Source organism: Coregonus clupeaformis, unplaced genomic scaffold, assembly GCF_020615455.1.
Source record: "Coregonus clupeaformis isolate EN_2021a unplaced genomic scaffold, ASM2061545v1 scaf0193, whole genome shotgun sequence".
Lineage (NCBI taxonomy): Eukaryota > Metazoa > Chordata > Actinopteri > Salmoniformes > Salmonidae > Coregonus > Coregonus clupeaformis.
Genome location: NW_025533648.1, coordinates 375788 through 447876, shown reverse-complemented (window position 1 = coordinate 447876; position 72089 = coordinate 375788). Strand labels below are relative to the sequence as shown.

General features: G+C 42.7%; 1 protein-coding gene across 1 annotated transcript; it reads left to right on the top strand.

The window, feature by feature from the left end:
* The first annotated feature begins 18567 nt into the window (after window positions 1-18567).
* On the top strand, window positions 18568-64335 carry LOC121534968 (ephrin type-B receptor 3-like). Its single transcript, XM_041841614.2, has 15 exons — window positions 18568-19085; window positions 35941-36005; window positions 39534-40206; window positions 43616-43771; window positions 45387-45722; window positions 46235-46359; window positions 46974-47130; window positions 47899-48007; window positions 48289-48341; window positions 48961-49083; window positions 53737-53984; window positions 56751-56966; window positions 57236-57385; window positions 59824-60017; window positions 62335-64335. Exons 1-15 carry the CDS (start codon window positions 19022-19024, stop codon window positions 62447-62449), a joined length of 2784 nt encoding a protein of 927 aa, XP_041697548.1. The 5' UTR covers window positions 18568-19021; the 3' UTR covers window positions 62450-64335.
* The last annotated feature ends 7754 nt before the right edge of the window (window positions 64336-72089 follow it).

The following is a 72089-nucleotide window of genomic DNA, read 5'->3' as shown; positions in this document are numbered from 1 at the left end:
TGTGATAGGCCTACAGTAATATCTTACCTCAATGGGATGTTATGATACTAAAAATGACAAGAAAAACATTGGAGAAAATAAACTATGGAATAGTTTATTTTCTACAGTATTGATGATACAGTTTACAGTAGTATTCCAGTCACTGTGCAGTGATGCATTAGAATTGTGGTAAAGTTACTGTAAGTAAAACAACAATACAATTACATAGGTAACTCATTCTGTAAGGAATACATAAGGTATACATTACGAATGGAGTGTTGTCCTTTGACTTCTATATCTAGGATTGGACGACAACCTTGCACAGGTGGCTGTTAGGCCTACTACTGCTAGGTAGCTCTCTCCCTCCCCTCTGTCTGTCCTTGATTGCAGGAGTGAAGTCTGGTGTGCGGGAGTCAGGGTTCCAGCTGCAGCTCATTCACCATAATCACCTCAGCCTTTAAGACCCGGTCAAACTTACCACTCATCGTCAGATCATAGTCAAGACGACCATATATTTGGAACCTGACTCCTGCCTCCGCTTCACTCCTGCCACCACCATCCTGCTCTCCATTACCGGACCTCTCTTTGGACTCACCACGGACACTAGGACATTACGGTACCACACCTGCCCTGATCTGGATCTGTTACCCTCCCTGTACCTGGACTTGCTCTTCCCCTATATTTGGAAACCTGGACTTTGAACATTGTAAATAAACCTGTTAAAACTTCTCTGGCTTGGTGTACTTGTCTGCATTTGGGTTCTATCCAGTTAAATCATAACAGTGGCAGAGGAAAACTTCTCAATGAACAACAAGAACAAGAGATCTGTAACATGGTGATGGCAAATAATGCCATCACATTGAGACAGATCCACGCTGCAATCCTACAAGACAATGCCATATTCCAAAATGTCAACTCTATAAGCATCTCCACAATAGACCGGATATTGAAGAAGCATCAGATGACAATGAAGCAAATTTACAGGGTACCATTTGAGAGGAACTCTGATAGAGTGAAAGAGCTGCGTACCAGTATGTACATGTAAGTCAGTTACTGGTTGTCCATCATTATAACATTTTTACAATTAAGCAGTGGTTCCCAAACTTTTTGGCTTCAGTACCCACTTTACCTGATTTGTGTATCCAGGTAATCCAGGTATGGAAGTATTTGATTTATCTGACTTCAACATTTCGCCTAAAAACTGCAGCTTACTGTATGATGCAATTATCATTATAATCCTTATTTTGAAGAATATAACATACAATAAGAAAAGGGGTCAAAGAGCTGCAATTAGTGCCTCCCATGTAAATCTATCTAATACTGTGGGTTTTACTGTAACATTTCAGTAAGTCTAGTCATTGATGATTTCCCCCTCCCCTTTCTGTCAAATACCCCTGTAGTACCTCTGCATAGGGGTACATATGCCCTTAGGTTTGGAACCACTGGAGTAGTGGCCAGTAGTATATTGAACTTGTGGAGAACATAGAACATTCCTATGTAATTGTCTGTAACTGTAGTGTATGACTCTTCTGTATGACTGATTTGATGTTTTCTTTTTTACGCTATTGTAGAGAATAATGGCATTGGAAGGAAACGAGACCCATCACATCCTCGTGTTTGTGGATGAAGCTGGCTTCCAACCTGGCCAAGGGCCGAAGACGTGGCCGTAATATTGTGGCCACCGGGCCATGGTGGATGTCCCAGGCCAGCGAGGGGCAATATAACTATGTGTGCTGCCATATCGGAGAATGGTGTGGCCACTCCCACATCCCCAGTCTTGGCCCATACAATACACAGAAGCTCCTCATCTTCTTGGACCGCCTTCATGTTGATTTGATCCCTGAAAATGAGAGCGGTCTCGTAGGGGCCTCACCTACCACAATATGTCATTGTATGGGACAATGTGAATTTCCACCGTGGCCCGCTCTTCAGGGCCTGGTTCACTACTCATCCAAGGATGGTCATGGTGTTCCTACCACCTTACTCTCCTTCCTCAATCCTATTGAGGAGTATTTCTCCGCTTGGAGGTGGAGAGTGTATGAGCATCGGGCTCAAGATCAGAGGTCCCTGCTCCATGCAATGGACGCTGCGTGTGAGGATATTACAGGAGATCAGTGTAGGGGATGGTTGCGACATGCACGCCCGTTTCTTCCTCGTTGCATCGCAAGGGAGAATATACGCTGTGATGTGGACGAGAATCTGTGGCCAGACAGACAGCAGCGTGTGGATGGCCAGGAGGGTGAGGACAGCGACCAGTGAAGAACTGTTAGTTGTGAAACTCCAGCTTTATTTACAGCACTGTAGGCTGCATATAATTTTCATTGTTTTTTGTTTGTGTGTTTATATTACAGTATATTATGCTGTATACATTTTCTTTTACTCTGATGTATGGAAGTTACTTTATGTGTGTGAATGATAATGGTTACAATTTCCTTGGCAGTATGAGTGCAATGTGTGATGTCAAACCTTGGAGGCTACTCTTACCCTAAAATCCTATTTATTTTTTTTCAGTTTTATACACAATTGTATTCTGTTAGCTAGACAAAAAACAGTACAGTAACCATTGTCAATGAAGGACTGGGCTAAGACTGAAAGGTGGACAGGAGGGGATATTTCAATGGTCCTCTGCCATAGTGACAAAACATCTAAACATTTTGACTTGCAGTGCTTACACAATGCCAAAGGGACGAAGCATTTTGGGGGCACTGACTGTTTAAATGAGAAGGAAATTTAGTTTTGACACATACGTGAACTGTTTTGGGAGAGGTATGAGCTTTTGCAGGTGAACCATGGTGTTGTGCCGAACCATCCACGTTATTTTGGCTAAAGCACCAAGAGTGTTGAGAACGTCCGGTCTGTTTCAAGAAATGAGCCAAAAGCAATTGAGAAGGATCTTTGCCATTTTCGTGGCACTGACTCCTTATATGGGAAAGGAATTTAGTTTTGAAGCATGAGTGAACAGTTTTAGGAGAGATATGAGCTTTTGCAAGTGAGCTATAGTGTTGTGCTGAACTGTAAGACTGTTTTGCCAAATGATCTTAGAGTTTTGAGAATGTAATTTCTGTTTCAAGAAATGAGCCAAACCAATGGAGAAAAACTGTAATGTACATTTTCACATCTGATTGACTTCATCTAATCTCCAGCAGTTAAACAGTGGGCAGACCTCCAGCTTCAGTCAAATCAATTCTTGTTATGAACACAGTTTGATAAAAGCATAATCAGGAGACTAATGGACAGTCTGAGGAAATAATTGATCAACTCTTAGTGAGAGGATTTGAGTGATTACCTTCCAACAGTGAAGATAATTGAAAAACGGTTTTATGTTTAGGATGTTTATTACCATACATTAACAAATCTTCCATTTCAAAAGGGTTCAAGGGCTCACTTGAAAAATAGATGTAACTCTGGTAAATAAAGAATACATAAAACAAAATAAAAAAGTTAAATGTTGTTGTAAGTTTGTTGAACATCTACTGGACATCTCCACACCATCTATTTGGGGCAGGTGTTACCAAGAAAATACCAAAAGCTACAATGAAAAACTAGCTGTAAGATAATTGCATTCACCCGCTAGTCATCTACAACCAAATGGATGGTATAGGTAGGATTAGCTTACAAAATGTATTTGGGGATCATAAAACATTGTATATTTAGTTTTTTCCTATCTATATTGCTCCCACTCTTTGTAGTGTTTATTATTTTGTGGTTTACATGGTCCAGTGAACCTCCGAGTTATTTTTCATGTGTGTTATGACTTCCAAGTGTTCCCATGGAGATGTTTTATTAACCATATTTTCCTTTATTATTTTCCCCTAACCCTACCTTCCCATGGAGAGTTAGTGGGAAAGCAAAAACAAAAAATAGTTAATGGGAAAGGTAGCAGACTTGGGATAAACATTGGATAGATGGCTCTCATGCCACAAAGCCTATTTTAGCATGGGCAATGCCATTGAGGACTTCCACCATTTTGAAGTAGTCAATTGGGTGGGACTTTTTATGAGTCAAGGAAGAATCACAGAATTCCATCCAGGTCATCAGGAGGAATCAGCCAATTAATCATACTCCGCACGCATATGCAGGTGGCAGTAAATCACCAACCTGGGTTTTATAGACAACGCACTCTGGCTGCCAGTAGGCACCCTGATGTAGGCCTACTACTACTTTGGACTTTTAATATGCACTTCCAATGATTGTTAGCTAGTGGTGGCTAAAGTTAGCTGAATTGTGTAGTGGCTATTTATTACAATTTCATGGACTATTTTCAGGGTGATTAACTATTTGACATCCATCTAACATCAAGTTGTAAAATCCTGAACTTACCTTTTAATACTGTATTGATAACCTCCTAATGTATTGGTATCATCATTGAAAGACCTAGGCACCCTTACCACCCTGCATCCCTCTGCTGACTTGCCTCTGAAGCTAAGCAGGGCTGAGTCTTGTCAAAACATGGATGGGAGTTGTTGTTGGAATGCCAGTAGGGGTCACTCTTTTCTCTGGTCTAAGGAGTTTGGAAAGTTTTCCGGCAAAGGGTGCTATCCTTCATATGACATGAACAGTTGAGCATTCCACTATTGACAAATCAACCCCAGCCTCACAGACAACAAATCATTTATAACCTAAGTCATACCACATGGTTGTGTTTCATTGAAAATTGAAGAAAAAAATAATCCCTCTGAAACTCTTTCTCAGATTTATGCTGTAATTATGGAACATTATTTTATACAGTCTATTGACACAACAACATAGTACAATAGTTTGATTTGTAATGAGTGTATTAAGCACTAGATGGCGCCTCCACTCCATTATTCAGCGAACATCTGGCATTCAGACAATAATGTGATTAAGCAAATAGCCAGCAGGTTTCAGTGCAAGAGAATATAACCAATGTCCTCATGCCAGTTTGAGTAACTCATCAACCCTTTCAAATGTCTGTTTTCTTCACTGATGACCTAATCCCACCCCTGTCCCCTGTATGGGAACGAGAAGGGAAGGTTTTGGGAAGTAAACAATCAGAGATACTCAGCATCAACATCCCTTAAAGGGCAGTAGGTGATATTTACAGATGTTTTTGATCATTTAAATGAATGACCATTATATTCAAACCTATTAATCCGCCAAGGGCATCTATGAAGGACAGTTAGCATTTTCCCAGGTTTCAATTTCAGATGCTGCAAAGATGCTTAAAGATCATGACAAACAGAAAGCCACAGTACTGGATAACATCCCAGCTAGATTCCTGAGTGATGCTGCTGATTGTATTGGACCTTATGTAACACACATCATCAACCTTTCCATTCAACATGGAAAGGTACCACAAGAGTTGAAACATGCAAGAGTTGTTCCTTTATACAAGAAAGGAAGCAAAGTTGAACAAGGGAACTACAAACCAGTGTCAATATTGAGTATGTTGTCAAAGGTTTTAGAAAGAGCACTACATGAACAAATCCTAAAGTACAGTACATTGATGACCATAACACTTTTTATGACCTTCAGTCCTGTTTTAGGCAATCCTATTCTACCGACACTTGTTTACTATACTTGACTGAGGGCAACTTCTGTGGTATGGTGATGCTTGACCTAAAAAAGCATTTGATACTGTGAACCATGATATTTTGTTTTACAAACTCCAACTCCTTATTATGGGTAAAGTCTTACCTAATGATAGGGTACAAAGGGTGGATGTGGGCAGGACACTGTTTGATGCTAAGGAGTTAAACTGTGGTGTCCCCCAGGGGAGCACTTTGGGACCTTTGCTTTTTTTACTCTATATAAATTACATGATTCTGCTCTCTTGGTTTCACATAAGAATAAGGAGACTGTTGAAAAGACCCTAAGCAGTGGTTATCCGACAACAAACTGTCTCTGCATTTGGGCAAGAGAAACTCTTCCAACTTCTCGGTCAAGTGTAATTGTGTAGCGGTGAAGGAAAAATGCTCTGTTATATAATTGGGATGTGAACTGGACCAACACATGACAAGTGAACTCATGGCTCTGAAGGTCATTGGGAAGGTTCACTTCGTGACAAAGTTCCTGGCAAGGGTAGCTGAGTTCCTGCATACAGAGAGGACCCTGGCAACATCTCAGATACAGTGCCTCTATGACTATGCTTGTATCTCATGGTTTAGTGGCATAACAAAAAATCTGAAGGACAAACAGCCCAAAACAAACTAATGAATAAGAATTATACTCAAGCTCAGCCCTAGGACACACATTGGTTCTAATAATTTCAGGGAACTGAACTGGCTTCCAGTTGATCTCCGGGTGGTGCAGATCAAACTGTTGATGATTTTTAAAGTTATACATGACATTGCCCCCAGTTACCTGTCTGGTTATTTTAATTTAATTAGAGACTCTCATAGCCATCACACCAGAGCCAGTTCTGCCAATATCAGACTGGAATTTTTCTCAGTCAAGTGTAATTGTGTAGCGGTGAAGGTAAAATGCTCTGTTATATAATTGGGATGTGAACTGGACCAACACATGACAAGTGAACTCATGGCTCTGAAGGTAATTGGGAAGGTTCACTCCGTGACAAAGTTCCTGGCAAGGGTAGCTGAGTTCCTGCATACAGAGAGGACCCTGGCAACATCTCAGATACAGTGCCTCTATGACTATGCTTGTATCTCATGGTTTAGTGGCATAACAAAAAATCTGAAGGACAAACAGCCCAAAACAAACTAATGAATAAGAATTATACTCAAGCTCAGCCCTAGGACACACATTGGTTCTAATCATTTCAGAGAACTGAACTGGCTTCCAGTTGATCTCCGGGTGGTGCAGATCAAACTGTTGATGGTTTTTAAAGTTATACATGACATTGCCCCCAGTTACCTGTCTGGTTATTTTAATTTCATTAGAGACTCTCATAACCATCACACCAGAGCCAGTTCTGCCAATATCAGAATGGATTTTTTTTAAATCTCTTTCCTTAACACTGGTGCAGAGGAATTGAATGGTGTAAAATCCATCCCTAAGCTAGGGAGTTTTAAGATAAATCTTACGAAATGGTTTATGGGCAAAATGCTTTAAAACTGCACAGGCTTAAATAAAGTATAGTTGTTTCAATGAATGCTACTTGGTAATCTATGTTATTCCTTTGTCTGTTTCCTCCCTATTGATGAGATGTATTTGAGATGTATTTTGTTTTCATGTTATAATCTTGTGTATATTTGTTTTTATATCTTTTCATGAGGACTACAATGGAAATAGGTTTTAAAACTTTTTTGTGTCACCCTCGATGATTTTAATGGCATTGTACTGCATCCACATCTGTGGTTGTAATGTGTTTAAAATGGTCAAATAAATCAAATCAACCCCCCAAAAAATGCAATATTTCAAAATCACTTAGAAAAACCCCATGAGCTTAGTTAAACTGTCAACCTATCATAGCCCAAAATATAAGGTTGGTTTACTCCATTGTTGGTAAACAATGCCTTTGTCCAATTATGGAGTGTGCCTTTAAAAAAGCTATGGTTCAGGTCTGAGACATGTAATTCATTAACGCGCTGACTTACTCATCAGGACATGTCCCAGTAATGCACTCATACATAAGTGAGCCTTTCTTAAGGCACTTGACTCATACATACAGATACAGGAGAAGAAAAACCTGCTCACTCTGACCCCATTATGAAACATATAGAGAGCATTTGACCTGCAGAAATTGATCCCTGTTTTTCTGCCTCAAACTGTATTGATAAGGAGACAGAATCCCACTTCTGTGATGTGGGATGTGTCAACAACAGACAATCAGAAGCCAGAGACAACACTGGTGATTAAATAAGGCATGAGAAGTTGATGTTCAGAGTGATGTTATCTATTCAGGCCATCTGTCATTTCTTCATTTTCTGCTTGCGTCTTGCCCAGCGGGCATAATATGACATGGGATGTCATAAAGACACAATTTTCTGGTTGAACTGTACCTCCCTTGTCAGATAACCAAATTACAACCAGGTAAAGACATTTTTTTCCAGGACTACAAAAAGTCGTATAAACAATGTTTTCAATCACTTCAGTCTGATATCTTTTCAACCAATATTACCAATGTGACATGACCAAGAAAAACTCTAGTCGGAGCCGGAGCCACAAGTGAACGAGGCAAACGAGGCGAAACTCAGCAGAAAGTGCAAGGCTAAGTTTATCTAAATTCCCCTTCCTCCTGCTCCATAATGGAAAAACACTCTGAGATGTCATTTCAAATAGACCCCAATGTAATCCGCAGCCCTACAAGGCCCACTTAATCAATGCTATGGACATGTGCATAGAAGAGGAACAGTCTCCAAATGGAAAAGGAGTTCTGAGTCAGCTCACAGGAGATTAAAAAGAGGGGGATGAATAATGGAGGAGGGGAATGGTGGGAAAATTGCCCGAATGTGGTGAATCATCAATAACAGACAGAGGGTGTGAATACTTTGGAGTAAAAAAGACTACTGCTGAAAATGAAATATCACTACCCCGAGTTGTTTTTAATTAGTTTCACTGTAATTGTTTTCATCGTGTAGACTCATTATGCAAGTAGGCTGAGAGAGAGTTTGGCATACTCAGAAACACTGGGCACAATGGTCGTGGTAAACCCACAAACAAGAGCTGTCTCCCATGGCAACCAGTTGAATAGTAGTAGTCAGGTGTCATTGGATGGTTTGACATATTTGAGTAGCCTACTCATACAATCTTACCAGGTTGACACTGACAGGTTCATAAATAATCCCGGTTCAGGATCTATTTTCAAAGAGCCCAACACATTGAAGGTGCGTGAGCATTGATTCATATTTCATCAGGTTGTTGTGCACCACTCACATGGTGAAAAAGGTAACCCTCCACCTCCACAGTCTTGGAGCCCTTAGGCACCAACTAGTTCTTTCTCCACACAAATCCTTAGTGTCTTGCAGTGAATGAAGCTCCACTCCAAAATCCCACTGACTTCTCATTTCATTGGCACGAAAGTGGAGCGAATGACAGTCTTGTTGGGCCTTGTTAGCTGAGAAATTAATAGAAAAGTTTCATACAGTTTCACACTATTATACGCCAATAATGAAATACAGGACAAATGTCTTTTTTAGTAGTGTATGACAGCGTGTTTGACTTTTGGTATTACTTTTTCAAGTTTATTATTCATCAGTGTGTCTCCGGTTCCTATTCTATGGCCTTCATAGCTGTAAGTCTTACCTCAGTCTTGAAATATAGATATCATTTAGAACCAAGACACACAGACTTCCTATATTGTCCAGAGAGCTTTACTCACCTTTGTTTTATGCCCTGGCCTTCAATAATAAACTATAGCTGTCCTGGTAGCCCTATACCTCTACTCTAGTGTCCACACATACACGCACAGACGCATACACACACACACACACTAACAACCCCCCACCCCCACCCCCACCCACACACACACACACCCCGTCCACACATACGGTAGCAGAGTCAGACTGACTCCATAATTCGCAGGAGAGCTCAGGCTCTGAGATGATCTGTCATCCTCCCCTGTCAGCTTAGCGCCACTGTGCCTCCCCTTTCAGACGCTGTTTCGCAGCTGATACCTCTAGTGCAATTCTCTATTCCCAGGCTTATCCTTGCTTGCGTCCCAAATGGTACTCTATTCCCTACATAGTGCACTACTTTTGACCAGAGCCCTATGGGGCCTGGTCAAAAGTAGTGCACTACATAGGGAATAGGGTGCCATTTGGAAAGTAGCCCTTGACTTGTGTCGCCTCGCTTCAACGTCTCTTCGGCATCCTTTGTGAAATATCTTTTTCCCGCACCTCATCCCAAGGACTCATTTGTGGACTGCGGCGGGATCACAAAAGGTTCTCTCCACAATGATTCTTCATAACACACATGTCACCACCACAGTAAAACCCAGACGTTTGTATTCTCAGTCCATGGTCAAAAGCTAAGGTATACAGTATGTGGTGGACTTGACTACCTGTGTTAGGATCTGAATGAATAGATAGATAGATAGATAGATAGATAGATAGATAGATAGATAGATAGATAGATAGATAGATAGATAGATAGATAGATAGATAGATAGATAGATAGATAGATAGATAGATAGATAGATAGATAGATAGATAGATAGATAGATAGATAGATAGATAGATAGTCACGATCGTCGGTGAGAGAGGACCAAGGCGCAGCGTTGAAGGTGAACATATCCTTTTATTTTACTGATCACACGATCAAAACAATAAACGATAACGTGACGTCTACGGTTTAACACAAACCGAAATGAACAAGAAACCACAACACAAAGTGAAAAGACCGATAGTTAAATATGGCTCCCAATCAGAGACAACCAGCTGACACTCGTTGCCTCTGATTGGGAGTCACTCAGGCCAACATAGATATACAAAACATAGACTTACACACCCTGGCTCAACATAACATAGTCCCCAGAGCCAGGGCGTGACAGTACCCCCCCCCAAAGGCGCGGACTCCGGCCGCGCCAAACAACCACAACAGGGAGGGACCGGGTGGGCACTCCGCCTCGGCGGCGGATCCGGCTCCGGACATGATCCAGGCACGGGTTGTGCTGGACTGACGACGCACACCCCTGGCTTGATGCGTGGAGGAGGAACGGGCCGGACCGGGCTGACGGGCGCACTCCCTGACTTGGTGCGGGGAGCAGGAATGAGCCGGACCGGGCTGACGACGCGCACCACTGACCTGGTGCGGGGAGCTTGGATGGGCCGGACTGGGCTGGCGACGCGCACCACAGACTTGGTGCGGAGAGCAGGAACGGGCCGGACAGGGCTGACGAAACGCACCATAGACTTGGTGCGGAGAGCAGGCACGGGCCGTGCCGGACTGACGACGCACACCACTGGCTTGGTGCGGGAAGCTTGGATGGGCCGGACTGGGCTGGCGACGCGCACCACAGACTTGGTGCGGAGAGCAGGAACGGGCCGTGCCGGACTGACGACGCACACCACTGGCTTGGTGCGGGAAGCTTGGATGGGCCGGACTGGGCTGGCGACGCGCACCACAGGCTCGGTGCGAGAGGCAGGAAAAGGCCGAACCGTACTGGGGACACACGCCACTGGCCCTATGCAGGGATCAGGAACGGGCCGGACCGGACTGGTAATACACCCCAGTACCTCTCGCCGTGCCTCCACACTTTCCCTCTCCTCTGTGACCAGTGGCCCCCTTAACCTGGCGGCCTCCTCTGCACACCCGCTGGACCGCTCCATCGCGGCCTCCGGCTGCCCCGTCGTCCACGTCGTGAGCCCCCCCCTAAAAAATTTCTGGGGTTCTCTCCTCCCCGTGGACCAGGCCTCCCTAGCTCTCGCCAGACTCTCGATCCATTGCTTCATAGACCAGCCTCTCTCCTCTTCACTTAGCGTGGCCCAGCCGAAACTCCTACTCCCCTGATCCCAGGTCCTTCCTCTCTCCTCTTCACGCTGCTTGGTCCATTTTTGGTGGTTTCTTCTGTCACGATCGTCGGTGAGAGAGGACCAAGGCGCAGCGTTGAAGGTGAACATATCCTTTTATTTTACTGATCACACGATCAAAACAATAAACGATAACGTGACGTCTACGGTTTAACACAAACCGAAATGAACAAGAAACCACAACACAAAGTGAAAAGACCGATAGTTAAATATGGCTCCCAATCAGAGACAACCAGCTGACACTCGTTGCCTCTGATTGGGAGTCACTCAGGCCAACATAGATATACAAAACATAGACTTACACACCCTGGCTCAACATAACATAGTCCCCAGAGCCAGGGCGTGACATAGATAGATAGATAGATAGATAGATAGATAGATAGATAGATAGATAGATAGATAGATAGATAGATAGATAGATAGATAGATAGATAGATAGATAGATAGATAGATAGATAGATAGATAGATAGATAGATAGATAGATAGATAGATAGATAGATAGATAGATAGATAGATAGATAGATAGATAGATAGATAGATAGATAGATAGATAGATAGATAGATAGATAGATAGATAGATATTTTTACAAAGTAATTTAAAAAATTGAAAGTTTAAATGTCTTCAGTCAATAATTATTCAACCACTTTTGTTATGGTCAGATAATAAGTTGCATTGACTTACTCTGTTTGCAATAATGGTGTTTAACATGATTTTTGAATGACTACCCCATCTCTGTATCCCACGCATACAATTATCTGTAAGATCCCTCAGTCGAGCAGTGAATTTCAAGAACAGATTGAACGACAAAGACCAGGGAGGTTTTCCAATGCCTTGCAAAGAAGGGAACCTATTGGTAGATGGGTAAAAATAAAAAAAAAGCAGACATTGAATATCCCTTTGAGCATGGTGAAGTTATTAATTACACTTTGGATGGTGTATCAATACACCCAGTCACTACAAAGATACAGGCGTCCTTCCTAACTCAGTTGCCGGAGAGGAAGAAAACCACTCATAGATTTCACCATGAAGCCAATGGGTATCTTAAAATAGTTACAGATTTAAATGGCTGAGGATGGATCGACAACATTGTAGTTACTCCACAATACTAACCTAAATGACAGAGTGAAAAGAAGGAAGCTTGTAGAGAATAAAAATATTCCAAAACACGCATCTGTTTGCAATAAGGCACTAAAGTTTGCAATAAGGCACCTTATTGGTGTCCTGTGTAGCTCAGTTGGTAGAGCATGGCACTTGTAATGTCAGGGTTGTGGGTTTCATTTCCACGGGGGACCAGTATGAACATTTATGCACTCAAAAATGTAAGTTGCTCTGGATAAGAGTGTCTGCTCACTGACTAAAATGTCAAGTAGTACTGTAAAAAATGTGGCTAAGAAATGAATTTTTTGGCAAAATGTGTAGAAATGCAGGTAATTAGCTTTCTATCTGCTGTCAGGAGGGGGGCGACTAAAGTGTTTTTTCCGTGAGGTAGGGGGCACCCATCCAAATCTCACTTAGGGCCTGTCATGCCAAATAGTGTCCCCCTGCCAGCTAGCTAGCCAAATAGTTTTATTTAGCTAAAGTTGGGTAGCTAGCTGGCTAGCTACTGTAACTGTTATTGTAGCGTTTGTCCTGAATACCAACATCACTGAGTACCACTCTTCATATTTTCAAGCATGGTGGTGGCTGCAACATGTTCTGGGTATGCTTGTCATCGGCAAGGACTAGGGAGTTTTTTGGATAAAAATAAACGGAAAAGAGCTAAGCACAGGCAAAGTCATAGAGGAAAACCTGGTTCAGTCTGCTTTCCAACAGACACTGGGAGACAAATCCACTTTTCAGCAGGACAATAACCTAAAGGCCAATTATACAGTTCCTTACCAAGTTTTGACTGAAATCGTCTTGAAAATCTGTGGCAAGACTTGAAAATGGCTGTTTAGGAATGATCAACAGCCAACTTGACGGAGCTTGAAGAATGTTAAAAAGAATAATGGGCAAATGTTGTACAATCCAGGCTTGCAAAGCTCTCAGAGACTTACCCAGAAATACCCACAGCTGTAATCACTGCCAAATGTGATTCTAACATGTATTGACTCAGAGGGTTGAATACTTATCTAATGAAAATGTATTTGTGAGTCCACTTTGACATTACAGAGAATTTTGTGTAGATCGTTGACAAAAAAAGACAAATGCATTTTTAATCCCGCTTTGTAACACAGCAAAATTTGGAAAAAGTCAAGGGGTGTGAATACTTTCTGACGGCACTGTAGATAGATAGATAGATGGATGTGCCCTTGAGCAAGGCACTTAACCCTAATAGCTCCTGTATGTCACTATGGATAAGAGCGTCTGCTAAATGACTAAAATGTAGATAGATAGATACAGTAGATAGTTGGGAGGATAAATGAATGAAGAGCGCTATAGATAGGTTTCTCTAAAAAGGCATCATTCTACACAAACTTGCGCAACAGTAAGAGACAAAACTCATCTTTATTGATGGGTGACTCAATATCAGTATTGAAACTTTACGAAGGCCTTCAAAACATATGTACTTATGGATCATCCAGTATACGTACAAGTTACAGCTGTAACTTACCTGACCTCTAATTAATATACAGAAGACTATAGAGCATTCTCTCAGGCCTCAACCTTCTGGAAACAACAGACAGAAACATGGTGGTGTTGATGATAATGTGTTGATGGCAACGTGTTAATGATTGTGTGTAGATGATACTGTTGACTAACACGTTCCTAGGAAGAGGAAGTCACAGAATGAGTGAGAGGTTTAGATTTCACACCCGCATAGATGCTGGCAACACTCTTCAGATGACAGTCCTTCCTCTCTTCAGAAGCCCCTCTGTTGTTGACTTCCTGCTATAAGTGGTGGTCTAAAATGCAGTGTTTGCCCTATAACCCACCTAACGCCTTTCATATTTCCCCCCTTCCATTTGGGAAACACTGGTCCTTTGTTAAATGACAGAAATCGATCCTCTGTCTCTCTCGCTCTTTTTTCTCTCTCTCTCTTTCTCTCTCTCTCCAACACATAGGAATCCAATACACATAGGAAGGAGAGTGATAATGTTACCACCCCTACACACAAATTAAAGTATTTGACCCCCCCCCACTTTACTATGATGTCATTGATTCAATGAAGAAGCCAGGCAGCAGCGTCATATTTTTGGTTCAGTGTCAATGTAGTGAGATGTGGTTTAAACAGCCCTCCTGTCCATCACTGTTTCAATGGAGGGGCAGACCCAAGCCTGCTGGGAACTGAACTGTAGATAATAAAACCACAAAGACGGGGTACAAAACAAAAAGAGTCGGGAGCTAGGGAGCTAGTTTGTGTGAGTGGGTGGGTTCGGGGGGGGGGTTGATGGGGTGGGAGGTGTCACATGAGGGCTTGGGGGAGCTGGTCATGGGGGGATCAAGCTGGTGAGGGGGCAAGGGGGGGGCGTCTTGAGCAGGGGAGAGAGGAGAGAGACAGATTAATTAGCAGTGTTAAAGGGGAGCCTTGTTTGAACACAACATGGGATTAATGAGTGCCATGCCCAGCTGCCTACACACACCACTGGGGGGAGAGACAAAGGAGAAGAGGTCTAGTGTAGTGGAGTTTTAATCCTTAAGAGTATAAGGTAAATAACAACAAAAATCCCATCAAAATCTGTCAATTTAAGCTAGAGATATCACGTATTTTGCATGGGCAGCACTCCAATCGACTGCATCCGCTACAGCAGTATTTGTCAGACCATGAGACATCCTGAAAATCGGACTTTTCACAAAAACGTCTGTAGCGTCCACTCTGTGGAAAGGAGACACTCTCACGAACATGATGGTGTTCTCTGTTTTGCTCTATGACCCCCACAAGGTAACCCATACAAACTAATTGAAGTATGGAAGTACAGTAGCTTGCGAAAGTATTCACCCCCCTTGGCATTTTTCCTATTTTGTTGCCTTACAACCTGGAATTAAAATGGATTTTTTGAGGGTTTGTATCATTTGATTTACACAACATGCCTACCAATTTGAAGATGCAAAATATTGCTTTGGTGAAACAAACAAGAAATAAGACAGAAAAACAGAAAACTTGAGCGTGCATAACTATTTACCCCCCCAAAGTCAATACTTTGTAGAGCCACCTTTTGCAGCAATTACAGCTGCAAGTCTCTTGGGGTATGTCTCTATAAGCTTGGCACATCTAGCCACTGGGATTTTTGCCCATTTTTCAAGGCAAAACTGCTCCAGCTCCTTCAAGTTGGATGGGTTCCGCTGGTGTACAGCAATCTTTAAGTCATACCACAGATTCTCAATTGGATTGAGGTCTGGGCTTTGACTAGGCCATTCCAAGCCATTTCAATGTTTCCCCTTAAACCACTCGAGTGTTGATTTAGCAGTATGCTTAGGGTCATTGTGCTGCTGGAAGGTGAACCTCCGTCCCAGTCTCAAATCTCTGGAAGACTGAAACAGGTTTCCCTGAAGAATTTTCCTGTATTTAGCGCCATCCATCATTCCTTCAATTCTGACCAGTTTCCCAGTCCCTGCCGATGAAAAACATCCCCACAGCATGGTGTTCTCGGGGTGATGAGAGGTGTTGGGTTTGTGCCAGACATTTTCCTTGATGGCCAAAAAGCTCAATTTTAGTCTCATCTGACCAGAGCACCTTCTTCCATATATTTGGGGAGTCTCCCACATGCCTTTTGGCGAACACCAAACGTGTTTGCTTATTTTTTTCTTTAAGCAATGGCTTTTTTCTGGCCACTCTTCCGTAAAGCCCAGCTCTGTGGAGTGTACGGCTTAAAGTGGTCCTATGGACAGATACTCCAATCTCCGCTGTGGAGCTTTGCAGCTCCTTCAGGGTTATCTTTGGTCTCTTTGTTGCCTCTCTGATTAATGCCCTCCTTGCCTGGTCCGTGTGTTTTGGTGGGCGGCCCTCTCTTGGCAGGTTTGTTGTGGTGCCATATTCTTTCCATTTTTTAATAATGGATTTAATGGTGCTCTGTGGGATGTTCAAAGTCTCTGATATTTTTTTATAACCCAACCCTGATCTGTACTTCTCCACAACTTTGTCCCTGACCTGTTTGGAGAGCTCCTTGGTCTTCATGGTGCCGCTTGCTTGGTGGTGCCCCTTGCTTAATGGTGTTGCAGACTCTGGGGCCTTTCAGAACAGGTGTATATATACTGAGATCATGTGACACTTAGATTGCACACAGGTGGACTTTATTTAACTAATTATGTGACTTCTGAAGGTAATTGGTTGCACCATATCTTATTTAGGGGCTTCATAGCAAAGGGGGTGAATGCATATGCATGCACCACCTTTCCGTTATTTATTCTTTAGAATTTTTTTTAACAAGTTATTTTTTTCATTTCACTTCACCAATCCAAATAAAAATCAATTTAAATTACAGGTTGTAATGCAACAAAATAGGAAAAACGCCAAGTTTTGTGCCAACATAAATAAGGGGTTAAATGTGTCCAAAAAAACAAAAATATTTCCTGAGCTTTCTTACATCTCCTAGATATAGGACAGACATTTCAAAACCTTATTCCTTATGATTTTGACTGTCTTTTTTGCCGTTCAAGAATGTGTTATTCAATGTGTTTCTATGGGCTATGGTATTAAAGGCTATAGTAGCCATCAAGTTTGCTGACGGAACGACGGTGGTAGAACTGATCACCGATGACGATGAGGCGGCCTATAGGCAGTGTTGTGCCAGGACAACAACCTCTCCCTCAATGTCTGTAAGACAAAGGAGCTGATTGTGGACTACAGGAAATGGAGGGGTGAGCACGCTCCCATCCACATCGATGGGGTTGTAGTGGAGCGGGTCGAGAGCTTCAAGATCCTCAGTGTCCACATCACTAAGGAATTAACATGGTCCACACACACTCACACAGTCGTGAAGGGGGTACGACAGCGCCATTTCCCCTTAGGAGTCTGAAAAGATTTGGCATGGCCCCTCAGATCCTCAAAAAGTTATACAGCTGCACCACTGAGAGCATCTTGACTGACTGCATCACCACTTGGTACGGCAACTGCAAGGCACCCGACCACAAGATGGTACAGAGGGTGGTGAGTACGGGCCTTCCATCCAGGACCTCTATACCAGGCGGTGTCAGAGGAAGGCCCTAAAAATTGTCAAACACTCCAGCCACCCAAGCCATAGACTGTTCTCTCTGCTACTGCACGGCAAGCAGTACCACTGCACCAAGTCTGGAACCAACAGGACCCTGAACAGCTTCTACCCCCAAGCCATAAGACTGCTAAACAAGACCGCTAAATAGCTAATCAAATGGCTACCCGGACTACCTGCATTGACCCATTTTTACCCCCAAGCCATAAGACTGCTAAACAAGACCGCTAAATAGCTAATCAAATGGCTACCCGGACCTGCATTGACCCATTTTTGCACTAACTCTCTTGCCCTGACTCTATGTCCTCACACTGGACTCTACCCGCACACTCAAACATACTTACACTGACACCCCAACACACAAATACACACACTACATATGCCCACACATAATATGCCCACACATGCATACTGACGCCACACACACACTTTCACACTCACCATATACACGTCTGCTACTGTCTACTATGTTGTTGCCTAGTCACTTTACTCCTACCTTTATGTGCATATCTACCTCAATTACCTTGTACCCCTGCACATGGACTCTGTACTGGTAGTCCCTGTATATAGCCATGTTATTTTACTCATTATTATTATTCGTTATTCACTGTGTATTATTCATGTTGTCACTATTTCTATTTATTTTTCATTTTGATCTTTAACTCTGCATTGTTGGAAAAGGACCTGTAAGTAAGCATTTCACTGTTAGTCTACACCTGTTGTTTGCAAAGAATGTGACAAATAAAATGTGATTTGACACTCAATAACCCTCGGGAGGAGCTATCTATCCATTTCAAAACAAGGCGTAGATATTGACATTCGTCACCTATCCACAGTTCGTTTTGTATCGAAAATTGATTGATTCAGACAGGTTAGGATTTGAATTAACACAACCTCCACATAACCAAGGCTTTTCTCTTATCTCGGATGCTGGTCCCCAAAGTTCACGACATTCTCTCTGCGTCTCGGGAGGGGTGTGACTCGCAGAGCAAGGCAGCTGCTCCACAGCAGACAATTCCCCGCCTTCCACCCCTTCACCCATACGCCCCAGCCCCCCTCTGTCTCGGCAGTCCCAATTGCCATTCCAACGAACACTCCCTGAGGAGCAACAGCTACAACTGAGTCAGCGAAGTGGATTACTGAGTTTATCGAAATAAAAGATTTGCTGTATTTTTGGAGCAATGTGCAAGTGCATAGATGCGCTTTTGGACTACAATTTGGCATCGATAAATCGCGATAAAGGCAGAGAGAAAGCGCATTGTAATGCCCCATAGCTTTGCTCTTTCTCTCCGTGGATTTGCCCGATGATTTGAATGAATAACAAAAATTGCTTGATTACTACTTTCGGCGAATGGATGTAGGCTAGTGGAATAGGATGGTTTTATTTCTTGCATTAATTCAAGACATGAGAATAAAGAGACTTGTAAAACGTTATACGACGGTGGTTTAGGTGCTGTGTATTGTGTGGCACCATATGAAGGGTCCAAGCAAAACCTTTATTAATGTTGCAAGATCCTAGTTTATGACAATGGATTACTTGCTGTGGATATGCAGCTTTGTGCTTCCCGTGGTATTAGCTGTTGAAGGTATGTATGTAAAATCATTTTAATATATAACATATAGCCTCATATTCTGATTAATCAGGTTGTAATACACAATTAATTGGTATATACAGACTGAAACTAATGCCTGCAAAATCGTGTAAATGTACCTTACAAGACAGAATGTTGAATATAATTACATTTGTACTCGGAATTTGAGACAAAATAGCCACAGGAAATATTGTTTACCCGACTTTTTAGAGAGCCGGTAGGTACAGTGCCTTGCAAAAGTATTCAGACCCCCTGGATTTCTTCACATTTTATTGTGTTACAAAGTGGGATTAAAATTAATGTAATTGACATTTTTTGTGAACAATCTACATAAAATACTTTCATGTCAAATTTGACCTTTTTAAAAATATATATAGGCTATAAATAAAAATGATCATATAAAAAATATAGTCGTTGCATAATTATTCAGCCACTTTCTTTAGGCAAGCCTAAATTAGTTCAAAAGTAACATTTGGCTTAACAAATCACATAATAAAGTTACATGGACTCATTCTGTGAAATAATAGGGGTTGAAATGATTTTTGAATGACTAACCCGTCCTCTGTCCCCCATACATATCTCTGTAAATTCCCTCTGTCAAGTATTGAATGTCAAGCACAGATTCAACTACAAAGACCAGGGAGATTTTCGAAAGCCTCATAAAGCAGGGCAGTGATTAGTAGATGGGTAACAATAACAAATCAGACATTGAATATATCTTTAGGCATGGTCAAGTTAATAATTATGCTGTGGATGATGTATTAAACCACCCAGACACATCAAAGATACAGTCATCCTGCTGAACTGGGCTGCAGGACAGGAAGGAAACTGCTTAGGGATGTCACCATGAGACCATTGGTGATTTTTAAAACAGCTACAAACTTTAAAAACTGTGATCAGAGAAAACTGAGGATCGATCAACAACATTGTACTGACTACACAATAATGACCTAAATGACAGAGTGAAAAGAAGAATACAAGTAAACTGAATCAAAAATATTCCAAAACATGCATCTTTAGGCACTAAAGTATTACTGCAAAAAAAAAAAACAGAGCAAAGGAATACACTTTTTGGCCTGAATGCAAAGTCTTATATTTGGGGTAAATCCAACACAACACATCACTGAGTAACTGCCTCTTTATTTTCAAGCATCGGCAAATACTGGGGATTTTTTCAGGATAAAAAGAAATGGGATGGAGCTAAGCACAGGCAAAATCCTAGAGGAAACCCTGCTTCAGTCTGCTTTACACCAGAGACTAGGAGAGGAATTCACCTTTCAGCAGGACAATAACCTAAAACAAAAGGCCAAATCTACACTGGAATTGCTTACCAAGAAGACAGTCAATGTTTCTGAGTGGCCAAGTTATAGTTTTGACTTCAATCTGCTTGACAATTTATGGCATGACTTGAAAATAGCATTTTGTGTAGATTGCTGACAAAAAAATGTCAATTAAATAAATGTTTATCCCACTTTGTAACACAATAAAATGTGAAGAAATCTGAATACTGTTGTAAGGCACCTAGGTAAAATTAATGTTATATTGGATATTCGGTTTTCTCTCGTCAATGGCTATTGAACCAAGCCTGCCATGACAATGAAAATGGTATATTCTGGATCAGGGGAGGATGGCGAACAATCAACAAATTTTTTGTTTGGGGATTTAAAAAAATATTTTTTATGTAAATCAGAATAAAATAATAATAACGAAAAATTCACACAAAAAAGCTGTCAGAATGTTCAGTGTCATGGCATGCTTGGTTCAATAGCTATTGACAAGAGAAAACCGAATATCCAATATAAAACTATTTTACCTTGATGCTTAGCTGAACCATATACCCACAGGCTCTATAAAAAGTCAGGTAAACAATACTTTCCTGTGGATATTTTGTCTCAAATTTTGAACAGCTGAAGGATAAACTGCCCAGACAACCGGTAAAGTAAGTTTAAATGTAATTGTATTCAACATTCTGGCTTGTAAGGATCATTTACACGATTTTGCAGGCATTAGTTTCAGGCTGTATTCACCAATTACAGTGGCTGGCGAAAGTATTTACCCTCCTTGACATTTTTCCTATTTTGTTGCCTTACAACCTAGAATTAAAATGGATTTGTTGGGGGTTTGTATCATTTGATTTACACAACATGCCTACCACTTTGAAGATGCAAATTTTTTTTTGGGGATTTACACAACATGCTGCCACCACCATGCTTCACTGTGGGGATGGTGTTCTCGGGGTGATGAGAGGTGTTGGGTTTGCGCCAGACATAGCGTTTTCCTTGATGGCCAAAAAGCTCAATTTTAGTCTCATCTGACCGGAGTACCTTCTTCCATATTTTTGGGGAGTCTCCCACATGCCTTTTGGCGAACACCAAACGTGTTTGCTTGTTTTTTTCTTTAAGCAATGGCTTTTTTCTGGCCACTCTTCCATGAAGCCCAGCTCTGTGGAGTGTACGGCTTAAAGTGGTCCTATGGACAGATACTCCAATCTCCGCTGTGGAGCTTTGCAGCTCCTCCAGGGTTATCTTTGGTCTCTTTGTTGCCTCTCTGATTAATGCCCTCCTTGCCTGTTCTGTGAGTTTTGGTGGGCGGCCCTCTCTTGGCAGGTTTGTTGTGGTGCCATATTCTTTCCGTTTTTTAATAATGGATTTAATGGTGCTCCGTGGGATGTTAAAAGTTTCTGATATTTTTTTATAACCCAACCCTGATCTTTACTTCTCCACAACTTTGTCCCTGACCTGTTTGGAGAGCTCCTTGGTCTTCATGGTGCCGCTTGCTTGGTGGTGCCCCTTGCTTAGTGGTGTTGCAGACTCTGGGGCCTTTCAGGACAGCTGTATATATACTGAGATCATGTGACACTTAGATTGCACACAGGTGGACTTTATTTAACTAATTGAAACAAGTTATTTATTTCATTTCACTTCACAAATTTTGACTATTTTGTGTATGTCCATTACATGAAATCCAAATAAAAATCCATTTAAATTACAGGTTGTAATGCAACAAAATAGGGGAAAAGCCAAGGGGGATGAATACTTTTGCGAGGCACTGTAATTGTGTATTACAGCCTGATTAATGAATGTGGGTGTTTGCAAGCCTTGATGAACTGCCAAAAAGTTGATTATGTTTGAATAATATGAATATTACATTTTATAATAAGATGAGCGCAGCTTTATTTCGCCAATTGCATGGCACATACAAAAATTGGTTATTTTGATTGCAGGTTGTAACTGGAATAGGCTTTTTTTTTATGTTGCTAAAACGCCTCTTATGTTGCCATAATTGAAAATGGATAGCGTAGATCGAGTTACCATTTATGTTCATACTATTCAATACTGCCTGTTTTCTATCACGCCACTGTATTGTGTTGTCGTTGAGTCACACATTGGATTTATTCTATGAAAACTGACCAATGAGAACACACACACACACACACCAGTTCCTTGGTGTAGCTTTCCCCACAAAGGAAAGCAGGGATGTCACATGCATTTTCGGTCCTCCATGTGTCACATGTCATTGCATCTGCATCCCTGTCGCTATAGTCAAGTACCTTCTGCTGTGTTATTACACCCACTAGTTGAGGATTTCCTTATGTACCTATGTTGGGTTACTTGAGCAAGCCCATGATACAGCTCAATTTGACGTAAAGGATTAATCCTACATAAAACACCCATATACTGTATGTTGGTTCTCACAAAGTACACAAGGTATTACCACAGATAGAAGGAGCTAGTTACCAGTGTCTTTGATATTACACTGATGGGGAGGTTATATACTGACTGTTCATATATGTTCAATTGACACAACTCCAAAATAGGTGCCACACATTACAACATGCTTAGTGTAAAAAGCTTTAGCGACTGTCTATACATTTCCTTTCTGTAGGGAAAAGCCAATATCTCTAGCAATTTAAAGAGGAAGGAAGAAACAAATCCTCTAATATCCTGAAGCTTTCTCTCATTTCAAAATACTTCACTGATATGTAGTCGTTTCAGAAACACAAACAAATCTAAGACTATTGTTATTACCAGAGGATTATACTCTCCCAGTTGCTAGCCAATCAATACCAATTAATGGTGTGTCATTGGACACATACAAAATGACAGGCCAAAGATACATGTGGGCAAGTTGCCTTTAGCTTTGATTAATCAAACTGGAATACACAATGTAATTGGTATATACAGCCTGAAACATTTGAGTGCATAATCATGTAAATGTTCCTTACAAGCCAGAATGTTGAATAAAATTACATTTTAACTACCTCTACCTGTTGTCTGGGCAGTTTGTCCTTCAGCTGCTTGAAATTTGAGACAAAATATCAACAGGAAAGTATTGTTTACCCTACTTTTTAGAGCCGGTAGGTATATGGTTCTGTCGGCTTGTATTTCCGTTGTGTATTTTCGAACTACTGACGCACGCAACATAAACACTTGCACAATATGTAAACAATAGCTGAGCTTAACCGAACCACAGACCGATTGTTGTCGACCGAATTACGTTCCCTTGTATTCAGCTGGCAGTGGCAAATTTCACAATAAAAGTCCATTCCCTCACCTTCTTCTTCTTCGAAGAGGTTTAATGGCGGTTGGCGTCCAATATGTTGCATAACCGCCACCTACTAGACTGGAGTACAACTCCCTTATATTTTGCTTGAAAAATACAATAAAAATAAAATAAAGAAATACCCTACCATCTAACACTACACTCACAAATTCAAAAAATTAATAAATAAAATTAATACCACCCTACTCCACTATTTAAATCTATTTATTCCTACCTCATGCCCTCAACCTGAAAGGACGGGCAATCACCACTTAACATACCCTGTAACTCTTCTGATGTCAAGTCTCGGACACCCAAATACCTCTCTGCAGCTGCCACCACAACCCAAAAAAAAATTTCGACTTACGTTCCATCCCTGCAGTACAATTAATAACCATTGCTATAAATGCTAAAAATCCAATCTTACTGAAACATATATCACTTGTTGGCCTATCCCTCTGTACTGGGACAGATCTACTACTCTCACCACTCCTTGGTTCTCACACCTTGGAACCTCCCTCCTACACACTGCTGCCACATGCCCATAAGTTTGACACCTGTAACACCGTAAGGTATTCGGCACATAAGCTCGTACAGGATAACTTATATATCCTAACTTCACTTTGTCGGGCAAAGACTCAACTTCAAAACTCAAAAGAACAGACAATGACTCTTCTGTTTCCCCACTCTCGCCACCCTGTTTGCGTCTCACCAAACGACTAGCATCACAAACACCGGGAATCTTCCTCTTCAGTTGGTCAACTTTTACATTTACTGCTACCCAAGTAATCACTCCTTTCAATGGCGCCCTTTTCTTGAGTGCGAAACAATTCACATTTCTTGGCCCCATTTGTTTAACTCCGAGTGCCTTCTCCCCATTCCCTCACAACACCCCATAGAGCTATTAAATAAGCTGTCACAGCTCACAGAACAGGTGATGTGCAGGACGTTTAATTTGCACTTCCAGCTGATTGCGAGGGAACGCGCTTCGGTCGGCAACTTTCGGTTACGTTCGGCTATTGTTTACGTAGTGTGCATCACGTGCGGAATGCGTCAAGAGATTCAAAATACAAGCTGACAGAACCATATACCTACTGGCTCTCTAAAAAGTTTCCTGTGGATATTTTGTCTAAACTTTTGAGCACCTGAAGGACAAACCGTCCAGACAACTGGTAGATTAAGTTAAAATGTATTCAACATATTGGCTTTTAAGGAACATTTACACAATTTTGCACTCCAATGTTTCAGGCTGAATATACCAATTAAATTGTGTATTACAGTCTGATTAATCAGAAAACGTTTTGCTATGTTTCCCAGTGGAGCTAGTTCTACAGTAGCCTGATCCTAGATCTGTTTGTGCTGTCTTGACAGACAACTCCTATGGTCATTGTCACAGAGTTTGTGTCAATCTGTGCCTGTATTTTGACTTTACATATTAATTAACCAGACATTGAAACAGTTAATGAGAATGCACATTCATTTATTGAATAGTATGTGTGTGATGCCATTTCCTTCGGTGCTGCTGATGTAGCCTGTAAAGAGAGAAAGACATGTTAAAAGTTTGGTCAGATGTCGGCAATTCAATTGGGTTTGGCGCGCGCAAATCCTTTGTTTATCATGCTGGCAATTTTACTCTTTGAATCATATCTTTTTGTGTATTAAATTTGCCTTCCAAAGTGCACATTGGAATGGTATTGAGATCACTATTTCTACAGAAATATATGTTACAAACTTAATCCTCGTTGATTGAAGAAGTGAGCTGTTTATTCCTGCTACATCAGGAGGGTTGGCAAACCAGTTCCGCAGTTTGTGCTGTGTTCACGTGCTAGTCGGAACTAGGAAACTCCGAAATGTCCGACTTGCTAACTGGTTGTATTTATACACGTGCCTTGTCCAACTACTGTGGAAATTTCAGAGTTTCCTGGTTCCGACTAGCACATGAACACGGCATTATCCTGTGTGTTGGGTTATGCCAAGCTGGCCAAATCCCATGGAGAGATACATGTCCCTGGGTTTATTTCTGCTTCATGCAGGGTCCTACACTTTTAATTGAAGTAAGTGTATTTATGAATTATCAATCCGATTTCCTGAATATGGTTTTTATGCCAATACTTTGTGATAGGTTGTAATGGTATGGTCCATGTGGAAGTATCCCATGTACCATACTTAAAGGAAAAATCCACTCAAGATATTGGACTTTCAAGAAGCAAAGTGCCCAGCTAACCTAAACCAAGGCAACTTCATTTAGGCTATACCAGCTCCTTTATATATTTATCTCCAAATTCAGCCTCCTTCCCTGCCTGCCTTTCCTTCTCTGAGTAAAATGTGCTTCTCTTGGACCCCAGCCAGTGTTTTCCCTCATCAATTATGGTGTCAGCATCTAAATCAATGCAGCGGCAGCCTCCCTAGCTGGTCTCACAGAGCTTGATGATCAGCCAGTTTTCCCCCGACCAACAACTTCAGTTACTCAACACTGGGTTGTTAACTAATGTCTGTCCTCTGAGGATGGGTGGAGGTTAGAGTAGTTAAAGTGTATTATGGGTTTTAGGGTTGTTGGGGTCGATGCCTTGTTGTCAGTATGGTGGATTCCAAGAGATGAATTGGAATTTGGTTCTTGAATTGGCAGTTGCCTATTGGTTTCCATTACTTTTCTTTTGTCTAGTTTTTTTGTCCGTAGAATTAATCCAATTAAATTTGAGTGAAGTTTAGTGCTGTTTAGTTAATTCCAATAGTCTTGAATTAGCAGTTTCGCATTGGTTTCCATTAGGATATTTATTTTGTAATACCAGTATGTCAGTTGAATTTTGATTTGTTTTGTGGATTTGACTGCAATGTCCAACTGTATCCATGGGTCTGTCCATGAGTATAGCTGGTGACATAAGCTCTGGCCTCCTAGTCACCCATACAATGGAAATGTGACTCACTGACCCTGTCATCTTCTTTATAACTAACCCCTTTAACAGTAATGTTGTGTACTTGTGCTATTTTCAGAGTCACATTTACATTTGAGTCATTTAGCAGACGCTCTTATCCAGAGCGACTTATAGTTAGTGAATGCATACATTATTGTACTGGTATTGGAACGTAATTGCAATTACAATTACATAATTGCGCAGAAAACCTTAACATCCTATAGAAATAGCTCACTAGGTATGCATGGCTGCAGAAGAACACTAATATCCAATAATCTCCGCACCTATGACTACGGAAGAACATCTCCATATTCGCGCACGCTTTATTTATCACTAGAGCATACAGTAAATACACATAATTCTGAATTGAACCATATGCGCAGATGCAAATAGCCTGAAGGAGAAAATTGAATTAGGTCAGCTTGAGTTGATTAAAGAGGTTCATCAAGCGTCAAACATAACATCGCAGAATCTTGTAATTGTGTATGGAGACTCACACGCAAACTAGTTAACGAAATAGTCATACAGCAGGCCTAAGCACTCTGAATTTGCCACTACGAATTCGCTGTTTACAGTCAAAATACCCATTTGTTGTATGTATCTGATCATGCACAAAATCAGTGGAGAGATGTTACGCCTTTAAATATTTCATCTGCTTGTGGATGTGAGTGTGAAATTAAACATTAGCATGTGTGCTCCCATAGCAGCATTGAGCATGTTTGCTCCAGTGATCAAAAACAGAATACACCATGGGCGGTGAATGAGATGCTGTAAGGACAACAAGTTCCCGTTTGAGCACAGTTTTTTTGCTCTGGGGGAGGCATCACCACTGCTAGTTTTATGGGGGGGACTTTTAAATGGTACATGTACATGTACATGAAGGGCAAACGAGTAGGTAGAGAGCTGTACATTTGGGACGCTATTCAATCAAAAGCTGTGTCCGGCTTTCAGGTTTCTGTCAAAAACAACATACTTAAATTGCTTCTAAATCATGTTTGAATTAGTATTGGACCTACAGTAAATTCTTCTCAATCTGAATTGAACTCATGTGTTAAACCTGTGGATACAGGACCTCTAATCTACACTAATGTTATGTGTGTTAGTGCGTGGAACTGTTAAGTAATAGTGAGCCTTACTAAGGTCTATGGAGAGTTCAGTTGGAGTAGAGTTTACGTTGCCTCAAGGCACACAGAGCATTGGATCTAACATCCAAGAAACAACCTGGATCCTTAGATGTTGAATGTGAAGACAGCTTGTCAGTGTTCTCACTGTCTCATGAATGATGAATTGTTAATGGCATTTATTTCAATTCTTCTTTTATTCAAGCTCTTGCAGCTGGCATCTCTGGTTATTTAATAACGTGTAGTGCAGTATCCATAGCTTTACGACTGTAGCATTACTACATTATCCTCGTTGTCAACCAGGAGAAATCAAACACACATACAGTGCATTCGGAAAGTATTCAGACCCCTTGACTTTTTCCACATTTTGTTACATTAGAACCGTAGTCTAAAATGAATTTAAATATTTTTTCCCCTCATCAATCTTAACACAATACCCCATAATGACAAAGCGAAAACAGGTTTTTAGACATTTTGGCAAATTTAGACAAAATAAAAACCAGAAATAACTTACTTACATACAGTTGAAGTCGGAAGTTTACATACACTTAGGTTGGAGTCATTAAAACTTGTTTTTCAACCACTCCACACATTTCTTGTTAACAAACTATAGTTTTGGCAAGTCGGTTAAGACATCTACTTTGTGCATGACACAAGTAATTTTTCCAACACTTGTTAACAGACAGATTATTTCACTTATAATTCACTGTATCACAATTCCAGTGGGTCAGAAGTTTACATACACCAAGTTGACTGTGCCTTTAAACAGCTTGGAAAATTCCAGAGTCAATTGGAGGTGTACCTGTGGATGTATTTCAAGGCTTACCTTCAAACTCAATACCTCTTTGCTTGACATCATGGGAAAATCAAAAGAAATCAGCCAAGACCTCAGAAACATTTTTGTAGACCTCCACAAGTCTGGTTCATCCTTGGGAGCAATTTCCAAACACCTGAAGGTACCACGTTCATCTGTACAAACAATAGTACACAAGTATAAACACCATGGGACCACGCAGCCGTCATACCGCTCAGGAAGGAGATGCGTTCTGTCTCCTAGAGATTAATGTACTTTGGTGCGAAATGTGCAAATCAATCCCAGAACAACAGCAAAGGACCTTGTGAAGATACTGGAGGAAACAGGTACAAAAGTATCTATATCCACAGTAAAACGAGTCCCATATCGACATAACTTGAAAGGCCGCTCAGCAAGGAAGAAGCCACTGCTCCAAAACTGCCACTACGGTTTGCAACTGCACATGGGGAGAAAGATCGTACTTTTTGGAGAAATGTCCTCTGGTCTGATGAAACAAAAACAGAACTGTTTGGCCATAATGACCATCGTTATGTTTGGAAGAAAAAGGGGGTGGCTTGCAAGCCGAAGAACACCATCCCAACCGTGAAGCACGGGGGTGGCAGCATCATGCTGTGGGGGTGCTTTGCTGCAGGAGGGACTGGTGCACTTCACAAAATAGATCGCATCATGAGGAAGGAAAATTATGTGCATATATTGAAGCAACATCTCTAGACATCAGTCAGGAAGTTAAAGCTTGGTCGCAAATGGGTCTTCCAAATGGACAATGACCCCAAGCATACTTCCAAAGTTGTGGCAAAATGGCTTAAGGACAACAAAGTCAAGGTATTGGAGTGGCCATCACAAAGCCCTGACATCAATCCTATAGAAAATTTGTCGGCAGAACTGAAAAAGTGTGTGCGAGCAAGGAGGCCTACAAACCTGACTCAGTTACACCAGCTCTGTCAGGAGGAATGGGCCAGAATTCACCCAACTTATTGTGGGAAGCTTGTGGAAGGCTACCCGAAACGTTTGACCCAAGTTAAACAATTTAAAGGCAATGCTACCAAATACTAATTGAGTGTATGTAAACTTCTGACCCACTGGGAATATGATGAAAGAAATAAAAGCTGAAATAAATCATTCTCTCTACTATTATTCTGACATTTCACATTCTTAAAACAAAGTGGTGATCCTAACTGACCTAAGACAGGGAATTTTTACCAGGATTAAATGTCAGGAATTGTGAAAAACTGAGTTTAAATGTATTTGGCTAAGGTGTATGTAAACTTCCGACTTCAACTGTAAGTTTTCAGACCCTTTGCTATGAGACTCGAAATTGAGCTCAGGTGCATCCTGTTTCCATTGAACATCCTTGAGATGTTTCTACAACTTGATTGGAGTCCACCTGTGGTAAATTCAATCGATTGGACATGATTTGGAAAGGCACACACCTGTCTATTTAAGGTCCCACAGTTGACAGTGCATGTCAGAGCAAAAACCAAGCCATGAGGTCGAATGAATTGTCCGTAGAGCTCCGAGACAGGATTGTGTCGATGCACAGATCTGGGGAAGGGTACCAAAACATTTCTGCAGCATTGAAGGTACCCACGAACACAGTGGCCTCCATCATTCTTAAATGGAAGAAGTTTTGAACCACCAAGACTAGAGCTGGCCGCCCGTCCAAACTGAGCAATCGGGGGAGAAGCGCCTTGGTCAGGGAGGTGACCAAGAACCCGATGGTCACTCTGTAGCTTAGCAAGTGGATTATTTTGCTCTTTAGTCGCCTGTGACTTGTCTTAATCAATCAATATGATTTTGTTTCACTGAATCACCATCTGTATACAGTGAGGGAAAAAAGTATTTGATCCCCTGCTGATTTTGTACGTTTGCCCACTGACAAAGAAATGATCAGTCTATAATTTTAATAGTAGGTTTATTTGAACAGTGAGAGACAGAATAACAACAACAAAATCCAGAAAAACGCATGTCAAAAATGTTATAAATTGATTTGCATTTTAATGAGGGAAATAAGTATTTGACCCCCTCTCAATCAGAAAGATTTCTGGCTCCCAGGTGTCTTTTATACAGGTAACGAGCTGAGATTAGGAGCACACTCTTAAAGGGAGTGCTCCTAATCTCAGCTTGTTACCTGTATAAAAGACACCTGTCCACAGAAGCAATCAATCAGATTCCAAACTCTCCACCATGGCCAAGACCAAAGAGCTCTCCAAGGATGTCAGGGACAAGATTGTATACCTACACAAGGCTGGAATGGGCTACAAGACCATCACCAAGCAGCTTGGCGAGAAGGTGACAACAGTTGGTGCGATTATTTGCAAATGGAAGAAACACAAAATAACTGTCAATCTCCCTCGGCCTGTGGCTCCATGCAAGATCTCACCTCGTGGAGTTGCAATGATCATGAGAACGGTGAGGAATCAGCCCAGAACTACACGGGAGGATCTTGTCAATGATCTCAAGGCAGCTGGGACCATAGTCACCAAGAAAACAAAACAATTGGTAACACACTACGCCGCGAAGGACTGAAATCCTGCAGCGCCCGCAAGGTCCCCCTGCTCAAGAAAGCACATATACATGCCCGTCTGAAGTTTGCCAATGAACATCTGAATGATTCAGAGGAGAACTGGGTGAAAGTGTTGTGGTCAGATGAGACCAAAATCGAGCTGTTTGGCATCAACTCAACTCGCCGTGTTTGGAGGAGGAGGAATGCTGCCTATGACCCCAAGACCACCATCCCCACCGTCAAACATGGAGGTGGATACATTATGCTTTGGGGGTGTTTTTCTGCTAAGGGGACAGGACAACTTCACCGCATCAAAGGGACGATGGACGGGGCCATGTACCGTCAAATCTTGGGTGAGAACCTCCTTCCCTCAGCCAGGGCATTGAAAATGGGTCGTGGATGGGTAATCCAGCATGACAATGACCCAAAACACACGGCCAAGGAAACAAAGGAGTGGCTCAAGAAGAAGCACATTAAGGTCCTGGAGTGGCCTAGCCAGTTTCCAGACCTTAATCCCATAGAAAATCTGTGGAAGGAGCTGAAGGTTCGAGTTGCCAAACGTCAGCCTCGAAACCTTAATGACTTGGAGAAGATCTGCAAAGACGAGTGGGACAAAATCCCTCCTGAGATGTGTGCAAACCTGGTGGCCAACTACAAGAAACGTCTGACCTCTGTGATTGCCAACAAGGGTTTTGCCACCAAGTACTAAGTCATGTTTTGCAGAGGGGTCAAATACTTATTTCCCTCATTAAAATGCAAATCAATTTCTAACATTTCTGACATGTGTTTTTCTGGATTCTTTTGTTGTTATTCTGTCTCTCACTGTTCAAATAAACCTACCATTAAAATTATAGACTGATTATTTCTTTGTCAGTGGGCAAACGTACAAAATCAGCAGGGGATCAAATAGTTTTTTCCCTCACTGTATTTGGTTAATTCTCTGTCTGGGTAGAGGTGGTAGCTCATCTGTCACTGATTAGAAACATTTAGCATGCAATAATTTAGCCTAAATCAAGTGTAGGCCTATTATTTTTGCTCGATCGCGTATAGGCAACTCCTAAAGCCCACGGAGGTTGTGAAATATGCTTTTGAAAATATAGATTTGCTATTATTTTCTCTCAGTATCATGATGAAGATACTCTCAATGTAAGACCCTACGCCTGCTCCCTAACAAAGCGGAGTGAGGGTAGGAAAGAGATGAAACGTGGATCAAAAAAGCATGGGCTTGCCTTGTATTTTATTCTGTTATATTTAATTATATTCTTACTTAGCCTACTATACAATATGTGTGTTGACTGAGATCAGCCTAAATGTGTTGTTTAATGAACAAAATAACTATTGATTTCATGTGCATGGCACAGCCATGTACCATATAGGCTGCACAGACCAGTAACATAATTAATCTCAATATGCCATTCTATTCTTTTGAAATTACATTATATTAGTCTTATACTGTTTCTTAGGACCTGCCTAAAACTAATTAATCATGTTTTTCTTTGTGATGGTGTATATTCAATGGATTTATCGGCTCACGTCTACTCCCACTCCTAAACTTGCCGGCATGTGCACTGGAGATATAAAAGGCTTATCCCGGCAAGAATGTGGTAAAAACGTGACTGTATGAATTGGGTTCCAAAAAACATTGGCAGATTTTATTAGCAGGCAACATACCGTAAAGTCTGTCTGTAAAGGGTATGAGAAACAAGATAACCTTTAGCTAGTCTACAGTGAGGGAAAAAAGTATTTGATCCCCTGCTGATTTTGTACGTTTGCCCACTGACAAATAAATGATCAGCCTATAACTGTCACGCCCTGACTCAGGGGACGTTTATTTGTTGAGTCAGGGTGTGGTTTTCCTTGTTGTGTATATTCATTGTGGTTATGTTCTATGTTGGATTTTCTATGTTTTAGATTTAGAATGTGTAGATCTATGTTGGCCGGGGTGGTTCCCAATCAGAGGCAGCTGTAGCTCGTTGTCTCTGATTGGGGACCATACTTAGGCAGCCTTTTGGCATTAGTTAGTTGTGGGATCTTGTTCCGTGTAAGGTATGTTTGTGTGTTACCTTGGACTTCACGTTTCGTTTGTTGTTTTGTCGCGTGTTCATTCGTTTAAATAAACATGTATGCTTATCACACTGCGCCTTGGTCCGTCCCGTTCATAAACGATCGTGACAATAACTTTAATGGTAGGTTTATTTGAACAGTGAGAGACAGAATAACAACAACAAAAATCCAGAAAAACGCATGTCAGAAATGTTATAAATTGATTTGCATTTTAATGAGGGAAATAAGTATTTGACCCCCTCTCAATCAGAAAGATTTCTGGCTCCCAGGTGTCTTTAATACAGGTAACGAGCTGAGATTAGGAGCACACTCTTAAAGGGAGTGCTCCTAATCTCAGCTTGTTACCTGTATAAAAGACACCTGTCCACAGAAGCAATCAATCAATCAGATTCCAAACTCTCCACCATGGCCAAGACCAAAGAGCTCTCCAAGGATGTCAGGGACAAGATTGTAGACCTACACAAGGCTGGAATGGGCTATAAGACCATCGCCAAGCAGTTTGGTGAGAAGGTGACAACAGTAGGTGCGATTGTTCGCAAATGGAAGAAACACAAAAGAACTGTCAATCTCCCTCGGCCTGGGGCTCCATGCAAGATCTCACCTCGTGGAGTTGCAATGATCATGAGAACGGTGAGGAATCAGCCCAGAACTACACGGGAGGATCTTGTCAATGATCTCAAGGCAGCTGGGACCATAGTCACCAAGAAAACAATTGTTAACACAGTACATGTTATCCTGCAGCACCCGCAATGTCCCCCTGCTCAAGAAAGCACATATACAGGGCCGTCTGAAGTTTACCAATGAACATCTGAATGATTCAGAGGAGAACTGGGTGAAAGTGTTGTGGTCAGATGAGATCAAAATCGAGCTCTTTGGCATCAACTCAACTCGCCGTGTTTGGAGAAGGAGGAATGCTGCCTATGACCCGAAGAACACCATCCCCACCGTCAAACATGGAGGTGGAAACATTATGCTTTGGGGGTGTTTTTCTTCTAAGGGGACAGGACAACTTCACCGCATCAAAGGGATGATGGACGGGGCCATGTACCGTCAAATCTTGGGTGAGAACCTCCTTCCCTCAGCCAGGGCATTGAAAATGGGTCGTGGATGGGTATTCCAGCATGACAATGACCCAAAACACACAGCCAAGGCAACAAAGGAGTGACTCAAGAAGAAGCACATTAAGGTCCTGGAGTGGCCTAGCCAGTCTCCAGACCTTAATCCCATAGAAAATCTGTGGAGGGAGCTGAAGGTTTGAGTTGCCAAACGTCAGCCTCGAAACCTTAATGACTTGGAGAAGATCTGCAAAGAGGAGTGGAACAAAATCACTCCTGAGATGTGTGCAAACCTGGTGGCCAACTACAAGAAACGTCTGACCTCTGTGATTGCCAACAAGGGTTTTGCCACCAAGTACTAAGTCATGTTTTGCAGAGGGGTCAAATACTTATTTCCCTCATTAAAATGCAAATCAATTTATAAATATTTTGACATGCGTTTTTCTGGATTTTGTTGTTGTTATTCTGTCTCCCACTGTTGAAATAAACCTACCATTAAAATTATAGACTGATCATGTCTTTGTCAGTGGGCAAATGTACAAAATCAGCAGGGGATCAAATACTTTTTTCCCTCACTGTAGATCCAAACTATGATAATAAGGAAGCTAGTCCTCAGGGTTGGGGAGTAACTCATTACAAAAAAAACTAACTGTAATCAATTATGTTACCAGCAAAAATATTCTAATCAGATTACAGATACTTTTGAAAACTAGATGATGGATTACTTTTAAATTCAAAAAATAAATTGACACCTTTCTGTTTTCTCAATGACATTCAATTCAGCATTGAAAAAAGGTGCAAGTTTAAATTTGTCAGAGACCACTATGATACAGATTACGTTACTGAGTTTGGGTAATCCAAAAGTTACATTACTGATTACAATTTTGGACAGGTAACCAGTAACTGTAATGGATTGCATTTAGAAAGTAACCTACCCAACCCTGATAGTCCTTATGCTTGAGCTTCTATTTAAAGTAATCGACACAACTGTAAATTGGAGGTGCATTTGAGTAAACAACAAGAAGATAACCTTGTACAAGCCTTTAGTGTGTTTTGATGACCTCAGTCAACCATCATACAAACTGACAGGTGACAACGATGTCTATTGATCCTCTTCTTTACTCTCTTTCGTTCCTTTATTTGTTTAACCTCCTCATCCTTCGATTTGTTTTCTCCTGACTCTCTCACTATTAGCTCCATAATACGAGGTCAGTACTCTGGGGAATCCACTATGGCTGGGCCCAGTAGTGCTTTGTGATTGATTGTGATATCACTTAGTAATAAAGCTTTGAAATTCGATCGAGATGATTTCTCCTTCCTAGAGGATAGGACATTTTCTCAAATTTCAAAATGTTCAGTGATATCAAAGGCATATTTTTATTTAATAGAGCTTTATGAGGATTTAACGGTTTTCTCATGACAGACTTTCTGTCTACCCAGTTTTGTATGTATCTGTGTGGAATTGATGCCGATAGACTTACTGTCATCTTATGAGAAGAATAGACAAACAATTATAAATTAGGTAAATAATAGACTTCTGCTTTTTGGACTATAATTTTATTTCCAACCACCACTTAATAGTTATTGCAGCGTTTCCAAAACTCAGTCCTCGGGACCCCAAGGGGTGCACGTTTTGGTTTTTGCCCTAACAGTACACAGCTGATTCAAATTATAAAAACTTGATGATTAGTTGATTATTTGAATCAGCTGTGTAGTGCTAGGGCTAAAACCAAAACGTCACCCCTTGGGGCCCCGAGGACCGAGTTTGGGAAACCCTGAGTTATTGTTTGTTACAATAGCTTCTTGGTTTAACTAACTCTTCTATTCTTGATTTACAGAAACACTAATGGACAGCAAGTGGGCGACCACAGAACTGGCCTGGACCACATTTCCAGAGAGTGGAGTGAGTGTGTGTTGTGTTGTTCCACAGCATATGTTCCATTTGCTACTTAATAGAGCTCCCCCTGACTTAAACGACACACCTCCCACTGTTTTATACCTCGCTTTGTGAAGTTTCTTCTATTTTCTTTATTGCTAAAGACAAATGAGAAACATACACCTTTAAGTTTGACATTTAAGCAAAGTTTCTCTTAAATGAGGATCCCCAAACCTCCATAATAGTCCAAAACACAAATCTCCCAAAAAGCCCCAAAACATACACTACCGTTCAAAAGTTTGGGGTCACATAGACATTTTTTGTCCATTAAAATAACATCAAATTGATCAGAAATACAGTGTAGACATTGTTAATGTTGTAAATGGCTATTGTAGCTGGAAACTGCTGTTTTTTTTATGGATCTCGTACAACGCTGTGTACTACTCCCTTCACAGAACAGCACAAACTGGCTCTAACCAGAATAGAAAGAGGAGTGGGAGCCATATCTCAGACAATAAGAAAGAAAATATTAAGATGGGCAGTCTGAGATATGGCTTTTTCTTTGCAACTCTGCCTAGAAGGTCAGCATCCCGGAGTCGCCTCTTCACTGTTGATGTTGAGACTGGTGTTTTGCGGGTACTATTTAATGAAGCTGCCAGTCGAGGACCTGTGCAGCGCCTGTTTCTCAAATTAGACACTTTAATGTATTTGTCCTCTTGCTCAGTTGTGCACCGGGGCCTCCCACTCCTCTTTCTATTTTGGTTAGATCCAGTTTGCGCTGTTCTGTGAAGGGAGTAGTACACAGCGTTGTACAAGATCTTCAGTTTCTTGGCAATTTCTCGCATGGAATAGCCTTCATTTCTCAGAACAAGAATAGACTGACGAGTTTCAGAAAAAAGTTATTTGTTTCTGGACATTTTGAGCCTGTAATCGAACCCACAATTGCTGATGCTCCAGATACTCAACTAGTCTCAAGAAGGCCAGTTTTATTGCTTCTTTAATCAGCAAAACAGTTTTCAGCTGTGCTAACATAATTGTAAAAGGGTTTTCTAATGATCAATTAGCCTTTTAAAATTATAAACTTGGATTAGTAAACACAACGTGCCATTGGAACACAGGACTGATGGTTGCTGATAATGGGCCTCTGTACGCCTACGTAGATATTCCATAAAAATCAGACGTTTCCAGCTACAATGGCCATTTACAACATTAACAATGTCTACACTGTATTTCTGATCAATTTGATGTTTTTTAATGGACAAAAAAATTGCTTTTCTTTCGAAAACAAGGACATTTCTAAGTGACCCCTAACATTTGAACGGTAGTGTACATCTCCAAAATAGTCAAAAAATACTCAACTCTGCCGCATACTCATATTGGGTACACAGACCCAAAACGGCAACAAACACGGCTGCAAGAAACACTAGCTGAAGAATTCGGAAATATGTCTCTTAAAGTGGAAGAAGCCAATAGGCAAATTACAGCTGGGAATACATGTTTCAGCTGATCATATCCCCCATAGGAATAGTGAGAAAGTAAAACAACATGAATTTGACCCCCAGGCTAACAGCTTGACAGACCTTCCCAACTCCCGGGCAGTGTAATTTGTCTTTGGGACGTGAGCGCAATGTCAGTCAATGAAAACGACGGGTTACCATGGCAACACTCTTCGGCAGTCCAGCCTTTTCAAGCCTTTCTGCAGCCTCACACCGAATGTCTTTGCATCCCAAGAAAGTCATATGTCATTAGGGCAAGGCGTCCCTCTCAAAATGTGTGACAAGCCCATACGTTCTGTCCGGGTGCAATTATCATATTTGTGAGGTATTGCAGCAATGTGTTGCACTTGATTTATGGTGTAGGATGTTGACTCCTGGACTCATCGTTTTGGAATAAATTGCATGTGTGCGTGCTCTGCCATATTGAATTATGCATTTTGTTCCTCTTGTTGAGTTGATCAGTGTTTGGAGCCCTCATTAAGAATGGAAATTAATTATTCAGGTTGAGTTGTTAGAATCAAAAGATTCACTTCTTGGAAAATATGATTTATTCCTTAGGCAAAAATATGTTAATAACCCAGTTAATAATGGATCATGGTTAATCATGGATTTAATCCTGTAATAAATAGCTCTTTGAATATTTCCTAAAGGTAGTCATGCCTATATTGTAATAATGTAGAATATATTTGGTGTAGAATATCTGGTGATATGAACTGCTGTAAATGGTTTATTTGCTGACTGTAGAGAACCATATCATCGTTAGACCGTTGTTGAAGCTAAGTGCTGTGAAATGATTCATTCACTGCTCAACTCAATGAGGTATACTGACCAGTTTTCATTGCATGCAAAAATACTCCTTGCGGCTTGAAGAGTAGGCTTGGAAATATTCCACTTGAAATATACCACTTGAATCTTAAAGTACCGTAAACTTCAATTAAACGCTGTCTCAAATAGCCGCCTGTCTCTTTTAATAGCCGAACAACGGCACACATTTCAGCAAATAAACGGCTGTTTGAATTACCATGAATTGTTTATGAGGTTTAATGTTTGATTTGTTACATTAAATAATTCAGTAACGATTCAGTATGGCAATCATCAGTTTTTATCGGCAGAAAGAAACTGCTAGCCGTTGGTTGCTAACAGCTGAGAACTGCTAGCTAACTGGCAAGCACAAAAACAGTCAACAACTTCGGGGAGTACACCCCCTCAGAAATCGTATGATCGCCCTCTAGTGGCATAAGTAAGAACTGACGTAAATGCATAGTCAAAGACGAGAACAATTATTCTGTGAAGGAAAAACATTTTGTGGGTTGAAAATAGAGGCATACTAAGACAAAATAAATGTGACACAGTGTTTAAATGATAACACATTAGTGAAGGAAATGAAGAAATTGATTAAAATGCTGGAAGTGAATGCTAGAATTAAATAATTAACTATTCAAATTAGCAAAAGCTGTGTGCATTAAGGAAATAGACGCTTGGCTCAAATAGAAGCCTGTCTCTAATAAGCGCCTGTTGTGTTCAGTGATTTAAGCAAATAAACGCCCAGGCTATTAATTGAGGTTTTACAGTATACACCATAACACCTCCGTGATGCAACCAGCAAGATGACATTGCTTTTGAATTGCCACTTTAATAAATAATGCACTGTTTGCATTATACACGATTTGAGATCAGATATGGCAGAACTCATTAAAAATAGGCCCCATAATCTCTTTCAATATCAGCACTTACTAAATTACTGTTGCATTTGGAGAACCAACATTTCCTAGGAATGACATTCTGATTGCTACCTTTTCTGTGCAATGATAATATGATTTTATGAAGACCTAGGTTCAAATAGTATTTGTTTTCTTTCAAAGACGTTGCGTGTTAGATAGAGCCTGCCTGGAGTGCCAGATGGGTGGGGTTTGCACTATTGCATGGGTTCCATTGCCCCAAGCAAGCTCAACCAAGCGCAGCTAAACTATTTGAAATAAAATAAATACTATTTGAACCCAGGTCTGATGATATCTACAGTTCTCTTCACTAGTAACATTGTTTGTCTGTTTTCCTGCAGTGGGAGGAGGTGAGTGGCTACGACGACTCCATGAGTCCCATCAGGACGTACCAGGTGTGCAACGTGCGTGAGCCCAACCAGAACAACTGGCTGAGGACGGACTTCATCCCCCGTAAGGGCGTGCTGCGCGTCTACGTGGAACTCAAGTTCTCCGTCCGTGACTGTGCCAGTATTCCCAACATCCCCGGCTCCTGCAAGGAGACCTTTAACCTCTTCTACTACGAGTCCGATGGCGATACCGCTACGGAAAGTAGTCCCTTGTGGAGGGAGAACCCTTATGTCAAAGTTGACACTATCGCCCCTGACGAGAGTTTTTCTTTGCTCGAGGCAGGCAGGATCAACACCAAAGTGCGAAGCTTCAGCCCTAGTTCCAGGGCCGGCTTCTACCTAGCCTTCCAGGACCTGGGGGCTTGTATGTCGTTGATATCCGTGCGGGTTTTCTTCAAGAAGTGCTCGACGACCATCGCAAACTTCGCCGTCTTCCCCGAGACGGCCACAGGGGCCGAGGCCACCTCCTTGGTCATCGCCCCAGGGTCGTGCGTGTCTAACGCGCAGGAGTTGTCCGTCCCTCTTAAGCTGTACTGCAACGGGGACGGGGAGTGGATGGTTCCCGTGGGGTCTTGTACCTGCATGCCGGGGTTCGAGCCGGCCATGGCCGACACACAGTGCCAGGGTGAGTTTATAGTCGCATGTTTTGACTTTTAACCAAAGCCTGTTTATAATGCTTAACTAAAGCCTGTTTATAATGCTTAACTAAAGCCTGTTTATAATGCTTAACTAAAGCCTGTTTATAATGCTTAACTGAAGCCTGTTTTTAATGCTTAACTAAAGCCTGGTTTATAATGCTTAACTAAAGCCTGGTTTATAATGCTTAACTAAAGCCTGGTTTATAATGCTTAACTAAAGCCTGGTTTATAATGCTTAACTAAAGCCTGGTTTATAATGCTTAACTAAAGCCTGTTTATAATGCTTAACTAAAGCCTGTTTATAATGCTTCACTAAAGCCTGGTTATAATGCTTAACTAAAGCCTGGTTATAATGCTTAACTAAAGCCTGTTTATAATGCTTAACTAAAGCCTGTTTATAATGCTTAACTAAAGCCTGTTTATAATGCTTAACTAAAGCCTGTTTATAATGCTTAACTAAAGCCTGTTTATATGCTCAATGCAAGTCACACAGTCTACTCCACCCTCTGTATGTATTGTGTGGCGCATGAATGAAGGGTGAAGGAGGGTGGAGAGTTTGCATTAATGAGCTGTTGTAGAGAGCAGCAGCATACAAATATTGAGAGAGGGGGGAATCGGAGGGAGAGGGAGAATGAGATAGTGAAAGGGATAAAGATAGTGGGAGAGAGAGAGCGAGAGAGAGAGAGGGAGATTGTGAGAGAGAATATTGTGTGAGGGAGAGACAAAGAGATTGTAAAGGAAAAAGAGATTGTGAGGGGGAGAGAGAGATATTGTGAGAGGGGGAAGGAGAGATAAAGCGAGAGACAGACATAGGGAGAGAGAGAAGGATAATGAGATAGAGCCGTGAATTGCCCAATGCCCAAGCCAAAATGAGGAGCGGTCCGAGAAAGAAAGAGAAACTTCCTCGGCTCTTTCTTCACCTGGGCGTGAGAAATGGCGAAGAACGGTGAATAACACGCGCCAGAGAGCTCATTTATGGCCATTTGGCAGCTCAAGGTTAAAAGCCTGTTGTCGACGCCTGATAAAAGGCTTTCCAGAGGCTACAGGCGTGGCAGAGGCTGGCGGTGGCGAGGAGGAGGAAGTGTAATTTCCTCTATGGTCTCCCCACCGTTAGTTAATCTACAGGCGGCTGCACTCATTAACACCGCTCAGACCACCGTGAGCCAACACTGCATCGCTCACCATTAACACAGAGACGTTACCTCAGTCTAGAGATAGAGTGGGAGAAAGGTGGAAGGAAGAGAGGGTGGGGGTGAGAGAGTGAATTGTAGAGAGGGAGGGAAGGAGAGAGAGAAAGAGGGATAAAGATAGAGGGGGGGGGGAGGGGGGGAGAGAAAGAGAGGGTGGGGACAGAGAGAGTGGGGTGGATAGAGAGAGAGGGTGGGGGGAGAGGGAGAGGCCAGTGAGGGCCACAGAACCTTCCGGTATCAGAGAGGGAAAGACAAATGGGCATGCCCTCCAAGGTTAATGGATTAAAGCGGAGGATTCAGGTGACTGTCCTCGAGAAACAAACAAACAAAAGAAAACAATGGTACAGTGTATAATAAGACAAACAGAAATCAGATGATTGTTTCAAGAGTGTATCTGGGCCTGAGGTCTTAGTTGAGTTACGAGAGCCAAAAAACAATTTTCATGTTATCTTAACTCTATCTTAAAGCTATTTATTGCATGTTTTTTGAGCTAGAATGCGGACCATTAAAGTTCACTAATTTCACTCAAAGCGGCATTCCGGAGAATTAGGACTTAGCTTAAGTTCAAACTGGAAAACCACTTTGCCCAACTAGTTAATCACACCCTCTCGCCAGCAAGGTTTTTATGAGCCCTAATGCTGATAAGACAGATGTTAGCCAGAGCCACGGTTTTACACCACACTTAAAGAATGTGAGAAAGGTAAAAGGAATGTCTAGTTTCTAAGTGGTATTTACAACCTCTTAGTGTAAATCTCCTTTACCCTACTTTTAGTACAAATCTTAACCCCATTTCATGTTGAGACCTTTGTTGGTTTATCTGGTTTATCTTGACACTTTTCTCAATGAAGTTGGAGATTGAATTGATAGAGGTTAGGCCCCAAAAAAGAGAAGGGCTACCCAAAATGGTGCCAGTCTAAAACTAAAATAGTATCTCTATAGTTGCAATTGATTGATGATCAAGCTGCTTTGTAGGCGTCCGGACCCACCTTTTGAATTAAGTGTCGAAGCAGTGAGTTATTCTAAGCCACAAATGGACACTGAGTGATGGATTCAGATGTATGCTTACTTTCAATAGGATCCTCCATCCTTGTTAGCCAGACCGGAGCAATCTACTGTAATCCGTCCATCTTCATCTTTCGCGCTCAATATACCTGTCATCCATAGTCCTCTCTGGGATAGATTGAAATCCCTCATATGTTATGAGAGGGTATGAAGGATTTGCACAGACTAGCTAGAAGTACCCCTTATAAAGACTTCCTCACATATTTCAACCACCACACGGACTGAGATAGTCTAGTGTGACGGTATGGTATGAAGGTATTCAACAGACTAGCTAGGGGGATGTGACAAATGAGAAGGAAAAAAATCGTTATGTTTAAACAGCCTATTTCTTTATTGGTTTTCCATTAAAACAATAAGAAATGTTAATACATTCCATGTGAATTCAAAATGCAGAAAATGGTCTTATTGCTATTGCATATGACCGCAACGGTTTGGGTCTCACGGTGCGTCCATTTCAGATGGTTAAGCATTGCACCTGTACTACCATTACTGTACCTCAATTCCACCTCTCAAAGCTTGCATTTCCTTCTCATTTAACTTCTCAAAGTATTGCCATATAGGACTTCGCTGCTGTCGCTTATCTTTCTCTGCCATTTTTCCAACTGTTAACAGCAATGATGTAGTGGTGGAGAGTCGACTCCAAAAGAATCGACTCCTTGCACGTCGACTCCTGGTGTCGACTGAGTGTCAAGATTCGAATCCGCTAGAAATCGACTCCTAAGATTTGGTATTTTTGGAACGGAGGAGACTGATTAGTTGCAGTACCTCTGAGAACACAAACATTCACATCTTTCATAGCGAGGGAGAAAGAGGGGAGGGGCACAGTATAGGCAGGTCGGCCACCAGGCAGACAGTCAGAGCCGTGCACTAGGCCTATCTATTGGCAATCAAAAGCTGTATCTCGCAAATGGAATGCTTTATCTCGCAATTTCTTGGCTTGCAATGTCTCACAACTTCAGTAAAGCAGGGCCTATCATCAAGGAATAGGCAGAGTTAGGAATATATCAATAGTTAGGCCTTTCTAACATACTTGACCCCAGCCGGAATGAGATTGTAGTATGTGGTCGGCCTTGGTTTGGTGTTGTGCTTTATTGACATTGACGGTGTTCTGACTGTCCCTTTCGCTTTTGTCTTTCCAATATAGCGTGCACCCCCGGGTCATTCAAGTACAAGCAGGGGGAGGGCTCGTGTTACCCCTGCCCCCCCAACAGTCGCACAAGCTCCAGGGGGGCCAACATCTGCCCATGCCAAAATGGCTTCTACCGTGCTGACAGTGACCCTCTGGACTCAGCCTGCACCAGTAAGTCAAGCTCACAGTTTTTCATTAGCAGTTGTCATTGGCCGTAGAAATTCATTGGGACGGTTTCCTGGACACCTAGTCGTGGACTAAAGTGCATGCTCAATGATGATTCTCCATTGAGCATGCTATTTAGTCTAGAACTAGGCTTAATCTTTGTCTGAGGGACTGGCCCCTATGGTGTAAGTGTCTGTGAAGGTAGTTTAGTTTTAACTTGAGCATCTACAGTTGTTTCCACAGACACCTTTCTCAAAGAAATCACAGTGTTTCTCAGAGATATCAAAATTGATGTGTGATAGACATGCACTGCTTTGACATTGTGACATAGCCTAACACCAAAGGCCTTTTTTTCTCCCACATAACATACATAAACTGTGACTGAGCCGCTATGACTCTTGCCGACTCTCCTTGTGGAGACAATTCGGACTGTGTCACTATCCTCGTAGACCATTCGGACACCATACTTCCTCTATAGTCTGTCAGAGCTTGTGCCAGGCCTGGCAAGACAATGTTTTGCAAGGGGTTGAGTGTATTGTACTAGAAAGCTCAGCCCGGGCTCGCGTGGGAGCCCAGCATTTCAGACTGTGTGCCCAATTAGATGAGGCCACACTCCAAACTGTGTCAGTCTAATTGGATAGGACAGAGCATGGGGGGGGAAACACACTCCACTTAGGGCGAACAGGCAGAGGAGCTGAACTGAGTTGGTTGAGTTGCGTGAACTGAGACACCCTGAAAGCATTACCTTGCCTCGACTTTCCTCGCCACGTGCTGCTGCTGCAGTAGGTGTTGTCTGAATCTGTTTTGAGAGGGCTTGGGGTTAGGTTCCCCATCAGCCTCTGTATCTGGATGAAAGAAACCTTCTGCTTGCTGCTCCAGTTGTCCCCTGTAGCAGTTATCACACTTTATCCCGATTTCATTCCATTCTTATTTAAAGAACTTGTCTCTTGTCTCCACTGGCCCATAGGTATACAGTATCATGCACCACCACTGCGCAATAGATCATTTAAATTCAGATCATCGCTATTTTATGGGTAATGAATCAAGTTTCATGAATACTAATGTTTAAGTCATGCATGGGTTGGATATGGTTTATATTCGCTATATGGATCCTGCTATTTATTTCCTCATGTATAGCAGAACATATTTCTACTTTATGGAATGAACTCCCATTGCTGTTTAATGGGTAATGATTTAAGTTCCATGAATTATAATGTTGAAGTCATGCATGGAATGAACATGGTATATATAAAATGAATAAAGACTTCTATTCAATTCATTATGTGCTGGAGATCATATTTCTCCACCTGAAACCAAACAATTGTATGAACTGTATGGATCCAGGAAGATAAGCCCTAATTGGGATCTTAGTAAGCAAATCATCAACTAAATAATTTACCCCTTCAATAGTGAGGTTCTAGGAGCAGGGTTCTACAGTGGGATTCTTAGAGTAGGGTTCGAAGAGTGGGGTTCTAAAAGTGGGGTTCTAAAAGTGAATTTCTAAGAGTATGGTTTCATACCATTCTAACAGTAAGGTTCTATACGTGAGGTTCTACTAAATTAGCTTCTATAAAAAGTGTTCAGAGGACATCACTAACCTCTTTGCGGTGTTTCTGTCCAGCCGTGCCCTCGCCACCTCAGAACGTCATCTCCACGGTGAACGAGACCTCCATCGCCCTGGAGTGGGAAGAGCCGCTGGACGCCGGCGGGCGCGACGACGTAATCTACAACGTGGTGTGTAAGAAGTGTCTGCGCGACCAGAGCCCGTGCTCACGCTGCGACGACAACATGGACATATTGCCGCGCCGACTCGGCCTGACCCAGAAGAAGGTGGTGGTGAGGAACCTGCTGGCGCACACCCGCTACAGCTTTGAGGTCCAGGCGGTCAATGGCGTCTCTGGGAAGAGCCCCAGCGCACCACGATACGCCACCGTGAACATCACCACCAACCAGGCCGGTTAGTATCGCCACAACGCTTTGTCAGCGCTTAACGTTAGCAGCACTCAACATGAATACTTGATATCGGCACTCACAATCACCTCACCACACACCACTTAAGGTCACCACTGTAAGTAATGTAGCTACCTACCACTTAACATCACCACTCTCACCACACGATGACACACCACTCAAGGTCACCAACTTTACCACTCAACTCAGGTTAGCAGCAACAAAGTTATCTACTTTTTACCGTCTCATCTGGTTCTCAGTACTGATGCTTTGTTTATGGACTCAGTATGTGTCATTTCAGCTTAGTACCAAATCAATAAACTGAAAGGTCATGGAGAATGGTCAAATAAATGTAATGGTAAGAAGTCAGATAATCGTAAACAATGCTAGATGAAGATTTTGTACACTTTACTAATTTATTTTATGCAGTGGAACAGAAATACTCTTAACATATTCAACATGAAAGCTTGTATTTATTTTACTTATTAACATCACCTTTTTGTTGTTGTCCAATCACAGCACCGTCAGCAATACCCACAGTGCACCTGATGAAGTCCACCTCAGACACCCTCAGCCTGTCCTGGCTTCCCCCAGAGAAACCCAACGGGGTCATCCTGGATTATGAGATTAAGTACTACGAAAGGGTAAGGCACTGTTTTATAGCCTGGTCCCTATGGTTGTAGGTGTTGACTATACAGCACAAACAGATCTGGGACCAGGCTAACTGTTCTCTGATTCAATCATGATTTACTTAAGTAAACATTTACTCTGTACCTTCAGTTTGAAGAGTCACTGGAAAGAAAACAATTGTACAAAATATGTTTGAAAAATAAATATTGCGTATGCGTTTTGTCTGAAGCTGGGTTGTTTTTGGCATTTCACAGGTTAGCGCTCACTTGATGCAGCTGTGTATTGTGTTCTTCAGCAGCATCAGCATCATGTGCAAATAGACATCAACATGGACATAGACATGCTGCTCGTATAGAAAAGAATATGAACCAAATACACTCAACTACATCAAGTGAACGCTGTCCCTTTTTTTTTTTTTAAAGAAGAAGAAATTTGCATTTTTTCTATTCTAATCGATGTTTTGTCGGGTTCCTCAAGGTTTTCTTGCTTCTAGGGAGTTTTCCTAGTCAATCTGCCTCTGATTTCAGTCTAAGCTGTGTTACTGTAAAATCATGTGACAACTGCTGATGTAAAAAGGGTTTCATAAATACATTTGTTTGATTGGTTGATTGATTGATGTGTTCCATAGGGCCAGGCCATGTCTCACACTGTGACAGCCCAGCACAGCTCAACCCATGTGGAGGGACTGAGGGCCTCCACTTCCTACATTGTCCAGGTCCGGGCTCGCACTGTGGCTGGCTACGGACACTACAGCATCCCTAAGGACTTCAGCACCTCCATACACAGTACGCATTTCTCTCTCTCTCCTCCTGCCTCTCGCTTTCCCTCTTTCTCTCCTCCTTTTCCACCTTCACTACTTAATTGCCTCTTTCTCATCCTCCCCTCGCTCTCTCCCTTCACTGTTTATCATTGTCCTCCACCATTGTTAATGCCTTTCATTTTTTTCTTCACCAGTGTTTCAAAGCTTTTCTATGCTCACTTTAATAAGTACAATCCATCCAAGTAGTGAAAGAACACTGAAGAAGCGATTTCAAGAAGCTGTCTGTTTTTGAAATTGCTCTTAATGGCTGTGTGAAATCTTTACAGTCTACTGTTTATTATGCAAGCAGATTAATACAAATAAAATTACTTGTTTTTCAATATCTGTTTTTTTTTTACCAGAGTGCATTGTTTTTCGGAATAAGTAAGTAGCCTTGCACAAGCCTTGGCTTCTAGGAGCAGCAGCCAGCCTCCTGTTTCTGTAGCATGAGGCCTTACCTCCAATCTATCTCAATGCTGAGTGCCATGCAGAGACGCACTGGTCGGGGATCGAACTCCCAACCTTACAATCGCAGGGCGGACAATCTAACCACAAGGCCACTAACTTGGCTTTTCGTGATAAAGCACTTTTATTGTGTCTAAATGAAAAACAAAACACAGATTGGAATACAATTTACATCCCATTATTTGTTTTGGCATGAATCCGCTTCCATATTTCACTAGCTGTTTCTTTAAGAATTCCTCAGTGACATTTCAGATGTTAATTGTTGTTTTATTTTTCTGGTGACCTTCAGGTGACCCTCAGAAGTCGGTGCAGGACCTTCTGCCGCTCATCGTGGGCTCGGCGTCGGCCGGTCTAGTGGTCATTGTTGCCCTTGTGGTCATTGCCATAGTCTGCTCTAAGTAAGTGTTTGATATGTAACTATTTATCTAATACAGGCCTTTTTGGTCATTATTTGGCAATTCTTTGGTATCTTGGGTCTCTTGGCTTCTTGAATCCTGAAAAGGCCCTTAGAAAGGCTTAAGCCACCCTGAGCATTGTTCCATTCTTCCAGTCCTGACTGTCTGCATACAATCTATTATCTTCTGCTTGTTATTTGAAAGCAGCCTACTGTGGAGTGCCAGCCAAGAATGAAGATTGATCATGCGAATGAGATTGTGTGTGTGTGGTCCTTTTTTTGCAGGAAGCAACACAGTGGTTCGGAGCTGGAGTACACAGAGAAACTGCAGCAGCACGGTGAGCACAGGGGGATGGTGTGTGTGTTGGGGGAGGGGCTTGTATGTGTGTGTGTGTTGGGGGGAAGGGGTTGTGTATTTGTGTGTTGGGGGAGGGGCTTGTATGTGTGTGTGTGTGTTGGGGGGAAGGGGGTTGTGTATTTGTGTGTGTGTGTTGGGGGAGGGGTTTGTGTGTGTGTTTGGGGAGGGGGTTGTGTGAGTGTACGTGTGCGTGTGTATACTATACAACTCTAGTCCTGAAGAGCTGCAGTTTCTGTGGTCCTTTGTTCAAACCAAGACAGTAAACACCCTGATTGAATGAATTATCCAATCACCTGACCAAGGCAGGAAACTGCATTTGCTCAATGAAAACCATGATTATCTAGATCAGGTTTATCAAACCCCCCTTGCTCTTCAAGACTCACAGAGCTGTGTGATAGATATGCCAATGCGCTGTTCATGCTTATAATTTCATTCCAGTCATAAATGTATTAGTTAGTAACTCCACATTGGAACACATGAATTCAAAACTGCCAGTGTCATGCATATCTGATGAATGTGTGTATTCAAGACCTGGCGAAAAACATATAATGCAATCCTCCCTTCATTTCGGCTCCTTCTCCTTCGGTCTATCTCTCTAGTTTCCCCGGGGGTGAAAGTGTATATTGACCCGTTCACTTACGAGGACCCCAACGAGGCCATCCACGAGTTTGCCAAGGAGATAGACATCTCATGTGTGAAGATCGAGGAGGTCATTGGTGCAGGTAACCAATATACTTAGGTGTTGAAGTGCGGTCTTTAAAAATATATATTTACAGTACCAGTCAAACGTTTGGACACACCTACTCATTCAAGGGTTTTTCTTAATTTTTTACTATTTTCTATATTGTAGAATAATAGTGAAGACATCAAAACTATTTACATTTACATTTTAGTCATTTAGCAGACGCTCTTATCCAGAGCAACTTACAGTTGTGAATACATTATTATTATTATTTATTTTTTTATACTGGCCCCCCATGGGAATCGAACCCACAACCCTGGCATTGCAAACACCATGCTCTATCAACTGAGCTACATCCCTGCCGGCCATTCCCTCCCCTACCCTGGGCCAATTGTGCGCCGCCCATGAGTCTCCCGGTCGCAGCCGGCTGCGACAGAGCCTGGATTCGAACCAGGATCTCTAGTGGCACAGTTAGCACTGCGATGCAGTGCCTTAGACCACTGCGCCACTCAGGAGTAACACATGGAATCATGTAGTAACCAAAATAGTGTTAAACAAATTTTATATTTGAGCTTCTTCAAATAGCCACCCTTTGCCTTGATGACAGCTTTGTACACTCTTGGCATTCCCTCAACCAGCTTAACCTGGAATGCTTTTCCAACAGTTTTGAAGGAGTTCCCACATATGCTGAGCACTTGTTGGCTGCTTTTCCTTCACTCTGCCGTCCGACTCATCTCAAACCATCTCAATTTGGTTGAGGTCGGGGGATTGTGGAGGCCAGGTCATCTGATGCAGCACTCCATCACTCTCCTTATTGGTACGATAGCCCTTATACAGCCTGGAGGTATGTTGGGTCATTGTCCTGTTGAAAAACAGGTGATAGCACAAACCAGATGGGATGGAGAATCGCTGCAGAATGCTGTGGTAGCCATGCTGGTTAAGTGTGCTTTGAATTCTAAATAAATCACAGACAGTGTCACCAGCAAAGCACCCCCACACCATAACACCTCCATGCTTTACGGTGGGAACCACACATGCGGATATCATCCGTTCACCCACACCGCATCTCACAAAGACACAGCGGTTGGAACCAAAAATCTCAAATTTTGACTCATCAGACCAGGACAGATATCCACCGGTCTAATGTCCATTGCTCGTGTTTCTTGGCCCAAGCAAGTCTCTTCTTCTTATTGGTGACCTTTAGTAGTGGTTTCTTTGCAGCAATTCGACCATGAAGGCCTGATTCACAGTCTCCTCTGAACAGTTGATGTTGAGATGTGTCTGTTACTTGAACTCTGTGGCGGTCCTCTTGAGAGCCAGTTTCATCATAGCGCTTGATGGTTTTTGCAACTGCACTTGAAAAAACTTTCAAAGTTCTTGAAATGTTCCGTATTAACTGACCTTCATGTCTTCAAGTAATGACGGACTGTCGTTTCTCTTTGCTTATTTGAGCTGTTCTTGCCATAATATGGACTTGGTCTTTTACCAAATAGGGATATCTTCTGTATACCCCCCTACCTTGTCACAACACAACTGATTGGCTCAAATGCATTAAGAAGGAAAGAAATTCCACAAATTAACTTTTAAGAAGGCACACCTGTTAATTGAAATGCATTCCAGGTGACTACCTCATGAAGCTGGTTGAGAGAATGGCAAGAGTGTGCAAAGCTGTCATCAAGGCAAAGGGTGGCTATTTGAAGAATCTCAAATATAAAATATATTTTGATTTGTTTAACACTTTTTTGTTACTACATGATTCCATATGTGTTATTTCATAGTTTTGATGTCTTCACTATTATTCTACAATGTGGAAAATAGTAAAAATAAAGAAAAACCCTTGAATGAGTAGGTGTTCTAAAACTTTTGACCGGTAGTGTATATAAATTATATATTTTTAAATATATTTTCCTTTATTATTTTCCCCTAACCCTATCATCCCTCCCCTAATTGGAGTGAACTAATGGACAACAACAATTAGGTTTCTACTTCCAGCTTATGCATACTATATAAATTTTTCGGACACAGAATATTTTACAATAGTTAACTTTTGTTTGTTTTTTGTCCTATCCTTCAGCTCCACTCAACCCCTCCCATCTCTCTCTGAAAACCATCCAGTTTTTATTTGTATTTGCCATATTTTTCAATTGTGCAGTGATGTTTCACAAAAGTTCTGAACCTTTCCATTCTCATAGATTCTACATATTGTAAATTAAAGATAAACATTTTTGCTAAAAGTGTTATTATATTATTGATCGATTGACTATGACTTTTTAAATCACCCAGCAGTGCTATTTGACGAGTTAGCTCTAGGTAAATGTTGCAATTCTTCAGCCATTCCTAAACCTGCGACCAAAACAAGCTACATATGGACAGTACCAAAACAAATGATCTAATGGTTGTATCCCCCATAAACAGTACCAGTCAAAATTTTTGACACACCAACTCATTCCAGGGTTTTTCTTTATTTGTACTATTTTCTACATTGTAGAATAATAGTGAAGACATCAAAACTATGAAATAACACATATGGAATCATGTAGTAACCAAAAAAGCGATAAACAAATCAAAATATATTTTATATTTGAGATTCTTCAAAGTAGCCACCCTTTGCCTTGATGACAGTTTTGCACACTATTGGCATTCTCTCAACCAGCTTCATGAGGTAGTCACCTGGAATGCATTTCAATTAACAGGTGTGCCTTGTTAAAAGTTAATTTGTGGAATTTCTTTCCTTCTTAATGTGTTTGAGCCAATTAGTTGTGTTGTGACAAGGTAAGGGTGGTATACAGAATATAGTCCTATTTGGTAAAAGACCAAGTCCATATTATGGAAAGAACTGCTCAAATAAGCAAAGGGAAATGACAGTCCATCATTACTTTAAGACATGAAGGTCAATCCGGAAAATTTTAAGAATTGCAGTTGCAAACACCATCAAGCGCTATGATGAAACTGGCTCTCATGAGGACCGCCACAGGAAAGGAAGACCCAGAGTTACCTCTGCTGCAGAGGATACGTTCATTAGAGTTAACTGCACCTCAGATTGCAGCCCAAATAAATACTTCACAGAGTTCAAGTAACAGACACATCTCAACATCAACTGTTCAGAGGAGACTGCTGAATCAGACCTTCATGGTCGAATTGCTGCAAAGAAACCACTACTAAAGGACACCAATAAGAAGAAGAGACTTGATTGGGCCAAGAAACACGAGCAATGGACATTAGACCGGTGGAAATCTGTCCTTTGGTCTGATGAGTCCAAATTTGAGATTTTTGGTTCCAACCGCCGTGTCTTTGTGAAATGCAGAGTAGGTGAACGGATGATCTCCGCATGTGTGGTTCCCACCGTAAAGCATGGAGGAGGAGGTGTGATGGTGAGGGGGTGCTTTGCTGGTGACACTGTCAGTGATTTATTTAGAATTCAAAGCACACTTAACCAGCATGGCTACCACAGCATTCTGCAGCGATTCTCCATCCCATCTGGTTTGTGCTATCACCTGTTTTTCAACAGGACAATGACCCAACACACCTCCAGGCTGTGTAAGGGCTATTTGACCAAGAAGGAGAGTGATCGAGTGCTGCATCAGATGAATCCAGGGTTGTTTTGTGTATCAGTTCATAAACCATGTGCCATGGAATTGGTACATCGAAAATCTCTTCCCAACTTTTTTGCAATCTATATGGCGCAGCTGTCAATCTTTTGGTCCTTAAATGAAACGGGTATACTTTTCTTATTTGTCACAATTTTCTTTAGCCAATTTTGGTCTTTAATGCAGGGCCGACAGACAAGTTACTTACTTTCTCCCCCTTCCACTTGCCTCTTCCATTTTTGCGGTAATGCTGCAATTAGTTGGTTGTAATTTTGAGTAGAGCAGACATTTCCATATAATTTTGTTAGCTGCATGTGTGACAACTCCACCAGTCCTATTTCTCATATCATTTACAAAGATTATACCTTTTTTAGTGCAGTCTTTTTGAAGTGTGGTCTTTGAGGGTTAGGCTTTTTTGGAGTGGATTGTGTTTTGGGGGAGGGGTTAGGGGAGTGGTTGATGTTGGGGGAGTGGTTAGGGGAGTGGTTGATGTTGGGGGTGGGGGTTTGGGGTTGGTTGGTTGGTTGGTTGAACAGGATGTGTGCTGGGTGGGCGGAGTGTGTGTTCAGAGGAGGGGCAGGGGTTGTTGAGGGGGTATGTGTGCATTGGAGGAAAACGGGAGTTTGGAGTGTCCGCTTCTGTCATCCACCAAGTCTGCTGTTTCTTCTCCAAGAGCATGTCGTCTTTCTCCTAACTTCACCTTGAATGACTACTTTGCTTTCCTCCCTTTCCTTTCTTTCTTTCTCTTTTTCCTTTTTAAACCCAACTTTTTACCAAGGCACCAAAACCCCCAAGCTCCTCATCCGTCCCCTCTCTCCCTACACCGGTCCCAGGCACCACTCCCGGTCGCAGGTTGATCTTTCTGTCCCTCAATCCCTCCCCAACGTCTCAGACTCCTGAGCTCTCATTTCCTCCCCTCCTCACTAACTCTATCTCCTACACAGCCAAACCCCCATCCCTTGCTCTTTTCCAATCTCCTCCTTTCGCTCCTATATTTTCTGAGTTCTCCACCTGAGTTCTTCCTCCTCCACCTCATTTCAAACCAGTAATGCTCCCTCCTCTCCCTCACTCCTCCACTCCTTCCACCCACCCCCTTCCCCACCCAGGTGAGTTCGGGGAGGTGTGCCGCGGGCGCCTGAAGCAGGCCTGCCGCCGTGAGGGGATGGTGGCCATCAAGACACTGAAGGCGGGTTACACAGAGCGCCAGAGGCGGGACTTCCTGGGGGAAGCGTCAATCATGGGCCAGTTCGACCATCCCAACGTGATCCGGCTGGAGGGCGTGCTGACCCACAGCTGCCCCGTGCTCATCATCACCGAGTTCATGGAGAACGGAGCGTTGGACTCCTTCCTCAGGGTGAGTGAGGCTGACACCAGTTGTGGCGATGTGAGGAATTGTACATGACACCTCTGGTTGATATTGATAGCCTAGGGGTTGTATACTGTTTAAAATCACAAGGTTCATGGAGAATGGCGCACAGGACTCCATTCTCAGGGTGACACTGACTGAGTTGTGATGATGCACGGAATCATACAGGACACCTTTTAATTGATATGGAGTCTACTGTACCAAGTCAAATCCTGGAGTCACGCATAATCACACATACTGTACAACCAGTGGAGGCTTTGAGTCGTACTGAACACACACCAGTTATGACGATACGTGGAACCGTTCATGACACCTCTGATGAATATTGCTAGGGGTTGTGCTGTTGAAAATCCTGAGACATGCGTAGTTATACACAATACAGCTGACGGATAGGGATTCTACTGCACAAAACCGTTTATGGAGCTACTCTTTTACTGTGCTACATAAAAGCCTGGGGACAAGCACAATTACACATAGCACCTCCTACACACCAGTGGATGCTGAACAAATCCATGGGGGAAGTACAGAACTTCTGCAACTTTGAGAGTTCTATTACATGACACCTACTGTAATGATAGTGGGCGGTGGGGACACAGTAATGCTCTCTGACTCAGTAAGAGCTCTTTTTGATTTTGTTTTTATTTAACCCTTATTTTACCAGGTAAGTTGACTGAGAACATATTCTCATTTACATCAACGACCTGGGGATTAGTTAAAGGGGAGAGGAATGAGCCAATTGGAATCTGGGGATGGTTGTGGCCATGATGGTATGAGGGCCAGATTGGGAATTTATCCAGGTCACCGGGGTTAACACCCCTACTCTTACGATAAGTGCCATGGGATCTTTTAGTGACCACAGAGAGTCAGGACACCCATTTAACGTCCCATCCGAAAGACGGCACCCTACACAGGGCAATGTCCCCAATCACTGCCCTGGGGCATTGGGATCTTTTTTAAGACCAGAAGAAAGAGTGCCTCCTACTGGCCCTCCAACACCACTTCCATGCAGGACCAACACTGCTTAGCTTCAGAGGCAAGCCAGCAGTGGGATGCAGGCTGGTATGCTGCTGGCTCTTATTAGCCTTTAACCTTGAGCTCTTAGGAATGGTGCACTGTCCATTCTTAGGTCATCGTACTACAGCTTACATAAAGTGTAGCTTCTTTCCTTTAACAGTAAACCCAGATCCTACCGCCAAATATATTTTTATTATTCAACCTTTAACCAGGAAAGACACTAGAGGTTAGAAACAAGGTCAACCTAGTCATTCACAAATAATCTCTCTCAGAGGATAATGTGGAAACCATGCACTACAGTGCAATCTCCATAACCCTCCTTGTCTTATCTCGTCTCATCTCATGACTCAAGAGCAGCTTCTCACCCACTCCTCTCCGTCAGATGTCCATCCAACTGTATGTGTGTGTGTGACTCAAGGATACACACTGCCGTGATCTAATGATGTCACGTCAAACTATTGTGCCTGACAGAACAACACACACCCATAACAAGAACAAACACATTTGCATGTAAGGACAAACACACACACATACACACACACAGCATATGTTTTACTATCCTTGTGGGGACCTAAAATGTATTTCCATTCAAAATCCTATTTTCCCTAACCTTAACCCCTAACCTTAAACCTAACCCCTAATTAGGTTTAAGCCTAAAATAGCCTTTGTCCTCGTAGGGACCTGGAAAATGTCTCCACGAGGGAGAATTGTCCTTGTTTTATTATCCTTGTGGGGACTTTGGGGGATTTCCAGTACCCACAAGGATAGTGACACAAGCTCCCTAAAAGGCCTAACCATCCATGCCTGTTATGAAGCATTTTGTTTACATATCCATCAACTTGTCTTCCTGTCAATCTCAATTTGAGTGTAGAGTACAAAACAGTATGTTTACATATTTGGCATGTTTGGAATGTTTCTGTCCTGGTTGATGAGAAATTAACCTCGATTTCCAGGCTCCCTCGTGAGACTTGGAAGTATGGCATCGCAATACTAATAAGAAATGGGACTGATTATGTATTGGAGCTGGTAATAGAAAAATAATTAGCCCATTGAAGTCATGGAGTCATGATTTTCCATTCTAATTATTCTAATTCTATGGAGCTGTTGTGAGGGTAAGCATGGTTAGCATAGTTAGCATGGTTCCATCAACGGAACGCTCATTTCCTTTCAGTCAAGACTGGATCACACAGAAAGAGGTTGAACCTCTTGTCGTTCTGTGAAAGGAAAATTGAATTCTAACTGTAGCTAGTTGTCAGCGGACTTTCCTATTCACTTTCACGCTGTAGCATCTGTAGTTACGCACAGACACACACAGCACAGCACATGGAATTTAGTTATTAAAGATTGATTTAAATTATTAATCTTATTAGATGGCGTCAGACAGCTTGAAAAGTTCATCTGTTGCAGACTGACAGAACCAGTCATGGATGGTGTTGACATATGTCATGTTTATGTAGGCTGTAGGACTGACTGACTGACTGACTGACTTACTTTATCTACCTTTCCCCCTCTCTCTCTCTCTCTCTCTCTCTCTCTCTCTCTCTCTCTCTCTCTCTATCTCTCTCTCACCTCTTACTTTTTCCTCACCCATCTCCCCCCTCTGTCTCTCTTTCCTTCTCCTTCCTTCTGTCTTTCTCTCCCTCTCCCATTCCCCTCTATCTACCCTCCTCCCTGTCTGCCTTACTCCTCTTTCTCTACCTCACTCACCCCCATTCCCCATTCCACACCCATCCCTCACAGCTGAATGATGGGCGCTTCACGGTGACCCAGCTGGTCGGCATGCTGCGTGGCATCGCGTCGGGCATGAAGTACCTCTCGGACATGAACTACGTCCACAGGGACCTGGCGGCCCGCAACATCCTGGTCAACAGCAACCTGGTGTGTAAGGTGTCCGACTTTGGCCTGTCCCGTTTCCTGGATGACTCATCAGCCGATCCCACTTACACCAGCTGTCTGGTGAGTGACGTGGGATGGAGAGTTGGTGTTGCCTGTGTGTGCGTGTGTGTCTCTGCCTGCCTGTGTGTGTGTGTGTGTGTGTGTGTGTGTGTGTGTGTGTCTCTCTGCCTGTGTGTGCGTGTGTGTGTGTCTCTGCCTGTGTGTGTGTGTGTCTCTCTGCCTGTGTGTGTCTCTTCCTCCCTTCTCTCTCACTTTGTGTATATTTATAATGACTCCATCGCCCAGCATGTTCCACTGTATCAACCCCGCCTCCCCCTGTGTCACTGCAGGGAGGTAAGATTCCCATCCGCTGGACCGCCCCTGAGGCCATCGCCTTCAGGAAGTTCACCTCGGCCAGTGACGTGTGGAGCTACGGAATCGTCATGTGGGAGGTGGTGTCCTACGGAGAAAGGCCCTACTGGGACATGAGCAACCAGGATGTGAGTTAGTTATGTACACTGAACAAAAATATAAACGCAACATGTAAAATATTGGTCCCATGTTTCATGAGCTGAAATAAAAGATCCCAGAAATGTTCCATACGCACAAAAAGCTTATTTCTCTAAAATGTTGGGTACACATTTGTTTAAATCCCTGTTAGTGAGCGTTTCTCCTTTGCCAAGATAATCCATCCACCTGACAGGTGTGGCATATCAAGAAGCTGATTAAACAGCATTATCATTACACAGGTGCACCTTGTGCTGGGAACTACACATGCAGAGATCATCTGTTCACCCAAACCGCATCTCATTAAGACACGGCGGTTGAACCAAAAATCTCAAATTTGGACTCCAGACCAAAGGACAGATTTCCACCGGTCTAATGTCCATTGCTTGTGTTTCTTGGCCCAAGCAGGTCTCTTCTTCTTATTGGTGTCCTTTAGCAGTGGTTTCTTTGCAGCAATTCGACCATGAAGGTCTAATTCACACAGTCCCCACTGAACAGTTGATGTTTTAGATGTGTCTGTTACTTGAACTCTGTGAGCATTTATTTGGCTGGTAACTCTAATGAACTTATCCTCTGCAACAGAGGTAACTCTGGGTCTTCCACTCCTGTGGCGGTCCTCATGAGAGCCAGTTTCATCATAGTACTTGATGATTTTTGCGACTGCACTTGAAGAAACTTTCAAAGTTCTTGAAATGTTCCGTATTGACTGACCTTCATGTCTTAAAGTAATGATGGACTGTTGTTTCTCTTTGCTTATTTGAGCTGTTCTTGCCATAATATGGACTTGGTCTTTTACCAAATAGGGCTATCTTCTGTATACCCCCCCTGCCTTGTCACAACACAACTGATTGGCTCAAATGCATTAAGACGGAAATAAATTCCACAAATTAACTTTTAAGAAGGCACACCTGTTAATTGAAATGCATTCCAGGTGACTACCTCTTGAAGCTGGTTGAGAGAATGCCAAGCGTGTGCAAAGCTGTCATCAAGGCAAAGGGTGGCTATTTGAAGAATCTCAAACACTTTTTTGGTTACTACATGATTCCATATGTGTTATTTCATATTGTTGATGTCTTCAATATTATTCTACAATGTAGAAAATAGTAAAAATAAAGAAAAACCCTTGAATGAGTAGGTGTGTCCAAATGTTTGACTGGTAGTATATATCTACTGTGGCAGACTAGAGTGAACACTAGCATGCGACCTGGATGTCAGTTAGTTGGTTCCTAGCTCCTGTTGTGTCCTGATAGAGCGACACAGAGTGTGGAAGGTGGTTCTGTCCACAACACTAGCTTACTACTTATTTATGTGTTCATGGAATTTATTTGATAGGTACAGTGCACATTAATCAACATTTTCAGGTTTAAAATCAATGTAAAAGAACCGGAGTTAGCAACAAAGCTTATTTTTGTCCCTGAATGAAGTACCTAGAGTGAAGTATTGGTAGTCTATTGGGCAGGATTTGTATAATACATCAGCGATTGTGATGTAACCACTATTTAATTTCAGGAGGGCTAGTTTACACTGAGTTACATTGCAGCCTCTACTTTTAGTTTGAGCTTGACAGTGTTTTTATCTGCACTGTGCAGGTGGTCAGTGCAGCTGTGTGCCTGGGTTGGCGTTTTTTTTACTTTATTGCCTCCTGTCACCCCTATCTACACCTGTATCTTCACTCCACAGATATTTACTACGGCAGAGTAGTAAACACACACACACACACACACTCTTTCTCTATTCCCACAACACGTCTTACCATCTCACTGGGCTTCTACCTTATTAATGAATAGAGAACAATTATGCTCATCCAAACGTGGAATCCAACATGTTGTATTACTACAGTAGCTAGTTTCAATAGAATAATTACATTTGGGAGCAGCAAAAAAGTGGGGATAGTATAGGAGAGATTTTGTATGATCCCCAAAGGCAATTTGCATTGCAGACAGTCGTAATCAAAATACAGACAGACAGCATATGGATATAAATAGCTTTTCTGTACAGAGAATACAAACATGTCAGTGAGCAAACAAGGAAAGCTGTAGAGAGATGAATGATCATCCCCAAAAGGCCCATTTGCTTTGTAGAAAGCAGTTAAACATCCATACATAAAATGAAGGTATGAAAATAAGTAAAGAGAATAGAAACGTGCCATACCTATTCAATGAGTGGACATCTACAGAACTGTATTTTATTTTATTCCACCATGAATTGTAATGTAACGTTCCCTTTTTGAATTGCCAGAAATGTTTAGTGGAATTGAACCTGAACCTATTGTATCGTATCACAACATTTTATCGCATTGTAGAGTATAATATGGTACCATATTGTATCGTATTGTATTGTAACATATCGTATCGTATCATATTGCATTGTATCACAAAATATATTGTGTTGCATTGTACTGTATATCATATTAACCCTTTACTTTCTGTAGGTGATGACTGCTGTGGAGCAGGACTACCGCTTGCCCCCTCCCATGGACTGCCCCATGGTGCTGCATCAGCTCATGCTGGAGTGCTGGGTGAAGGAGAGGAACCTGAGGCCCAAGTTCTGCCAGATCGTCAGCACCCTGGACAAGCTGCTCCGCAATGCTGCCACCCTCAAGGTGGTCACCAGCACATACTCAGGGTGAGTGGAGGGGACTGGAAAGTATTATTTTTGAGTTGCACAACAAGACCGGTGTTACGACAAAGTAACAAGGCAACAGTTTTTTTTAAAGTATATATGCGTGTGCAGGAGAGATCAGAAACCTAAGGGATTATACAATATTTTTTGTTGGTTTGATTTGTTGTTTTGGCGTGCGCTCAACAATATCGACAGTGGTTAGTACACACTGAGTGTACAAAACATTAGGAACACCTGCTCTTTCCATGACACAGAGTGAACAGGTGAAAGCTATGATCCCTTATTGTTGTCACCTGTTAAATCCACTTTAATCAGTGTAGATGAAGGGGAGGACACAAGTTAAAGAAGGATTTTTCAGCTTTGAGACAATTAAGACATGGATTGTGTATGTGTTCCATTCAGAGGGTGAATGGGCAAGGCAAAAGATTTAAGTGCCTTTGAACGGGGTATGGTAGTAGGTGCCAGGTGCACTGGTTTGAGTGTGTCAAGAACTGCAACTCTGCTGGGTTTTTCATGCTCAACAGTTTCCCGTGTGAATCAAGAATGGTCCACCACCCAAAGGACATCCAGCCAACTTGACACAACTGTGAGAAACATTGGAGTCAACATGGGCCAGCATCCCTGTGGAACACTTTCGACACCATGTTGAGTCCATGCCCCGAAGAATTGAGGCTGTTCTGAAGGCAAAAGGGGATGTAAGTCAATATTAGGAAGGTGTTCCTAATGTTTTGTACAGTCAGTGTATGTTTAATGCCTCAAGTGCTTGTGGCAAAGCTCTGGATCAGCTCTGTTTACCCTACCAAACAAAAAACGCAAAATTATCATACCCTCACTTAACAGCTCCTCTCTTGAGCCTCAATAGAGAGCAATAATAATGATGTCTTTTTGTAGGCACTAACTCCACCATGACTCATTGGCCAAAGCCTGTGGGGAAATGAATGGGGTTTTTGGATAAACGCCGGCTATATATAAGGTCATGTTAACTGACTGATATTATCTAAAAATGTATAAGATCTCCTAAGCCTTTTCCCAAAACCCCATTCTTTCCCCATTCATTTCCTCCATAGGAACGGCTGAACGAACCAGAGGTAACTAATTTCCGGTTTTTAGGACTAAAAGCTGGCGAGCGCTATCTCTCCTAGTTTCCCAGTTTCACTGTTGCAGCATTACCCCAAGGACGATTCCTATTGCAAGGAGCGGGCCTAATTGCATGTGGAAACATAATGACTGACCTAGGTTTAATTCCCCGTGCTCTTGGCTGTCTTTTAAATGTAGGTGATAGGACAGAGACAGAGCCAGGGCTGCTGATGTGGAAACAGACTAACGGAGGGCTGAGGTGATGGAGTGTGTGTAACAAGGCATATTCAGGAGAAGCTAAAAGAGAGGAATGTGTTTAATTAGGTTGCTAATTAGCTTTTTTATGCGCTGAGGGAGGCCATGCCATTGCTGTGATGGGTCGAATGGGGAGGTGTGTGTGTGTGTGTGTGTATGTCAGTGTGTCTTGCATGTATTATGCTACGTGTCACTGTATGCGGATGATTAATTTATGGCCTCATCTGTATGCGACAGCCACAGAAAGGTAGATGGGGAGGGAGAGAGAGACCCCTATCAAAAGTAGTGCACTATATAGGGAATAGGGTGCTATTTGGGATGCAACAAGGCAGATACTGTAGCATCCTCAGAAGGTAGATGAAGGAGATACTAGTTTTATTACAACCCCAAAATGATGAATTGTTTCTGCTCAGAGGTTAAATTGGATTTTGTAAGTGGTGGAACTGGCTTCTAAAATTGGTTGTCTTTTCCATGATCGGTATCAACACATATTTGATGGATTCTCATTGTGTGCTGCTACATGTGCTGTGTGCTGCTACGTGTGCTGTCTACCATCCTCAATGTTGTTGACAGCGTAATACTATACCTAACACAGAAGCATTCTTCAATCCTGGTCCTGGAGAGCCTACAGGGTGTACAGGCTCTTGCCAGACCATTATTGTAAATACAAATTTGTTCTTAACTGACTTGCCTGCTTAAATAAAGTTTTTTTTATTTTTTTTATTAACCTTTATTTAACCACGGTTAAAATAAATATTTTTTTTTATACTAATTGTTCCAGCCCAACACTAACAAACCTAATTCAACAAATCAAGGGCTCAATGATTAGTTGATAAGTTGAATGCATTGCGCTAGCACTGGGTTGGAACAAAACCCTGCACACCCTATGGGTCTCCACTCCAGGACCAGGAATTTAATAAAACTGGTCTAACAATTTGTACTCTTGAAAGAACCACCTGTGACTGATCTTTGCCTCTCTTGTTGACAGGGATCTTTTGCGGATCGGGGGGACACTGCCTGGCCACCACGGGAAGAGTCTAGACAGCAGTCAGAATGATATCGTTCGACAACAGATGAGCGCGACTCTCCCCATCAGGGTCTAAGGTTTGGGTCTGGACCAACAAACCAAAAAACAACCAAACAGAGACAGCATGGGAAACTGGACCCACTAGATACTACCTAGGAACTCTACTTGTTGAGCCCAATGTAAGAATGAATGACACATACCTAAACAAAACAAACATTGTCTACTGTAACTAGACAAAACATTGTCCACAGAAGACAAAGCATCTACTCTACCTAGACAAAACTAACATGGAAAGGAAATCTCGACTTTGGACAGCTTCAGCAGAGCACCATAGAGAATAGACTCTTGAGAAGCTTGTGGATAACCCACCATTGATGTTGAATTGAATTTGTGAACCGTCCATTGACAGAAAGCCAAACTCTCCCTCAGGTTGTGTTTGCATGTCTGCATGTGCTTTCTGCTAACTGGGATGAGTCCTTTCTTCCCAAAGTGATTTCCATGTCTTCCCTGCCATTATCATTGACTTTGACCATGGATGGGAATGGACATGGATACTGTGGACTTCCATGTCTGGAATGAAACGAGCGCATTGATGATGCAAAAAGGTTTGTTCACATGTGGGACTTTACGGATGGGTTCTATGGATTCTAAAGGAACGTGGGCAACTGAAAAGATTGTATCCCAATGCCCATGGCCAGAAAACCTGATTCCAGACTTCTATAACAATTGCTGTTTTATTAATCTGGTTTCGTCCACTTTCTTTAAATGTGGTCTTCCATGTTACTGGGAGGTTTTGGTTTCATGATACTGTATGTGTTGTTGTGTGTCCTCTTCACCGACTCTGGATAAAGGGGGTGACTGAGAAGGACTTATTTGACTGTACAGGACACACCATCATGTGCATGCCAAAGTGGAACTGTTGTGGATGAATGTCATGTGAACAAGAGACGATGGTTCCGCAGAACTGTTGCTCTACAGACATATTTTCTTACTCTGATTTTATTCAACTATGCCTTGTTTTGGATGCTAAGTTATTACTTATTGTTAAAAATAGTTTTTTTTTCACACATTAACTCAATACACTAGACAGTGAATTTTAATGATTAAACCAGAATCAAACATTTTACAGAGGCTGTTGGTCATAGGAAAGGGTTAATGATGAACCATAGCTATTTCTAGTCACCAGTGCTGGCCCACATTTTCAACTTGTCAGTACAGTTGTCAATTCCATTATTCTGGACTAGCTACTGATATCTTAGCCTGGGGCTCCAGTCCCTTTGTGCCTCAACCAACTCCTCTCTGTGTTCGTCCATTGTCATGTCTAACATGTTTGGCCTGACAATGGTAGTCAGGGGAGTTGGCTAAAGCACATACATTATGGAACCAGACTAACACATGTTGATGTGTCAGATGTATTCTTTAGTAAAATATGTCAAGGATCAGTGCAAATGAAAAAGGTCACCATTGAGATATTAACTATGTGACCTTAATACCAACCTGACCCACAAAATGTTAATGTAGTTTGAATTATTCAGTTAATTACTCTTGACATGTTTTTTTTCTCAGTACGCCAGCTGTCAGCATCAATCTCTCACATTAACACTGCCGCTGTGCTACAGTATTAAATGATCCCCCTCCCTATCCGTACTACACCAATCCACTCAGAGTTCATCTTCATTTGACCCTCTGGCCTCCTTGTGAACCCTTGTTTGGATGTTTGTTGCTGGTGAGAGGCAACATCAAAAGGAAAATGACAGTTTAAAGGGGCCATGTACCAGGAAAATATAATCTATGTGAAAGGAGAAAAATAAGGAAATGTATGTCCGTCAGTGCAGACTTCTTTCTGTAAGAGTAAGGTGTATGGAATTGTAAAAAACTAGAACAAAATACGCATTCCTCTGAGTATTTTTACGATAATCATATGCAAATAAATTATTAAAGTGATCTATGGTATTCTCTTTGATTTCTCTGCTGGTCCAGCGGAAAGTAATTCCAGGTCTTCTCTTCTTCCAGTTGTAGGACGAACAGAGGAAATAGCAAGTATGTTTCGCTTTTAGGAATATCATATTAGTTATGGAACTCATTAACTTTTAAGCTTAATCAAAGACCAGTCTACGCATTCCATTAATTCGTGAAGCAGGACTATAGATTTGTCCTCCGTCATTGGAGAAGTTTCAAAGAAGAAAGATACCCTGGCATAATTCTAATGCTGGTACTGTATCTTTGTGCATTCTTGGCAACCTGTACACAATCGCATCATGTCACATTGGTTTTGTCTTGTCAATATTGATGACCGGAGCTGTCACCTGGCAACACGCTAGCGGTGGAGACTGATGTTATGTTTTTATTGACTGTGTTGAAACTGATCCTCACGAATCTGATCCTATGCAGATTTCTTTAGTTTTCTGGACTCAATGCTGAGCCAGCAGGCGTATGATAATCTCCCTGAGGAGAGATCAATGGTGATATGTCCGTCCTCCTCCGATGTGTCCTTGAGAGGGTAGACATACTGTATTTTTACTGGGCCCAACAAGAGAGACATACCATATAGAAATGTTAAAGATAAATTGCTACTGTGTCCCAGTTCATAAACAACATGGGGATAGGTCATTGAGATATATGGGTCAGATCTGGCATGAATTCCATCTTGTATATAATATTCATGAGTATATCTGGGCTATAGTGTGCCTAGTGGGAAGATATTATTATTCTAGTATAGCCCACAGTATGTTGCATGTTAACATACAGCACTATACATTGATGGGAGACAGCCTATTCATATACAAGTATTGTTGCAGAAAAAGAATCCTGCAGTAACAGGATTTGAACGTTTAGTCCACAATGTTGCTTGATTGGTGGTTAGACTATTAGCTGGCCAGAATTGGGCTACATGAAAAGCAGGGGTTGGAACTGAAATTGTTTAGTTCTGAACAGAACTGTAATTTGTTTTTTTCATTACACTGTTCCGACCTGCAAAATAACTTCTGATCCTTTCTGTTCCTTTTTAAACCTCTAAACATTATTTTTTATTTTTTTTACATTAGCTCGACATTAAATTACTTCGCCAATCAGTGCGGATAGAGCAGCTTGCTATGGAGCAGACAAGCTATAGTTGTTTTAGCCTGGGCAGTACATGTACATGGGCGCTATCAGCTGCCTAGGCTATAGTTGTTTACATACGCGATGGACAGCCAGTGTAGGGCGCTAGATGCGACTGAAATTTTACAGGTGGTGAGAGAGCGAGAGAGTGGAGGAGGCTTGGCTTGATGCGCTGGGCATCTTGTTATGACATGCATTATCTGAGTTAGGTCCACAGAATTATACCTACTGAGGAGCGGCTTCTATGGAGGATCATTGAACGTCTTTGAACCCTCCCGAGAGTTGGCATAACGTTGGACCAGAGCTAGCTAACTAACAAGCTTGTGTGTGCAAAGCGGCACCAGAATTAAAAACACGCCTTACCTTTTTGTAGTTAATAAATCCAATGTGAAATGTGATAACTATAGTATCCGTAAGTAGCATTTAAATAGTTAATCCATTCTTCTCTACAGTGCTTGACTTGGGATGGAATAAGTGCAGGAGCTGTCTTTTTCCAAGTCGGTCCATTTAGACTATGTTCACCGAAATTCACAAATTACATTATGCTATATACAGTGAGGGAAAAAAGTATTTGATCCCCTGCTGATTTTGTACGTTTGCCCATTGACAAAGACATGATCAGTCTATAATTTTAATGGTAGGTTTATTTGAACAGTGAGAGACAGAATAACAACAACAAAATCCAGAGAAACGCATGTCAAAAATGTTATACATTTATTTGCATTTTAATGAGGGAAATAAGTATTTGACCCCTCTGCAAAACATGACTTAGTACTTGGTGGCAAAACCCTTGTTGGCAATCACAGAGGTCAGACGTTTCTTGTAGTTGGCCACCAGGTTTGCACACATCTCAGGAGGGATTTTGTCCCACTCCTCTTTGCAGATCTTCTCCAAGTCATTAAGGTTTCGAGCTTGACGTTTGGCAACTTGAACCTTCAGCTCCCTCCACATATTTTTTTATGGGATTAAGGTCTGGAGACTGGCTAACTCACTCCAGGACCTTAATGTGCTTCTTCTTGAGCCACTCCTTTGTTGCCTTGGCCGTGTGTTTTGGGTCATTGTCATGCTGGAATACCCATCCACGACCCATTTTCAATGCCCTGGCTGAGGGAAGGAGGTTCTCACCCAAGATTTGACGGTACATGGCCCCGTCCATCGTCCCTTTGATGCGGTGAAGTTGTCCTGTCCCCTTAGCAGAAAAACACCCCCAAAGCATAATGTTTCCACCTCCATGTTTGACGGTGGGGATGGTGTTCTTCGGGTCATAGGCAGCATTCCTCCTCCTCCAAACACGGCGAGTTGAGTTGATGCCAAAGAGCTCGATTTTGGTCTCATCTGACCACAACACTTTCACCCAGTTCTCCTCTGAATCATTCAGATGTTCATTGGCAAACTTCAGACGGGCCTGTATATGTGCTTTCTTGAGCAGGGGGACCTTGCGGGCGCTGCAGGATTTCAGTCCTTCACGGCGTAGTGTGTTACCTATTGTTTTCTTGGTGACTATGGTCCCAGCTGCCTTGAGATCATTGACAAGATCCTCCCGTGTAGTTCTGGGCTGATTCCTCACCGTTCTCATGATCATTGCAACTCCACGAGGTGAGATCTTGCATGGAGCCCCAGGCCGAGGGAGATTGACAGTTCTTTTGTGTTTCTTCCATTTGCGAATAATCGCACCAACTGTTGTCACCTTCTCACCAAGCTGCTTGGCGATGGTCTTGTAGCCCATTCCAGCCTTGTGTAAGTCTACAATCTTGTCTCTGACATCCTTGGAGAGCTCTTTGGTCTTGGCCATGGTGGAGACTTTGGAATCTGATTGATTGATTGCTTCTGTGGACAGGTGTCTTTTATACAGGTAACAAGCTGAGATCTCAGCTCGTTACCTGTATAAAAGACACCTGGGAGCCAGAAATCTTTCTGATTGAGAGGGTGTCAAATTCTTATTTCCCTCATTAAAATGCAAATACATTTATAACATTTTTGACATGCGTTTTCTGGATTTTTTTGTTGTTATTCTGTCTCTCACTGTTCAAATAAACCTACCATTAAAATTATAGAGTGATCATTTCTTTGTCAGTGGGCAAACGTACAAAATCAGCAGGGGATCAAATACTTTTTTCCCTCACTGTAGACCTCTGATTATTCACTGTTAATGGTTTATACACATTTTCCATGACTTCTCCATGAGTTTTAACCACATTATCATAACTATTACTATTATAGCCTACATGAAAAAGTAAGCATTATTGACATTGGAAAGCTGCTGTGTCTGATCCCATGTAGACCTACCACCTCCTGCCGTTGTGCCCTTGATCAAGGCACTTAGCCCACCACATAGAACTACACTGTTAGTCACATGTTGTCAACCCTCCATCTGGAGATCTTCTGGGTGTGCAGGCTTGGCTTTTGATCCAGCACTGAAACACCCAAGTCTGCTTATCAAGGTCCTGTTGAGCAGCTGATGTTTAGGCTACAATGTGGTTAGACCAGGACTTAAACAAAAGCCTGCACACCCAGTGTGACACTCTGGCTCTATGGACTTTGATTTTTGAGCCAGGGTTGTTCATTTCACTTGGGTGTATTTCTATGTTGGTTAGTCTAGGTTGTTTTTCTATGTTTGGTCAATATCCCAATCGGAGGTAACGAGTGTCAGCTGTCGGCTCCGTTATCTCTGATTGGGAGCCATATTTATACTGTGTTGGTTTTCATTGTATTTGTGGGTTTTTGTTCCATGTTTCTGTCAGTGTTACAGAGGACTTCACTATCGTCATTTGTTGTTTTTTCGTGGTTGCTTTATTAAATAAAGTCATCATGTTCACTCCACGCGCTGCGTATTGGTCCGCTTCTTCAGACGATCGTGACAGAAAAACCCACCATAGAAGGACCAAGCAGCGTGTCCAGGAGCAAGACAGCTGGACATGGGAGGAAGCGCCTGGTAAGGAGCTCGAGAGGCTGGCGATGGCCCAGGTGGGCAAATCGTGGTCCTGGGAGGACATGCTCGGGGGCAAGGGACCTTGGGGAAGATCAAGGCCCTGGCGAGAGAGGAGAACAACGCCGTCAGCAGGGCCATCATCGTTGGAAGGACGAGAGGCAACCCCAAAAAAGTTTTTGGGGGGCACATGGCCTGGGCGGCTGGGCAGCAGGAGGCTGCTACCAGGGAGACGTGGAGAGAAGGCTATCGGATTACGGGAGCCATTGGCGAGTAGAGGAAGGGAAGTTGTTGCGGCACGGCGTGAGAGACTGATGTGTGTTACCAGTCCGGTCGGCCCGTTCCTGATCCCCAGTTAAAGCCAGTGGGTGTGTGTTCCCAGTACGGACCGGCCTGTTCCTGCTCCACGCACAGAACCTACGGTGTGCGTCGCCAGCCCAGTCCGGCCTGTTCCTGCTCCACGCACAGAACCTCGGTGTGCGTCGCCAGCCCAGCCCGGCCTGTTCCTGCTCCACGCACCAAGGATACGGTGTGCGTCGACAGCCCTGCCCGGCCTGTTCCTGCTCCACGCACCAAGGATACGGTGTGCGTCGACAGCCCTGCCCGGCCTGTTCCTGCTCCACGCACCAAGGATACGGTGTGCGTCGACAGCCTGCCCGGCCTGTTCCTGCCACCCGCACCAAGTCTACGGTGCGCGTCGCCAGCCCGGTCCGGCCTGTTCCTTCTCCCCGCACTAGCCCAGAGATCGTGTCTCAGCCCGGGTACCTCCAGTTCCGGCACTACGCGCCAGGCCTAAGGTGCGCCTCAGACGGCCAGAGTCACCGTCTGCTTGCGCCCTGAACTGCCCGTCTGCCCAACGGCACCTGGACTGCCCCGTCTGCCCAACGGCGCCTGAACTGCCCGTCTGCTCAACGGGCGCTGAACTGCCCGTCTGCCCAACGGCGCCAAAGCCGCCCGTCTGTACTGAACCTGCGGGCCGCCGTCTGCCATGAGCCTTCAGAGCCGTCCGCCAGACCGGGCCGCGAGAGCCTTCCGCCAGACAGGAGCCGCTAGAGCCTTCCGCCAGACAGGATCAGCCAGAGCCTTCCGCCAGACAGGATCAGCCAGAGCCTTCCGGACAGGATCAGCCAGATCAGTCAGCCAGCCATGAGCAGCCAGATCCGTCCACCAGCCATGAGCAGCCAGGTCCGTCAGCCAGCCATGAGCAGCCAGATCCGTCAGCCAGCCGAGAGCAGCCAGATCCGTCAGCCAGCCATGAGCCGTCCAGCCAGGATCCGCCAGAGCGTCCAGCCGGGATCCGCCAGAACCGTCAGCCAGGATCCGCCAGAGCCGTCCAGCCAGGATCCGCCAGACCGTCCAGCCAGGATCCGCCAGAGCCGTTCAGCCAGGATCCGCCAGAGCCGTCCCAGCCAGGATCCGCCAGAGCCGTCCAGCCCGGATCCGCCAGAGCCGTCCAGCCGGATCCGCAGCCGTCAGCCCCGGATCGGCCAGCCAGCCAGGATCCGCCAGAGCCAGCCAGCCAGGATCCGCCATTCAGTCGGAGCTGCCCCTTAGTCGGTACTGCCCCTTAGCCCGGTGCTGCTCCTTAGCCGGTGCTGCCCCTTAGCCGGTGCTGCCCCTTAGTCGGTGCTGCCCCTTAGGCCGGGTGCTGCCCTGTCCGGTGCTGCCCCTTGCGGTGCTGCCCTGGCCCGGTGCTGCCCTTAGCCCGGTGCTGCCCCTTAGTCGGTGCTGCCCTTAGTCCGGTGCTGCTCCCTTAGGCCGGTGCTGCCCCTTAGTCCGGTGCTGCCCCTGAGTCGGTGATGCCCCTTAATCCTGTGGGGTTTAGTTGGGGGTGGTCATGTGGAGGAGGTTACACAAGCGGGTAGTGACTATGGTGGGGTGGGGACCACGACCAGTGCCTGAGCCGCCACCATAGACGGGCTTCCCAGACCCTCCCCTAGACTGTATGCTGGTCGCCGGAGTTCGCACCTTTAGGGGGTATTGTGACACTCTGGCTCTATGGACTTTGATTTTTGAGCCAGGGTTGTTCATTTCACTCTGGGTGTATTTCTATGTTGGTTAGTCTAGGTTGTTTTTCTATGTTTGGTCAATGACTCCGAATCGGAGGTAACGAAAGTGTCAGCTGTCGGCTCAGTTATCTCTGATTGGAGCCATATTACTCTGTGTTGGTTTTCATTGTATTTGTGGGTTTTGTTCCATGTTTCTGCTCAGTGTTAGCAGGACTTCACTATCGGTCATTTGTTGTTTTTTTGGTTGCTTTATTTAATAAAGTCATCGTGTTCACTCCACGCGCTGCGTATTGGTCCGCTTCTTCAGACGATCGTGACACCCAGTAGCTATCCTGGAGGATGGTTGCCACCCTTAATATAAAATATTGTAACATTACAACCAAATCCTTTTGTCTTTATAAAATTATTCCCTCATTCAATAAATCAGGGATCAAATAGATAAAATAAATTCTAAGGCTGCATGATGCGACTCTTATGATGATTTGAAAAAAGTTGCATGAAAGGCATGAGCTCTGCTTTGTTATTTGTGCAGGCTGTACACACTTCATCAGTCTCTCATTCACAATTTGACAAGCTCTTGATAATGCCTCGAATTTCCCGTCGGCATCTCCTTTGTGTGGCCATAATCCCCCCTAAAAAAATCCATGCCTTTTGCGGCCAGTGGCCGTTGTGCCCTTGGGCTAAATATAATAATAATTATAATTCCCTTCACATGGCTCTCTCAGATAGCCCGTCATGTGATTGGGTCTTTCTCACAGGTAACAAGTGAAGACAGACACATTGGGGACGCAACTGCGCGCGTCCTTATCCAATTCCGAGGCGCTTATTGAAGATATTGGAAGAACTGTCCACATTTACTTTTCGTCATCCAACAAGATGAGTAGGCCTGATGAACAGCAAAAGCACTAGCCTTTGTACAAAAGTTGACCTATTTTGTGCGAGAAATAAATATTCCAAACAGTCTTTATTTTTATTTTATTTTACCTTTATTTAACTAGGCAAGTCAGTTACGAACACATTTTTATTTACAATGATGGCCAACCAAAAGGCAAAAGGCCTCCTGCGGGGACGGGGGCTGGGATTAAACATTTAAAATGTAAAAGAAATATAGGACAAAACACACATAATGATGAGAGACCTAAGACAACAACATAACATGGCAGCAACACATGACAACACAGCATGGCAGCAACATATGACAACAACATGGTAGCAACACAACATGGCAGCAGCACAACATGGTACAAACATGATTGGGCACAGACAACAGCACAAAGGGCAAGAAGGTAGAGACAACAATACATAACGCGAAGCAGCCACAACTGTCAGTAAGAGTGTCTGGGACAGTTGTGGGATGTGATAGATCCCAAATTAATACAACCACTAACATAAAAAAAACGTTTTTAAGCAATGAAGCTGATGCAACAGATCAGAACCTTTATCTTAAAATGTTGATAAACTATTAGGCTATTTCTTCACATTATAAGCATAGCAATGCGCACACGGCAGTAGGCTATAAGCGCGAATGTTACAAAATGCAATCAATTAGTGGGAAAACACCATTATCAGTGACCGCAAATGCGATTATGCATGTAATGCTTATATTATAAAGGTGCATTGTTATGGGGAAAATTATCTTCCCCAAACTTGAAACTCACGCACTGCCAGTTAGGCTCTACACA

Coding starts and splice junctions, on each gene's coding strand:
- LOC121534968 (XM_041841614.2), top strand. CDS start 19,022: ATGACAATGGATTACTTGCTGTGGATATGCAGCTTTGTGCTTCCCGTG. Junction 47,131..47,898: donor CTTCAGCACCTCCATACACA/GTACGCATTTCT, acceptor GGTGACCTTCAG/GTGACCCTCAGAAGTCGGTG. Junction 57,386..59,823: donor GGGACATGAGCAACCAGGAT/GTGAGTTAGTTA, acceptor TACTTTCTGTAG/GTGATGACTGCTGTGGAGCA.